This window comes from Triticum aestivum, chromosome 2B, assembly GCF_018294505.1.
Source record: "Triticum aestivum cultivar Chinese Spring chromosome 2B, IWGSC CS RefSeq v2.1, whole genome shotgun sequence".
Taxonomy (NCBI): domain Eukaryota; kingdom Viridiplantae; phylum Streptophyta; class Magnoliopsida; order Poales; family Poaceae; genus Triticum; species Triticum aestivum.
In genome coordinates, this window is record NC_057798.1 from 473,801,043 (window position 1) to 473,873,131 (window position 72,089).

The window sequence follows — 72,089 nt, forward strand, 5'->3', positions numbered from 1 at the left end:
CTCCTGAAGCTTCTGTTGTGCAGCCCGAAGCCACTGTTGCTGCCACTGCTCCTGTTCCGCCACCAAGGCCCTATACAATTGAGCAAGCATACAACCATGGTGAGCTAATCATAGTAAGATGGCCCGTTCTGGTCCCTCCGCTTAATGTCTCTGGTCCTCGGTTTGACTATCACATTGAGCATAGGCCTCAGGTCCAGAAGCCAAAGCCAAGACTGCCAAGGTTTCCAGGTACTGCCACATCTGTCGGGTCCCTCAATGCAAATGGCTTCAAAAGCCACAACACATTCTTTGACAGCTCAAAGAACCCCTACACAAGGCCAAGAATATCATCAGATCGTTTCTGGAGTCATCAGCAACGAAGCTATTACTCCTGTGTTCTGTATGATCAAGGGCGCATTTTCCCTCATATGCGCCTTGACACTGAAGCCATTGCTGGGCTGCCATGCTTAGAAGAAGCACTTGACTGCTTTCGTGATGCTGGTCTTGTCAGCTTTGTGACAAACAAAGAACATTGGAATGTAGAACTATTGCTTCAATTCTATGCTACCCTCCACATTTGCGGCTACAACAGAGATACAAAGACATGGGTTCTCGAGTGGATGACAGGAAATGTTCATCATGAAGCCAAAGCTCTTGACATCATTGAGCTTACAGGCCTATCCACTCCCGGAGAGCTATATGAACCTGGTTGTCAAAACCACCGCAATGCACTGGAGAGCATCTTCCACAAGCCAGAACCAAACATGAGCCAGATGTTGAGCATGATGAAGCCATTGCCACATGACGCTGAATACCCAAAGGAGTTCTTTGTTGATGACCTTGAATATCTGCCACACACTATATATCACATCATCAGGCAGACTCTATGGCCGATCAAAGGACATTCATCAGCTGCAAAACTTGAAGGAGCCATGAAGACATTGGTCTTTTACATCCTCAATGGCATCAGCTTCAATGCACAAGATTTCTTCCTCAGGCAACTGGCTGCATCTGGATCTGACCTTTTTGGACTGAAATTCTATGCTCCATGGGTCATGAGCCTCATCAAGCAACATTCTGCTGTCAACTATCAACCCTCTGCTCGCAATCATGTGATCTTTCTACCAAAGGTTGATATGTCAGTTGAAGCCATATACCCTGAACCTGCCAAGAAGCCTCTTAGTCTTCAAAATGCTAAACACCAAAGCTCCACTCAGCCTATTGAAGGAGTCCAAGCAGTAACTCGTGTCTATCCAATGGCTGGAAACACTCGTCTACCTCATCGTGCGCCAACTGAAGCTACTATGAGCACAATTGCTCAAAGGCCTCGGAAGCGCTCTCGGGTCCTAAATGACCGAGAACTTCTTGTGGCCCTGCATCAGAAACAAGATAAGCATCATTTTTGGCTCAAGCGTCAGATTCAAAGCCTCTTGGTGGATGTAAATCGCATTCGAAACCTTGCCACCAAGAATGCATTTGTCACTCACGAAACTTGTCGGCGATCATGGAAGAGTTTGACCCTACTCAGTGTTGAAGCAGATCTTCAAGACGATGGCTTCACTGAGAGATTCAAGTTTGACTCCACTCCTCCATGGAATGCTGTCCTACGTAGAACTCCATGTCTTGAAGACTCTGACTATTCTTCCTCCGCGGCAACTATAAATGCCAATGTGATCGATGATGAAGATGATGCAACTTCACCGCCCCCTACTTCTGCACGCATCAACACTGCACCAAGTTCGTCTGCACCGCCAAACAACAACGACAACCCTCTTGCTTCACCTACTCCTCATGAGGACGAGTAGATGCTCTATGTATTCAAACCTTTTTGGTCATTACTGACAAAAGGGGGAGAAGCATATGAGTTTATAGTCTTCAAGCGGGTTAATAAGGGCGGTTGCTTTATATTTTTGCCTAGTGCTTACAACTCTTGCTTTTGATACACTTCGTTCTTTGAGTTGTAACACTTAAACTTGATGGTCGTCTGCTACTTATTTGTGTTTCCATGTGCGATGATAACTTCCGCACTTAGATCATTCTGCAGACGTCCATTTTTCATTATGCATGTCATTCTCTTAGTTATATCATTTCATGCATGATGAATTATCTTCATAAGTTGAAGAGGATCTCCACAAGTACAACCTGCCATGTGCATTTGCATTCCAAAAGCAAATTATTTATATGCACATCTTCAGGGGGGGCCTTGCCACTTATGAAGACAATACCCTATCCTTTACAATTTCACATACTTCTTTCCCGTTGAAAACATCAACCAGTTTGTCAACAATCACCAAAAAGGGGGAGATTGTAAGTGCATCTAGTGCCACCCCTAGTTGGTTTTGGAGTATTGATGACAAAGTTGTTTGAGGGACTAATGTGTTTGTGATAATTGCAGGATAACACAGGAAGTGTCCCTCATTGATTCGGTTTACCTACCGGAGATGACCCCTAAAAATGTATGAAGACATTGAAGACAATGGTGGTGTGCGAAGATATTCACACTGAAGACTATGACATGAGAAGACATTCAGTGAAGACTATGGAGCGCGAAGACTGAGCTGTTTCGTTGTTTCCTTTTCTTCTTTGTTGAGTCATAGGAACCACCGTACTGTTAAGTGGGGTCCAAGTGAACAAAGTTAGAGTGACTGAAGTGATGCTCAACCCAAATCCTATGTCTTCGAGCGAAGACAATGAGAGAAAATCTTATCTAGAGCTGGATGAGTCAGCTTTGCTTGTAGCCCAAGTAAAGTTGCCGTGTGTGTTTGAAATCTGACCGTTGGAACACGTGTCAGTTCCTTAGTGACCCAGGGTCATTTCGGACATATCAGGTCAGGTTGCCTTGTGGCTATAAATAGCCCACCCCCTACACCATAAATTGGTGGCTGCTCAGAGTTAGTTTACGGCTTTTGTCGTTTTGAGAGCAACCCACCTCGAAGCCTTTGAGAGAGAAATCTTTGCGAGGACAAAGCCCAAACACCCAGAGCCAAAGAGTGTTAGGCATCACTGAAGTCTTTCTGTCTGTGTGGCTTGAAGACTTATTACACTTGAGGACTGTGTATCCTCCAGCTGGTTAGGCATCGCATTCTAAGCATCCAAGAGTCATTGTGGATTGCCGGTGAACAAAGTCTGTGAAGGTTCGGAAGTCTACCTTGAAGACTTACCAGAGTGATTGGGCGAGGACTGTGTGTCCTTAGCTCAAGGGGAATAAGGTGAAGACACGGTCTTCTGAGTTGAATCTCAGCCTCCCTAACCAGACGTACAGTTGTCACAGCAATTGGAACTGGTCCAACAAATCCTATGTCTTCAACAAGTGACTGGTTCTATCCCTTCCCTCCTTTACTTTGAGTTTGTCTTCGTGAAGTCGTTGCTTATTTGTCTTATTTGTTTGACTTCATTGCTTGACTACTATCGTTGATTGGCTTCATACTATCTTCCATGTTGATCCTTACTACCTAGCTTCTATTAGTCTTTGTATGTTCACATTATTGCATACTTGACTATGGCTTGCTTGTTGTAGTTTATCTTCCGCTGCATATCAATTAGGTCATTTCTATTGTTTGTCTTCGAAACTTCCACGTTTTGAAGACTTTGATAAAAATCGCCTATTCACCCCCCCCTCTAGTCGATAACTAGCACTTTCATCATCAAAAAGGGATATTTCAAAAAAATTCAAGGGATCATAGCAATCATCATAGAAATCATCCTTCGGTAAGCACGAAGGGGAATTAAATAATGTATGAGTTGGAGGGTTACTCTCATTAGAAGGTGGGCACGGGTAGCTAATCCCCTCTTCCTCCTTTTGTTCTTCGCTCTCCTCATCATCTTTTTCATCCAATGAGCTCACATTTTCATCAATTTCTTCTTCCATAGCTTCCTGCAAAATATTAGTCTCTTCTTGGACAGTGGAGACTTCCTTCATAAAAGCATTAATATAGTAATTGTATTCATAATTTTCATAGCAATATCTAAGTATAGCAAGATTTTTAGGCCTACAAACTGCATCATCAAAAAAAATCAAACGCTTTAAACATAGATTCAATCTCATAAGCACCCATAAAAGCAACAAATTCTTCTATTTGTTCCACATCATAGTAATCATATCTACCATTAGCATAAGAAGCCAAGGTTTCATTATCATTGAATTTGCATGAAAAGGGAAGATGTGGATCCTTCACCCTAGAGCAACAAGTATAATCATGCATCACACATAATTGACGAGCATACCAACGCAAAATAATAAATTGATCCCATAATAGTTTCCCTTTTTATGTCAAGCGATAATCCCTAAAGTATTCACATTGGTCCAACGTGTCTCCCATTATAAAGTTGAATGGGGTTTTCTCGGGATTATCAAAGTAGTACATAATATCTCTCACATAATGAGAATCGGGAGTTTTAGGAGTTACCCCATCTACATGAGTAGCAAGTAGCTCTAATTTTTTTGGTATTTTGTGTTCCATATCCATAACTAAAGATAGAGAACAACTAAGAACAGCAAATAAAAATTACTTAGTGATAAAGCAAACAAGCACACACGAGAATATTCACCCCATGCTATGACTCCCCGGCAACGGCGCCAGAAAAAGGTCTTGATAACTCACAAGTATAGGGGATCGCAACAGTTTTCGATAAGTAAGAGTGTCGAACCCAATGAGGATCTAAAGGTAGAATAAATATTCCCTCAAGTTCTATCGACCACCGATACAACTCTACGCACGCTTGACGTTTGCTTTACCTAGAACAAGTATGAAACTAGAAGTACTTTGTAGGTGTGATAGGATAGGTTTGCAAGATAATAAACAACATTTAAATAAAAAGTAGGGGCTATTTATATAAAGATGCAATAAAGTAAGTATGAGTAGAGAGCTTTTTGTCACGAGAAAGTTATTTGTCCAAGGCAATCGATAACTAGACCGGTAATCATTGTTGCAATTCTATTTGAGGGAGAGGCATAAGCTAACATACTTTCTCTACTTGGATCATATGCACTTATAATTGGAACTCTAGCAAGCGTCCGCAACTACTAAAGATTCATTATGGTAAAACCCAACTATAGCATTAAAGTATCAAGTCCCCTTTTATCCCATACACAAACAACCTACTTACTCGGGTTTGTGTTTCAGTCACTCACGCAACCCACCATAAGCAAATCATAAACATATTACAAACCCTACAGAGGGAACCCCTCACGCTTGCGCGACACGGAGGACACAATAGGACAGCACCAATAATAAAACATGCAACTCAAACCAATCACGATCATCAATTAACCCATAGGACAAAACGGATCTACTCAAACATCATAAGATAGCCATACATCATTGGGGAATAATATATAGCGTTGAGCGCCATGTTTAAGTAGAGATTACAGCGGGTAAGAGAGAGGTTACACCGCTGCATAGAGGGAGGAAGAGTTGGTGATGAAGGCAGTGAAGTTGTTGGTGAAGATCGCGGTGATGATGATGGCCCCCAGCAGCGCTCCGGCGCCACCGGAAGCAAGGGGGAGAGAGCCCCCCTTCTTCTTCTTCTTCCTTGACCTCCTCCCTAGATGGGAGAAGGGTTTCCCCTCTGGTCCTTGGCTCCCATGGCTTGGGAGGGGCGAGAGCCCCTCCGAGATAGGATCTATCTCTCTGTTTCTGCGTTCTCAGATTCTACCCCTTCACCGTTTCCTTTATATCTGGAGATCCGTAACTCCGATTGGGGTGAATATTTCGCCCAGATCTTTCTCATAAAATTAGCTTTCTTGCGCCAAAAGAAGAGCGTCAACCGCCTTACGGGTGGCCCACAAGAGCCGAGGCCGCACCCAGGGGGAGGGCGCGCCCCTTGTCTCGTGGCCACCCCGGACACCGTTTCGCGTTGATTTTACTTCCCAAAAATCATAAATATTCCAAAAAAAATCTTCGTCCGTTTTTACCCCGTTTGGACTCCGTTTGATATTGGGTTTCTGCGAAACAAAAAACATGCAACAGATAGGAACTGGCACTGGGCACTAGATCAATATGTTAGTCCCAAAAATAGTATAAAAAGTTGCCAAAAGTATATGAAAGTTGAAGTATATGGGCATGGAACAATCAAAAATTATAGATACGACGAAGATGTATCACGTAGCTTTTTCAGGTCCAGAATTCCAGCTGCCGGTATTCTCCCTCTTTCTGTGAACCTTGCATATTACGAGAGAAAAGGCATTAGAATTACTCCAAAAAGCATTACTATACATAAAAACATTATAAATAATAGTAGGAAAAGATGATGCAAAAGGGATGTATCAGTGTCATCACAAAAAACCACACAATGGAGACGTGGTCGACCAGAAGACCCCCTATACATTGCATGCAACCCAAAAATATGTATGGGTGGTGTGTGGCGTGTTCAAATCCCCAATGCATAACTTTGATGGGGCACCAACTAGATTACAAACCGAACACCGTACCCGGCCCAAAGCCAGGTCCAATATGTACGATGTCGGTTCCCCAACTTCGAGGTGGGGTGGGGGAGGGTGGTGTCGTCCAACGCGTGCTCAAACTTTATTTGGTCTAACATGGCACACATAGCAATAGGAATCCGTCATGGTCGAACCCTTCTCGTATGTTGGGTCAAAGGGATAGATTATGTGGGCCCCCTTGTTATCAGTCAAGGATGATATACATAGACCTCAGGAAGCCCACAAATATGTGTGGTGTCTATAAACCACACAAGGGAGACGTGCTCAATCAGAACGCCCCTATACCCTGCATGCGGCCCGAAAAAATGTATGGGCCTGGTGTGTGATTTGTTCAAATCCCGAATGCACAACTTTGAAGGGGCACCAGCTACATTAGTAACATTACAAACTGAGCATCGCACCCCCAGCCAGGTTAAAGACGTACGATGTCGGTTCCGCAACTTCGAGGCGGGTGGGGGTGGTAGGGGGTGTCGTCCAACGCATGTACTGAAACTTGATTTGCTCTAACATAGCACACAGAGCAAGAGGAAACTGTCATGGTCAAAACCCTTCTCGTACATTGGGTCAAAGGGATGGATTGTGTGGGCCTAAAGATGTCGACCATTCACTAGTATAGCAAGGTGCTATACAAACTGTTTTAAACCCCTTTACGCGACGGTGTTTTGAACCGTTGCCAAGTGAGTGACTACGATAGGGGGGTCCTTCCCACACGACCCAGAAACCGTCGGGGATAGGCCCTCTAGTCACACACGCTCAGCAAAGTGAGGTCGTGTGTGATGGGCGAGCAATCAAATACAATTATACATATAGTTGTCCTAAAAAATACAATTATACATGCAAAATCGTTTCCGGTAGTAAGTACATCCCACATAGTGAGTCCTGGCTAAGCGTTTCCATTCGTATGTACATTGCACACAGTCAATCCAAGGAGTACGTTTCTGTTAGTATGTACATCCCACACAGTTAATCCGAGAAGTACGTTCATATATACATCCCACATAGTCACTCCAAGGAAAATGTTTTCGTTAGCAGTTGCATCACACACAATTTTCCTCACTAAATCGTTCATGATAGCATTGCCATTGCACAAGATAATTAAGAATTTTATCGTTTGTGTTATTGAATGCATCACACACGGTGTGCAGAAGAAACTGTGTGGCAAAGTTTGTCCATCACACACACTTTTTATGTGGTAAATGTTTGTGCAAGGTGGCCTAACGCAAACAGTTTTCAAGAGGATGCCGTGTGTGATTGTTCATTGATCCAACACAGTTTATTCCTACAAACTATGTGTGTTGCCTGAGGTCATCGCCCACAGTGTTTTCTCAATTATAACTGTTTGCAATAGAAAAACTCAATTAGCAGGCTAATTGTCCTATTATCAATAGTCCATTTATTAATCTAATTGAAATTTCATATTAAGCACACAATATATTTCATTTTTGTATTAAGGAAGTAGGGTTTCATAATTGAAATATATCAGAGTACAACATCATATAGCTTTAGCACTCAGCTACCCCATTACACAACTGCACCAGCACCTAGTTTCACATGCAACATCTATAACCTTTCGAAATTCGCATCATAAAAGATACATAGACAGATGAATCTCATTTGGAAAACTGCTGAAGTGGAAGACGAATATTGAGCCTTCATTGATGTTGAAGGTCTTTGCAACTTTAGGCCAGTGCCTGTGGATGATTTACCTTCCATCCTTCGTCCTCTTCAGGAACACTTCAATATTGAATAGTGGGTGTTGTATGAATACCTTCCTCGCCTCCTGGCAACACAGGTGGTTTGAGAGGTAATCATCAGTGAACTGCTTTGGAAAGGCCTGAAAACAAGGATGTGCATAAATATCTTCTCTATATTGGAAATGGGGCAAAGGAATAAAAAAGGCAACGCATAATAGTTAGTGCCATCTTGTAGTGAACTGATGTCTTCTTCATTGTGCAGACAAAGAGCTTCTTGTTTTTTGTTGCTAATTTCTTTATCCTAACAATCTTTCTGAGTTTCTTGACTTGACTGGTATTCATGGACAACTCATTTCCCCATATGCAAAAAAGGTTGAATAGTGAGTCAGAATCTCTGATAGCAGGTCCTACATGTGCAAGACCAAATTGTTAAAAACCTAAATATTAGAATGGTTCCTGCAATTGCACAATAATGTGCTATTAGACAAAGGACCATGCATGTGCAAACCTCGATTGTAAACCTCAGTGCTTCCCATTGTTTCCCTGTGTCAGTGTACAAAAGTATGGGTCCTTTCTATACCCCTTACTTGTGCACGGGCAGTCGTAGCCACGCCTGTGGCCGGGCCCGGCAGGAAAGCAGAAGACAGAACAAAAGACTATGAGGGAAGATGCACGAGTCAAGGAACAAAGAGTAGAAGGCGAGCTGGACCTCCCCCGGCAACATCCTTGCCGGGGCAACCCGAGCAGCACCAGCAAGCTCATCACCCCTGAGGCTGAGAGTTCTGACACCATCGACAATGTTAAGACCAAGATTTGGGAACGCATGCATGGTAGCATGCAGATGTTCATGGAGATTGACAGCCTGCGGGTCCATGTGAGACTAGAAGACGAAGACCCCCGGCAAGACCCTTGCCAGGGATGATTGCGAAGCCCCTCGGCAAGCCTTGCCGGGGATGATCGCTAGGCCATGGCCAGACCCGCGCCCGGCAAGGATTTGCCACCTCACCACAACTCCAGTGTAACAAATAGTGTGCCAACTAAGCAGGCGCCTGCATGGCGGCATGCAGATCTTTGTGGAAGCTCTACCATCGCGCCAACACAGCAGCTAGCTAGCCGACATGGCACTGAATGCCTCATCAACCTAGACGCGTGTTGAAGCAAGGAGGAGCGGCGATGGACGGGCTGGCTTCCATTGTCGTCCCTGATAAAGTAAGAGGGCACGTAGGCAGCGCATTAAATGCGTTTGTCCTACGGTGCCGAGCGATAAGCCAATACACTGTAGCTTGCTTTCCTCCACCTGTGTGCCACTGTGGCAACCCCTTTACGTATAAAAGGAGGCCCAAGGCGTACAGAGAGAGGATTCAAACTTTTTGGACTGTGCACGCACCATAGCTAGTTCAAAATCTCAAGAACACATATATCCAGACAAGCAGGACTAGGGTATTATGCATCTTTGCGGCCCGAACCTGGGTAAAAATCCCCTTGTGCTGACTGCTAGACCTGCTCTTCGTGCAGCTACTCTCCCCGCCGAACATAGAAGGGATTATTGCGATCCCATAGGTGTTTGTTTCCCCGACATCTTTGGCGTGTCCATGGCATCGTTTGACCCACGGGAGCGTTGCGACCAATGCCAAGTCCTTCGAGAGCGGCTCAAGGAAGACGCGCGGACCACTATCGAGCGGCGACGGGAGGCATGTCACCAATCTGATAGGCGTGTTGGGCCTACTGCGTACAGACCTGCGCCGGGGGATGCTGGCGACTTGCCCTATGCAATAACTTGTCCAGCGTTCACCCATGAGTTGCGGAAGTTCTAGTGGCCCAACCCCCGCATGTTCAAACCGGAGGTCCCGGAGAAGTACGACGGCAAGACCCATCCGTCTGAGTTCCTGAGCGTCTACACCATCGCGATGCAAGCCGCCGGAGCAGAGACGACAAGGTACTCGCCAACTATTTCCCGTTGGTGCTCAAGCCCAACGTCAGGTCATGGTTGATGCATTTGCCGATAGACTCCATCTCCTCTTGGTCCGATCTGTACCACAAGTTTGTTGGTGCCTTCACGGGCGGCCACGTAACTCCTGGCCAGGCAATCGATTTGCATGTGATCCCTCAAAGGGACGACGAATGCTTGCGCAAGTACATACATAGATTCAACTATGTGTAGTACAACATCCCCGATGTTGATGCCGCCGCTGTCATCAGCGTGTTCCATAAGAACATGCGCAATTGTAAGATGCGTGAAGAGCTGGCAATGAACAAGGTTGTAGATGTTGCCGAATTGTATGTTCTGGTCGATAGGTGTGCTCGAGCTGAGGAGGGAAGAAAGTACCCCGGCGAAGATGCCGACGTGGGAAGTGACTCTGAAGATGAAGACATTGTCGCCCCGACAAAGAAGGGTCAGTGACGTAACAAGAAGCGCAAGGGCAAGACCGTGCTTGCCGTCGAGGAATCCGGCAACCCCGGCACCGCCAAGAAGGCCAAGGTTGACGACCCCGGCAAGGATATTGCCGGATCCAACACCTGCCGGGCCTTGGCAGCTGCCGGCAAGTAAGAGGGCTCCAACAAGCAATACTGCAAGATTCACCGTACCAAGGGCCACGACCTCCAAAATTGCTGCCAAGTTGAGCTGCTAATGGAGAATCAAAGGGCTGAGTATGAGAGACGAGACAAGGAGAAGGGCCAAGGTGGCACTGAAGGATCCAGCAAGAAGCACGGCGGCCGAGGAGGTCGCGGCGACAAGGAGAAGCAACAAGAGAGGCCTGCCCGAGGCCACGACAAGAAAGAAGAGGATGATGATCATGATGATGATGACGAGTCCACCAAGCATGAGTTTCAGAAGGCGGTAGAAGTCATGTGTGTTGATAGAGGTGCCTCATTGCATTCCTCCCACCGCCAACTAAAACAATAGGCGCATGAGATTAATGCAACGGAACCGATGGTTAACGCATAGAAGCCGCTAAGGTGGTCCCACACACCTATCATTTGCGACGCCGAGGATCACCCTGATCGTAGAACTGCGGTCGGGTGTTTGTCGTTGTTGGTATCACCAACAATACGCAACCTCAAGGTGACGAAGATGTTAGTTGACGGAGGGGCCGGTCTGAACTTGATCTCGCCCAACATGATGAAGAGGCTGCAGATCCCTGATGAAGATCTTAAGGAAATGGGTACGTTCCAAGGGATCAATCTGGGGAGGAGCCAGCCCAAGGGAAAGGTCAAGCTAACGGTCACGTTTGGTGGCGACCGAAACTACAGGACAGAGAGAATCGTTTTCGATGTTGCCGAGATCCTGTTGCCATATAATGGGATCCTTGGCCGCCCGGCGCTGGCCAAGTTCATGGCGGCGTCACACTATGCGTACAACAAGGATTGCGTCGACATTGAATCAGAAGATGATGACGAGACCACTAGCCAGAAGATGAAGAATAAGAAGCACAACAAGAAGCGCAAGGATAAGGCAGTGATGACTGGTGAGGGATTGGGCACGCCTAGTACCGGCAAGAAGGCAAAAGCCGAAGCCCCCGACAAGGAGGTTGTTGCGTGCGCTGGCTGCCGAGAAAGCTGGGAAGAGTGATGGGCCGTGCTGCAAGATCCATCGGACTAAGGGCCACAATCTCCAATAGTGTCATCAAGTTGAGCAGCTCATCAAGAAGCAGAGGGCTGAGTATGAGAAGCAAGATAAGGAAAGGGGTCAGAACGGTACTGGCGGTAAGGGTCGGGGCGGTGAACTAAATCGCCCCGGCAAAGCTCCTTGGAACCAAGGGAAACCCGCCACAGGCAGAGAGAAAGAGGATATTGCCATGCAACGGATGCACTAGAGCTATAATTATATGAAAGCTCAAACGAAACTAAGTGGGTGTGCATCCTACTTGCTTGCTCATGAACACCTCGGGCATTTGAGGAAGCCCATCATCGGAATATACAAGCCAAGTTCTATAATGAAAAATTCCCACTAGTATATGAGAGTGACACCTCAAGAGTCTATTTGTATGAAGAACATGGTGCTACTTGCTACTTGTGAGTTAAGTTGTGATTTTGCTTGAAGAGGGAGGGTGAAACAATATAGTAGCGGTCAATATTTCCCTCAGTGACAACCAAGGTTATCGAACCAATTGGAGAACCAAGCGTAACCTAGTAAGCAGCACCTACACACACAAGATCTTGCACCCAACGCGGGCAAGAGAGTTGTCAATCCCCTTGAACTCGTTACTTGCAAGGATCAAATCTGATAGTGATAGATATATAAAGCGAAAAGTAAAATAAAAAGAGTAAAATTGCAACAAGGTATTTTTGGTTTTAGCAATATGATTAAAGTAGATCCGAGGGCCCATAGTTTTCACTAGAGGCTTCTCTCTCAAAACAATAGCATACGATGGGTAAACACATTACAGTTGGGCAATTGATAGAAAAGCGCATAGTTACGAGGTTATTCATGGAAATGGTCACACATATAGCCATCATGTCTGTGACAAGTAGGCCGACTCCTGCATGCATCTACTATGACTTTTACTCTACCAATCGACCAACTCATGCCTACATCTATGGTTTTAAATTCATGACAAACATGGTAATGCTTTTAAGAAGAGACATGATGTAGATAGAAAAAAACCAAGCAATATGATTAAACCCCATTGTTTTACCCTTAATTGTAACAATACAAGCACGTGCCTCACTATCCCTTCTTTCACTAGGTGAGGAGAGCACAAGATTGAACCCACTACAAAGCACCTCTCCTGCTGAAGATAAGTCAATCTAGTTGTCGGTGCAACAAACCCTGGGTCCGTTGCCCAGACTGTGCACAGGCACGAGGACAAGTTCACAACACCATGATCAACTCAAGCAAGATGGATCGATTCCCTTGAAGGATCCAAGCACAGATCAGGATAGCCAAGACTAGACAGAGGGGCAAATTACTACTAAGGGAAACACCTCCCCTGCCGGGCAGGTGAGCCTAGCGGAGACAAGGTTATCCCCGGAAGCAAGCCTCCCTGGATCGTCCCGGCAGGCCTGCCGGGACTAGCGAAGGCAAGCCACTTCACTGCACCACCTCACCACGACGTACGTTGTCGATCAGTGTGGTGTCAAGCTCCAAGGTGACTAAGTGGCTGCTATATGCCACATGGCAGCCACCTCCTACAAAAAATGCCTACAAGCGACACCCGTCCTGCGACGTGTCGAGCGAGCAAGCGCCAAGCTAGAGAAACGGCCCGGAGAGCCTGCCGGGCAAGCTATGATGTGACATTGAGCGGCACATTTATGCGCTCTGTCAGCCTGCAGAGTTAGGTATGATAGCACTATTTGCTATCTAATCAGTGCGTAATGACTGATTTGCCACTGTGGTGACCCCTTAATCTATAAAAGGAGGCCCATGGCAACCATAGAAAGGATTCGGACCCTTGTGCACTCATACGCGCGTAGCCGTTCTTGTCCCAAGGCAACCCTGTCAGGCAAGAGTGCTACGCTTTCCACCATCAAGCCACCAAAGCAGGAGTAGGGTTTTACGCCTCGCGCCGGCCCGAACCTAGGTAAAAATTGCCCGTGTGATCTGTGCCATGTTGTTTCACGCTCCTCCTCTCTTTGTGCAACGTACCACCCCCCTGAACCAGAAAGGGGAGCCTAGCCCCATAGGTGGTCGTGGTTCCCCACAACACTAGTTGGCCAAACCAAGTGGATAGATCAGAGAGAAATACAAAGCTATAATAGTCATGCATCATAAAAGTTTATAAAAGACTCGATTACTTTCAATGGATATCTGATCATAAACCCACAATTCATTGGATCATAACAAACACACCGCAAAAGAAGATTACATCATATAGAACTCCAAGGATATCGAGGAGAGTATTGTATTGATGATCAAAGAGACAGAGAAGAAGCCATCTAGCTACTAGCTATGGACCCGCAGGTCTGCGGTGAACTGCTCACACATCATGGGAAGGGCAAGAAGGTTGATGTAGAAGCCCTCCATGATCGATTCCCCCTCCAACAGAGTATTAGAAAAAGCCTCTAGATAAGATTGCGGAAGAACAGAGGCTTGCAGCGAGGAAAAAATTGTTCCGAATGGCTCTCTGTTGGTTTTGGGATGTATGGGAATTTATAGAAGTCGAATTAGGTCAAACGGAGTTGCATGGGGCCCATAAGCTTAGGTGGTGCCCCCTGCGGGCGCGCCATGTGAGCTTGTGGCCCTCTCGTATCTCTTTGGCCTCCTCCCAAAGCTTCTAGGGTGCCTTCTGGTCCAGAAAAAATCACCTTCAAGTTTCTGGCACTGGGCACTGAGATAATAGGATAGTTTCCAAAAATGATGTAAAATTGTATATAAAGCATCGAAGATTGATAATATAATAAATGAAGCAATAAAAAATATAGATACGTTGGAGACGTATCATTAGTGTGGATACCCAAGGCGTCATCTAAGACGTGGAGATTCTCATGGATAGCAGCAAGGTCCTCATGATCGGGAGGGTAGAAGAGGAACACATCGCCTGGATACAAAGAATCATTGGACAATGCATGGCGCGAGGTCAGGGACTTGAGGATCGCAGAGCTGCCCACGTGGGAGATAAGTGAGTTCAGCATGTCCATGGCTAGCATGAAGAACATTAGCAACAAAGGGGTTCCATGTCGGAGCCCTCTAGCACAACCCACCGACAGCCTTGGCATGCCATTGACGAGAACGCAGGTGGAAGTAGTGGAGAGGAGTATGAAAATCCACTCTCTCTAATGATTTACAAAGCCGAGGTGAGAAAGAACGTCGAGGAGGAAAGGCCACATGATGGAATCGAACACCTGGGCAATGTCCAGTTTTAGCAACAAGCATGGCATCTTCAGACTATGGTGGACGCGAGTTGTTTGTACCAGAAAATTGTCGTGGATGCGATGCGAGTCCCGTGATGAACGCACTCTGGTTAGCCAAACCACCGCGCCAAGGCGCGGGGCATGACAAAGGGAGAGCACCTTCGCAAAGAGCTTGACGAAGAGGTGAATAAGGCTGATCGTCCTAAGCCAAAGAGCGATTCAACATCACGTTTCTTCGAAGTAAAGCGATGAACGCCTCGTTTGATGATCCTGCGGAGAGCGACACAAGCGTTTTTGGGATGATTAATACTAACTTCTGGATTGAACTTAACCAAAAATTGTCCACATATTCAACACATGATACATGTGGTGACTTCACCAATTCTTCAAGCTCCATGACTCTCGTCTTTATTGATCATTGTGTTAGCGAGTAGGTGTGTGGGGTTGTGTATATCTTACATTTTTATACGAAATTGTAACACATCTTCGTGCACATCAGTTAGCCTGTGGTTGGATGGTTAGAGGTACAGTGGTATCCCTAGCCCACTAGGGTTCAAGTTCTAGTGCTCACATTATTTCTGCATTTATTTCAGGATTTCCGGCGATGCGCTTTCAGTGAGAGGAGACGTTCTCATCGACGATCATTTGCCTACGGTGACTTCGTAAATCTCAAGATGATATGCCGGCTCAGTCTCTCAAAGGTGCTCATAGAGGTAGGACGCGCATGTGTGCATTCATACGGGTGAGTGTATGCGTGTATGTATAAGCGCTTGCATCTGTACTGTGGTAAAAAAATCTGGTTCTAAATAAATGGTTTGTTATTACTAACAATAATAGTATTATCTCTGTTCCAAATTATTTGTCTTAAATTTGTGTAGATATGGATGTATCTTTTTTTGCCTGGTAATACATGTCTCATTTATATCATAAGGATCATAGTACAAGCTACATACATACCGACCTGACAAAACTGAAAATATAGTAGAACGCTAGCTTTTGCACACAAGAACACCAGCCAAGAAGTAAAATTACAAACGAGACTAAAGAATCCTCTGAGCTTGACACCCATGCCCATCACCTGCCACTATTGTAGGAATGCCTACCAGTGGTGGGTGGGAAAAGCCCAGCAGTGATGGGCAAGGCTCTCAGGGCCGCCTGCCACTGACCTCCCACCACTGCTAGATGCCATCAGTGGCGGTCGCCCACCCGCCACTGTTAGGCCATGAGCAGTGGCGGGCGCTAGGTCCCGCCCTCCACAACGCTCCATGTTGCCCGCCACAGGATTTTCCCGCTGCTGTGGCGGTCCTTTTCTGCCGCTCGCCACTACTATTGGTGCATGCCAACATGATTGAATCACAACATATTGCACCTGGATCATATCATCAGATTGCATTTGATACATAAATTCTAGTTTGAACCTTGATCCACATACATGCACCGCATTACAATGATTTCAGATTAATGAAAAATAGTAGTTATAAAATATAACAAGTGCATCACAATAATTAATAAGCATATGTATGTCGCGCTCATCACATAACTAATGGTTTGACGAGTTCTGTTTAGTGAAATGAGTGTTGGGCGATGTTCAACACACAGTAGAACATCCCCTCATCCCTCACTACATGGTGATTGATGATATTTACTTTCTAAAGGCGCTCGTGCTCCTGTCCAAAAGTGAGCTAGCTTAACTTCCTTCTCATTTTCTTCGGACCATTTCTGCAACATTGAATCACTTATTAATAGTGGTCCTACGCGCACATAGTCATCCATCAAGACCATGGCAAAGTAGCCAGACATGTGTATTGTTTCGCCTTTCAGTTGTTGCCGGCAACAAAAGCTAGTGTTAAATTTGTACTGTGAATGCGGCATGTTCTTACGGTCGGACTTATGACACATAAGAAGAGCAGCAATGAGAACTTTCTTCAGATCTATCCACGGCTTCTTAGGGTCTCTCCTGGAACAAAGAAATAAGCTCGACCGTCCTGGGGCATCAGTGCAATGACGATCCAGTGTTCATTGCTACGCAAAAGAATTGAACAATGCAACATTAATGAGATTGATATCAAAGTACCCAGGTGTATATGTGCAAGCAAAAAGAAATGAACTTATGTTTCGAAGTAAGGCACGATAAAGTTGTGCTTGTGTCGAGGACTAAGAAGAATGGTCTTGTGGAGGTAATTCGTCATAAGACGTTGGCCTTTATCAGAATCCACATTGGCCCAATGCATGAGATACAGATCAAGGAAGCCAACTTCCTCATGTTGGAGTAATGGATTTGTAGCATGCCAGAGCGATCAAAGCCTCTTCAAAGACGACTTGATTACGTCCACATAGAAAATATTGTCGTTGACCACACTCTCAAATTCAAGATATATTGTATCAGCAGGGTAATTGTCAACAAATCCAAGGCCCTCTATAACATTGGTGGTGTAATACATCTCACCCTTTCCTGACCTAGCTACTACGTCTTTGTGTAGAAGCTAAATTTCAATGCTTAGTGCACTCAACTTGTGTGGTGGCAACATTGGTTCACCGGGCTTAAACATTTGCATGGAGCACCGACTAACAGAAACATTCACCACATCTTCTCCTGGTACCTTACTGGTGGTAGATTCATTGGTTGATTTCTTCTTTCACTTCCTGCCCTTTTTACGATGTTGAGCTGAGGGGTCCATAGAAGATGGTTCCCCGGAATGCATTTGTTGGGTTTGCTAAAATTTAGTGCACAATTATGAGTCATGATGCATAAAAAGTGAAAGAAAAATTTGATATGACCTTTGCTAAAAAAGATGACATTACAAGTGCAAGAAATTCGGCGAAACGTAAATGAATCAACGTTTCGCCAAAACATTGGCACTCATGTCGATACCTGCCAATATAAGCCAACGATACTACAATGGATCCTAGTTAAAATATGAAAGAGAAATTCGACATGACCTTTAACAAGAGGACATAATGAGTGCCAGAAATTCGGCGAAACGGAAATGAATCAACGTTTCGAGAATACATTGGCACTCATGTCGATACCTGCCAATATAAGTTGATCCTAGTTAAAAAAAGAAAAAACCGTCATGACCTTCGCTAACAAGAGGACATAACGAGTTCCAGAAATTCGGCGAAACGGAAATGAATTGACGTTTCGCCAAAACATTGGCACTTATGTTGATATATGGTTGCCCTAAACACAGATCCGACCATGATACAAAATAGCACTAAGAAACATTGGCATGTATTTACTCTAAAATACTACTCCCTCCTTTTCACAATGCAGTGCGCCCACATTTTCCGAGAGTTAAGTTTGACCATAAATTTAACCAACAAGACCGATTGGTGCGGGAGCAAAAATTATACCATTGAATTTGTATTTTCAATATAAATTAGGTGGTATAATTTTTTCCCCCTGCTGCAACCAGTCTCGTTGGTTAAATGTATGGTCAAACTTGGATCTTGGTTAAGTGGTATAATTTTTGCCCCCGCCGCAGCCAGTCTCGTTGGTTAAATGTATGGTCAAACTTGGATCTTGGAAAGTGCGGATGCACTACATTGTGGAATGGAGGGAGTAATATATATTTACCCTAAACACAGATCTGACCATCATACAAAATAACACTAAGAAACATTGGCATCTATTTCTACTAGTATTTACACTAGGCACAAATCTCACAATATTTACACTAGGCACAAATCTCAGAATGCATACCGGAGAGGTGGAACGCTTGGAGGGGAGGGAGACATGGCCGCACGACTAGCCATCAGGGTGGAGCTCGACGGTGGTGGTTGTCGGTGTCAAAACCGGCGGATCTCGGGTAGGGGGTCCCAATCTGTGCGTCTTAGGCTGATGGTAACAGGAAGCAAGGGACACAATGTTTACCCAGGTTCGGGCCTCTCGATGGAGGTAAAACCCTACTTCCTGCTTGATTAATATTGACGATATGAGTAGTACAAGAGTAGTCCACCACGAGATCGTAGAGGCTAAACCCTAGAAGCTAGCCTATGATGATTATGATTGTAATTGCGATCGGCCTTTTAAGGACCAACCTCTTCGGTTTATATAGACACTGGAGAGGGCTAGGGTTTACACGGAGTCAGTTACAAGGAAGGAAACACAATATCCGGATCGCCAAGCTTGTTTTCCACGCAAAGGAGAGTCCCATCCGGACACGGGACGGAGTCTTGAGTCTTGTATCTTCACCCTCCAATAGTCCGGACGACGTATATAGTTCGGCTGTGGGGACCCCGACTCATAAGTCGAGATCACCGAATGCACGTGTACAGTGATCCCAGAGATCAATGCTCACTGAACACACAGAAGCTGAATAACAAGAGTCTTACATCCATACATACCGATTTAAACAAGTAGGACCATTATGGTCAAGTCTTGAGTATAACATTGTAGCGGAAATCTTCGTCGATAACTTGGACCCATGCCATCTGCCTTAACCCTACAGGCATTCTGACTGGGAAGCGTCCTAGCTCGCATGCTCGTCACCAAGGTACTCTTCATTATATCCTGTTCTTTCATGCCTGGCCAATAAAATAACCAGTGACAAGCCAATGAGTACTTTGAATGTACTCGCAAGAAACCCAAGAGTGATAACAAAATAATTATGCAAGGCTCTGCTGCTGAATTGGCATTTTTGCAGAAAGCTAGTTTTTTTGCAAGTATGATCAACATTTATCAAGGACATGAATGTGTCTGCAACAAGTATCAGGAGGTTACAGACATCAACATCGATAAAGAGTTATAAACAACTCATGCTCAAGCTCATCGTGACTCCCTCACGAGTCGCATCATCAACATCACCAAATTGTGTTGTTTTTCAGAAACATATGGACGTAGCCCAAGAGCGGTTACCCAACTGTCCTTGACCGTGGACACGGCTATTCAAATAGTTTTACACTCTGCAGAGGTTGCACACTGTACCCACAAGATCCGAGGAACTTCCGTGTCATCCACGACCCGCGATACCTCAAGTACCCGGGGTAAGCACCCGATCACTATCTTTCCCTAGACGACACTAACATGGAGTCCACTCGATTGATAGTAATCCCGTGCCTAACATTTCACATCATAAGGTTGTGGAGCCTCGCTCCCATATTCATCACATACCACAAGCATGGGGTACCAACGGTGTGTCCGGTGCCCTGTGAAAACAGTCATGGTCCCCCTACCTGGCACGACCCCTTCCCGAGAGAGCGCACCAACAACTCTCCCGTCACTAGTAATGCGGGCTCCAAGCTAGTATCGGTCTAGGTAATCAATAATGCCCTTTTCCATATAAGGGTAGAGTGGTTGCGCATGTAAGGTTGGAATAACGGTCGCAACTTAAACCAATCCGTTTTGAAAATAACACACACTTGCCTCGGTACACCACTTCGTCATCAAGTGGCTACCCAACTCATCATCTCCTCCAGGCATAAGTGGCACCCGATGGGGTTTTCGAAAAAGTCTTTTGAAAATACTTTGTCTCCTTCACCATGCATATACCCGTCCCTTTTTGCGTAGCATCTACTTTGGCATCCTATCTACTCCCACCGGCATAACCCTCATAAGAAGGTAGGGTCATGCATAATGCAAGTATCAACGAGGAAGTACGGTGGCAAACCATCAAAGTGGTTACCACCTCATCATGATTCCGTTGCAACAACAATATGGTGCCATATGACATGCATAAAAAAGGGTTTCATAGACATGGTCAAAGGGCTGCTTGCCTGTTTTAACAAAGTCTTCGAGGTCTTCAAATATCTCTGGTCCAACTTCGAGCATTTCGTCTACTTCGTCAACTATCGTCGAAAGCAACCATAATAAGCAACACAACAAGGAAGGAAATAAAAGTGCTCTAAAAATATGAGTTGGACTTTTCTAGAATACCTCTGGTCATATGAGGGATGACCAAAGTGGTTTCATTAGGATTTGATCACTGGACATCTCTGAACATTTCAATATGATGGAATCAAGGGATTAATGGGTTTGCAAGAAGTGTACAGAAACATTATTTTCAAAAATGAGCAGAGGCACCCATTTAACAAATGATGATTTTAGAAGCATCTAGGAATTGGTTTCACTGGATTTGGATTTCAAATGATTTCTCTATGAATTTGCAAAGTTGACAAATATGAAGAAATGGCTCATTATTTTGTGGGGTACAGAAAGTATTAAGAAAAATGTTCATAAACTAAGTTATGACCTTAGAAGCATCTAGGAATTTGAATCATGGCATTTGGATCAAAAATGGGCTCTCTGTGATTTTCTAAAGTTCATGACAGAAATGGAAAAACAAGATTTGATAAATGTTTGTGAAGAAAAAGTCTCTGGAAAAATGTGCATGTTGCACCAACAGGTAGAAAATGATTTATAGAGTCACTAGAAATTTAAATCATCAAATTTGGATATCATTTGAATTATTTGTGGATTTTACAAGTTTACAGAATAAAGAAAACGAAAAGGGAAAGGGTTTTACCCTTATCCTGCGCACAGGGCGGGAGATAGGCATTGGGCCGGCCCAGCGGCTCAACTGCGCGGGTGGCAGGGCGACGTCGAAGGCGCCCTGAACGGAGTACGCCTTCACTGCGCGGGAAGCGGGTTTACTCCCGGTCCGTATCCACTTAAACGGGCCCGCCCATCGGGTCGCTGACGAGCAGGGCCCACTGCCCAGGCCGTCTCCTACCTCCCGCTCGAACAGAGCAGAGGCAGGGGAGGCGAGGCCGAGCAGGCACCGGCGTTCCCCCGGTGGTACCGGCCACCTCCGGCGACGCCCTAGCTATGGATGAGCTCGACGCCGAAGGCCGCATCCATTCATGTATGCCACGGCTGCCGGGGATGGTCGAGGCGACGACGTCTTGGACGCTGGCGGACGGTGGCATCGGGCGAGGTTGGAGACGACGCTACGGTGCGCCCTCGGACGAGGGAAAGAGCGTGGGAGCTCCGCCTTGCTCCGGGGGGCCTACTGGTGGAGAGAGGAGAGGGAGAAGAGCTCGGTCGGGAGCCTTGTTTATTCTTCCTGCAGCCACTAGACGCAAGTGGACACGCGAGTGCGCGTGGAAAACCGCGGATGCCGGCCATTTGCACGCTCTGGAGCACGTCAGCATGCTCCCGACCGTTGACGCCGCGTCCCCCGACCACCTCGAGCCTCCCTCTCGCGCCAGTCGATGTGCCTCAACGTCCGCAACATGCCACCATGCTGGCCCCCTCCTTTCCCCCTTTGTCTTGCCCATGCCGCGCGTGCCCAGAGCCGCCCGAGCCCGCCAATGCGTGTGCGAGCTCGTGGCTCCACCCGGAGCTTGCCCCGCTCCCTCTCTCCCTTCCTGGCGCCCTACTCAACTCCCATGAGCGCCGTAGATAGCCCCTCTCCCTCCCTCCTGGCCTCCCGAGCCGTTGCCGCGGCCACCCGTGCGCCGCGTCCACGGTAGGCCACGGGTCGGCTACTTAAGGCCACCCCCGAGCCCCCTCTCTACTCCTTTGGCTCTCTCTCCCTCCTGCGCGTCATCCCGACCGGCTCACTCCTCTCCCTGCTGGTGGCATGTTGCGGACGTCGAGGCACATCGACTGGCGCGAGAGGGAGGCTCGAGGTGGTCGGGGGACGCGGCGTCAACGGTCGGGAGCATGCTGACGTGCTCCAGAGCGTGCAAATGGCCGGCATCCGCGGTTTTCCATGCGCACTCGCGTGTCCACTTGCGTCTAGTGGCTGCAGGAAGAATAAACAAGGGGGGTGGAGGCTTTGGATGCTCTGGAACTTGCCAGGAGTGAGAGAGAGATGAGAAAGGGAGGAAAAAGTGGCTGTCCAGAGAAGAAAAATGGATCCCTGCCCCCCTTCATCATTGCCTCTCGGGCAGGGAAGCACACCAGAGGTAGAGGGGGACCAGGAGGGGCTGTGGTAAAAAGGATAACTCTTGGAGATTAGTGGAAGGGGTTAAAACATGAATTTTGAGATTCTGCCAGAAGGTGTTTGATGTTGGTTTGGGCAAGAAGATGACTTCCATTTGTCATGAGTCTCCACAGGGTGAAATGGCACATAGAATTAGGGCCTTCCACCCATTTTGAGCTCATTTGGGCAAAGTTGCCAATGCAACTTTTGTAAACCCTAGAAATTGGCAGAAATGAACTTGTGTAGATCTAGCTGATCAAATCACTTCTCCTTGATGCACCACTTGGTGTGGTGGCCTCATTTGGTCATGTGGTCATGCTCACAAAAGTTGGAATCAAGAAGAGAAAGTTGGTAATGTAGAGTTGTTCAAATTTGGTTCTGGACAGGAAGGGTTTTGGGGCACTTTGATCAAGTTAACTTGTTCTCCAACTTGTGCCACTTGGTCTAGATGTATAATTAGAACATTTGAGAATGTTCAGGAGGTTTGAGAACATTTGGGAATGTTTGGCAATGTAAAGTTGCTCAAACTTCAAAATGGTCAGAAATGGTTTTGAGGGGATTTGATGATGTTATCTTGTTCTCCAAGACATGATACTTGGCAAGACCACCAAATAGGGCATTTGTGACATGATGGAAGTTTCTTGGATTTTTATGAAAATATTTCTTGTAGAAATATTTCAAATCCTTGAAATTGGCAGAAATGGTTTTGGGAGGTTTTGTCCAATATTTTGAACATGACCATGTGTTGAAACTCTTATATATAGGAAATATATGTCCACTGAGTTTCCCTAAATTTTCACAAATATTTTTAAAGCAATAAAATAATTTTTCCCTATTAAAGACCATTTCTGGCCTTAAGAAAAGCTTTTAAATAAAATAGGAAAATAGCTTTTAAAATTATATTTTTGTGGTTTATGGGAGTCCTACATCTAATAGGATTCAAATATATTTTTGGAAAGATTTTTACTGCCCTTAATTAAGTACTTGCAGTGCAAATCTCAATTTAGGGGGTTTTTGGAAAACTTGTTTTTGAAAAAAAACTATTTGGCAAAATTATTTTTGTAAGAAATTACTTTTATGTCCTATACACATGGCATGTTCATTGGGAAAGGTTTTTGGATCAAGGAGAAGGAGTATAAGAGTTGGAGGATTTTATTTTATTTTTAGAGCACTTGCAAACAACAGACAAAATCCAATCAAGGCAAAGTCCAAAACACACAAAAGTTTTTGTCAAACCACACTTTATCATGATTTATCATATTAAGTGTTGTGCCATGAAAATCAGGGTGTGACAGACCTACCCCCCTTACAAGAATCTCGTCCCCGAGATTCCTAGACTAGGCGCGGAAAGGGATACAGAACTTAGATGCGGGGCAGTCTTCACGTCCTCATAATGCTTCTGCTTCTGTGTGGTGCTCCATTGAATCTTGAAGTACCTGGTGTTGTAGCTTCATGTATGACGCTCTCGGTTGATCCAGGTTGCTGAGGGGTCTCTCGCGTTAGGTCAGGTTGGATCGGGCTGGAGGTCGATGGCTCGGTGGTCAATGCCCTCGTAGAGATCGGGCAAGTTAGGAAGTTGGAAACACTTCCGGGGTTATGATGCATGGAAAGCATTGTGCACATCAGGTAGCTCAGGTGGCATCTCCAGTTGGTAACTGTCTTCTCTTCGTCTCGTAGTGATCTCAGAGGGGGTTGTTACATCTTGGAGTGATCTCGAAGGGGGCCGATGAATCTTGGTGTGGGTTCCCTTGTCATGGAAATGCTTGGTTCCTTAGAGAGGAGTGGCTTGCAGATACACATGGTCTTTGACGTGGAAGTATACTTCTTGAAGATGGTGGTTGGTGTAGTTCTTCCTCCTTGGCATGGCGGTCTTCAAATGTTCTTGGACTAGCTGAACGACTCTTCTTCCGTCTTCGGGTGGACAAGTAGGTCACCAATGATGATGCCAACTATCTTGTCTAAGCATTCCATGAAGACTTGGTTCACGGGGTACATAAAGTAGGCTGGGGAATTAGTAGTGGTCTTGTTGAGTGTGGGCCAAGGTGGTTCTAGATCTAGTGTCAAGGCCCTAAGGTCCTGATCCGACCATGTTGTAGCTTGGTAGGGCGTAAGGGTTTCAAGGATTCTAGTGTGCGAGTGAATGTTTATCATCCCATCCTTGAGCACAGTTTCTGAGATGACAGTTGTGCTATCTAGTCCTTTAAACAAATCACATCATATCACTGATGGTATCTTTTCGAATAGGTCAACTCCAATCATCACTCATGTGATTCATATCCTCATGACTCTGGAGAGGAGGTCTAACAACATCATATATGTCTACAATCCCCAAACCCATATGTATGTCTACCCCTAAAAATCCATGGGTAGAGCATACAAGCTTCGAAGATGGAATAAAACACGACAATCCAAGTGCTCATCCTATTCTTCCAAGGTCCATGCTAGTGCATCTCTATCCTAAGGAAACACGTCGTATGCCACTCCAAAATCTTGTTTCCTTTGAATCAACTCCAACAACCCGTTAACTTCCATTAATCACTACATAATCCAACGCCTATGTTGGTGTTCCACATGATCTCCTAATGTTCCTATAATCCCCAAACACTTGAAAGGGCTACCTTAGTATAGTCAGTCCACCAATTCTCGTTATTGTGATCTAGTAATACTCCAAGGTCAAGCTCACAAAAATGCCTAAATAAATTCTGACAATTAGTCCAATCTCCTAGTTTATCGTCCACCGAGAAACATGGTACCATGATCGAGATCATCAGTCTAAATCCAATTTACTCCGAACCACGTAGACATACTCAACATCTATATTCAACTAGAAACACCTACTTAAATCCAAATCTCTTGTCCAACGAGGATCCCTACATGTTCCCCAAGTCATTTACGTAGTATCAACTGTCTCCTAACAATATAACATGGCTAAGTTAAATCCAAATACTTCCAAGAATTCCAGCTTGCGAACACAATTATCCCACTAAATCCAATTTACTCAAGGGTAATGAAAGTTATGCTAATCTATACTCATGATCCCACCAAGTTCACCTACCAACATCAAAGCCTCATAATCCACCAAATAGTCTCGGACGATTCCTCAAAGTCATTGATATAAACTCACCAAGTCATTTGTCCACTGTTCCTATATCCTTAAATTGGTCTTCCCTATGGCATCGTCAGTTTTTGTGCTATCTTAGGATGATAATGTGCTCGTTCACTATGTCCACTAGTTCCCTAATGAACCCGGTGATAAGCAAGGTTACGGAGGCTTAACAGGTTCTCTTGCAATTCTGTGGGTTAAGCACATGGTTAAGGATTCGAGCTGGGGTATCTTATGAAGTCTCGAAGGGTCTAGGAATGGGTTTCTAATCTTGAGGGGCAACCATAGCTCTAAGGGGGTGCACTTGGTCGAGGAGCTTGTAGCAAAAGTCTTCAGTGCTGGTTGGTTGCCAAAGTAGAATCCTTGGTATATCTTGTCTTGCTAACCTTCATTTGAGGAGAGAGATGTGAGGGAGAGGTAGCAAAGAGGAGGGGAATGCCTAAATGGGGTTCTATAGTGCAAGTGCAAACAATCAGGTGCAAAAGGGGCCAAATACAAGCAATAAGATAAGGAAGGTGATATAGAAACGTACTTGCCGCCTAGGGCAAAAAGGGCGACTGGTATCAAAACACAAACAAATACAAATAAGCAACACACAATCGTGGTTCTACTCGAACGATCATACGGTCTTGACTGCGCATAGGGGGTACACGACTCATCCTACCCTAGGGGTTCTCGGATTCAGTAGTTGTGCCTTGTGCCTCGTGCAGTCTCCTGAGTCTCCCTCAGGTGTTGTTACGTCTCTTGTTCGATGAAACGATCTGGGTTGAGCCTGAAGAGTCTGCGACAACTTCTCGCCTGTTGGAGTGATGGGGTGAAGGTGGCTCCTCGTATCTGGTGTTGACTTGGTCTCCTCTTGTCTTCTTATTCATGACGATCCTTTTTGCATTCTAAGGCATCAGCGGTTCCAGGTGGCAATCCTTTATGCAATGACATTAACAATGCATAATAGAGGTCCAATCTGCCAGGCACATTGTTGACAATATCGTCACCGAGAGCGGGGGATGAAGAGAACCGTTTTCCTACTCACTATAGTGAGGCGGGCCAAATGGTGAGGTTCTCATCCACCGGTGGTTGCTGATACAACAACGGTAGTGACAGGGTTACTCTATTAGCGATGTATATCATGATCTTGCATATCCTATGCCCTGATCATCGTAGGCTAAGGTTGCATCATCTTGGGGCAGTGTCAAGGGTGTCACCATCTCCTGGGTCTTCAGGTCCTCATTCCTCGAGGGTGTATCTTCTGTTGGTATCGTCTTGTTGTGATGTCGCCAATCTTGTGTTCAGGAGATGTGGGTGAATGTCCGGCAAGGCATCTTCCTTCTAGATTATCCACGAGGATTACAAGGAATCCAGTGGTCAGGGGCATAAGGGTTCTAGCGACCAAAGGTTTTGAAGGGGAAGAGATTAATAAGGAAAGTATACCTTGGTTTTCGAAAAACTAAGAAGGGAAGAGAAGTATAGATAGTTTTGAAAACTAGTAGTAGTTTTGGAAATAGTTTTACCCTAACTAACGACCATGCTAACTAAGGCTTCCTACAGTCAGGATGGCTCTGATACCAGCTCTATGGGGACCCCGACTCATAAGTCGAGATCATCGAATGCACGTGTACAGTGATCCCAGAGATCAATGCTCACTGAACACACAGAACCTGAATAACAAGAGTCTTACATCCATACATACTGATTTACACAAGTAGGACCATTATGGTCAAGTCTTGAGTATAACATTACAGCGGAAATCTTCGTCGATAACTTGGACCCATGCCATCCGCCTTAACCCTACAGGCATTCTGACTGGGAAGCATCCTAGCTCGCATGCTCGTCACCAAGGTACTCTTCATTATATCTTGTTCTTTCATGCCTGGCCAATAAAATAACCAGTGGCAAGCCAATGAGTACTTTGAATGTACTCGCAAGAAACCCAAGAGTGATAACAAAATAATTATGCAAGGCTCTGCTGCTGAATTGGCATTTTTGCGGAAAGCTAGTTTTTTTTTGCAAGTATGATCAACATTTATCAAGGACATGAATGTGTCTGCAACAAGTATCAGGAGGTTACAGACATCAACATCAAGAAATAGTTATAAACAACTCATGCTCAAGCTCATCGTGACTTCCTCACGAGTCGCATCATCAACATCACCAAATTGTGTTGTTTTTCAGAAACATATGGACGTAGCCCAAGAGCGGTTACCCAACTGTCCTTGACCGTGGACACGGCTATTCGAATAGTTTTACACTCTACAGAGGTTGCACACTGTACCCACAAGATCCGGGGAACTTCCATGTCATCCACGACCCGCGATACCTCAAGTACCCGGGGTAAGCACCCGATCACTATCTTTCCCTAGACGACACTAACATGGAGTCCACTCGGTTGATAGTAACCCCCGTGCCTAACATTTCACATCATAAGGTTGTGGAGCCTCGCTCCCATATTCATCACATACCACAAGCACGGGGTACCAACGGTGTGTCCGGTGCCCTGTGAAAACAGTCATGGCCGCCCTACCTGGCACGACCCCATCCCGAGAGACCGCACCAACAACTCTCCCGTCACTAGTAATGCGGGCTCCAAGCTAGTATCGGTCTAGGTAATCAATAATGCCCTTTTCCATATAAGGGTAGAGTGGTTGCGCATGTAAGGTTGGAATAACGGTCGCAACTTAAACCAATCCGTTTTGAAAACAACACACACTTGCCTCGGTACACCACTTCGTCATCAAGTGGCTACCCAACTCATCATCTCCCCCAGGCATAAGTGGCACCCGATGGGGTTTTCGAAAAAGTCTTTTGAAAATACTTTGTCTCCTTCACCATGCATATACCCGTCCCTTTTTGCGTATCATCTACTTTGGCATCATATCTACTCCCACCGGCATAACCCTCATAAGAAGGTAGGGTCGTGCATAATGCAAGTATCAACGAGGAAGTACGGTGGAAAACCATCAAAATGGTTACCACCTCATCATGATTCCGTTGCAACAACAATATGGTGCCATATGACATGCATAAAAAAGGGTTTCATAGACATGGTCAAAGGGCTGCTTGCCTATTTTAACAAAGTCTTCGAGGTCTTCAAATATCTCTGGTCCAACTCCAAGCATTTCGTCTACTTCGTCAACTATCGTCGAAAGCAACCATAATAAGCAACACAACAAGGCAGGAAATAAAAGTGCTCTAAAAATATGAGTTGGAGTTTTCTAGGATACCTCTGGTCATATGAGGGATGACCAAAGTGGTTTCATTAGGATTTGATCACTGGACATCTCTGAACATTTCAATATGATGGAATCAAGGGATTAATGGGTTTGCAAGAAGTGTACAAAACATTATTTTCAAAAATGAGCAGAGGCACCCATTTAACAAATGATGATTTTAGAAGCATCTAGGAATTGGTTTCGCTGGATTTGGAGTTCAAATGATTTCTCTATGAATTTGCAAAGTTGACAAATATGAAGAAATGGCTCATTATTTTGTGGGGTACAGAAAGTATTAAGAAAAATGTTCATAAACTAAGTTATGACCTTAGAAGCATCTAGGAATTTGAATCATGGCATTTGGATCAAACATGGGCTCTCTGTGATTTTCTAAAGTTCATGACAGAAATGGAAAAACAAGATTTGATAAATGTTTGTGAAGAAAAAGTCTCTGGAAAAATGTGCATGTTGCACCAACAGGTAGAAAATGATTTATAGAGTCACTAGAAATTTAAATCATCAAATTTGGATATCATTTGAATTATTTGTGGATTTTACAAGTTTACAGAATAAAGAAAAAGAAAAGGGAAAGGGTTTTACCCTTATCCTGCGCACAGGGCGGGAGATAGGCATTGGGCCGGCCCAGCGGCTCAGCTGCGCGAGTGGCAGGGCGACGTCGAAGGCGCCCTGAACGGAGTACGCCTTCGCTGCGCGGGAAGCGGGTTTACTCCCGGTTCATCTCCATTTAAACGAGCGTGGCCCTCCCACCGGGTCGCTGACGAGCGGGGCCCACTGCCCAGGCCGTCTCCTACCTCCCGCTCGAACAGAGCAGAGGCAGGGGAGGTGACGCCGAGCGGGCGCCGGCATTCTCCCGGCGTTACCGGCCACCTCAGGCGACGCCCTGGCTATGGATAAGCTCGGCGCCGAATGCCGCATCCATTCATGTATGCCACGGCTGTCGGGGATGGTCGAGGCGACGACGGCTTGGACGCTGGCGGACGGTGGTGTCGGGCGAGGTTGGAGACGACGCTATGGTGCGCCCTCGGATGAGGGAAAGAGCGTGGGAGCTCCGCCTTGCTCCGGGGAGCCTGCTGGTGGAGAAAGGAGAGGGAGAAGAGCTCGGGCTCGGATGAATTTAGGTGGATGCCGGCGGCGGCTCTCCGGCCATGGAGGGCTATGGATGGCACGAGGAGAGGAGTGAGCCGGTCGGGATGACGCGCAGGAGGGAGAGAGAGCCAAAGGAGTAGAGAGGGGGCTCGGGGGTGGCCTTAAGTAGCCGACCCGTGGCCTACCGTGGACGCGGCGCACGGGTGGCCGCGGCAACGGCTCGGGAGGTCAGGAGGGAGGGAGAGGGGCTGTCTACGGCGCTCGTGGGAGTTGAGTAGGGCGCCAGGAAGGGAGAGAGGGAGCGGGGCGAGCTCCGGGTGGAGCCACGAGCTCGCACACGCATTGGCGGGCTCGGGTGGCTCTGGGCACGCGCGGCATGGGCAAGACAGAGGGGGAAAGGAGGGGGCCAGCGCGGTGGCATGTTGCGGACGTCGAGGCACATCGACTGGCGCGAGAGGGAGGCTCGAGGTGGTCGGGGGACGCGGCGTCAACGATCGGGAGCATGCTGACGTGCTCCAGAGCGCGCAAATGGCCGGCATCCGCGGTTTTCCGCGCGCACTCGCGTGTCCACTTGCGTCTAGTGGCTGCAGGAAGAATAAACAAGGGGGTGGAGGCTTTGGATGCTCTGGAACTTGCCAGGAGTGAGAGAGAGAGATGAGAAAGGGAGGAAAAAGTGGCTGTCCAGAGAAGAAAAATGGATCCCTGCCCCCCTTCATCATTACCTCTCGGGCAGGGAAGCACACCAGAGGTAGAGGGGGACTAGGAGGGGCTGTGGTAAAAAGGATAACTCTTGGAGATTAGTGGAAGGGGTTAAAACATGAATTTTGAGATTCTGCCAGAAGGTGTTTGATGTTGGTTTGGGCAAGAAGATGACTTCCATTTGTCATGAGGCTCCACAGGGTGAAATGGCACATAGAATTAGGGCCTTCACCCATTTTGAGCTCATTTGGGCAAAGTTGCCAATGCAACTTTTGTAAACCCTAGAAATTGGCAGAAATGAACTTGTAAAGATCTAGCTGATCAAATCACTTCTCCTTGATGCACCACTTGGTGTGGTGGCCTCATTTGGTCATGTGATCATGCTCACAAAAGTTGGAATCAAGAAGAGAAAGTTGGTAATGTAGAGTTGTTCAAATTTGGTTTTGGACAGGAAGGGTTTTGGGGCACTTTGATCAAGTTAACTTGTTCTCCAACTTGTGCCACTTGGTCTAGATGTATAATTAGAACATTTGAGAATGTTCAGGAGGTTTGAGAACATTTGGAAATGTTTGGCAATGTAAAGTTGCTCAAACTTCAAAATGGTCAGAAATGGTTTTGAGGGGATTTGATGATGTTATCTTGTTCTCCAAGACATGATACTTGGCAAGACCACCAAATAGGGCATTTGTGACATGATGTAAGTTTCTTGGATTTTTATGAAAATATTTCTTGTAGAAATATTTCAAATCCTTGAAATTGGCAGAAATGGTTTTGGGAGGTTTTGTCCAATATTTTGAACATGACCATGTGTTGAAACTCTTATATATAGGAAATATATGTCCACTGAGTTTCCCTAAATTTTCACAAATATTTTTAAAGCAATAAAATAATTTTTCCCTATTAAAGACCATTTCTGGCCTTAAGAAAAGCTTTTAAATAAAATAGGAAAATAGCTTTTAAAATTATATTTTTGTGGTTTATGGGAGTCCTACATCTAATAGGATTCAAATACATTTTTGGAAAGATTTTTACTGCCCTTAATTAAGTACTTGGAGTGCAAATCTCAATTTAGGGGTTTTTTGGAAAACTAGTTTTTGAAAAAAAAACTATTTGGCCAAATTATTTTTGTAAGAAATTACTTTTATGTCCTATACACATGGCATGTTCATTGGGAAAGGTTTTTGGATCAAGGAGAAGGAGTATAAGAGTTGGAGGATTTTATTTTATTTTTAGAGCACTTGCAAACAACAGACAAAATCCAATCAAGGCAAAGTCCAAAACACACAAAAGTTTTTGTCAAACCACACTTTATCATGATTTATCATATTAAGTGTTGTGCCATGAAAATCAGGGTGTGACACCGGCTGTCCGGATACCCCCTAATCCAGGACTCCCTCAGTAGCCCCTGAACCAGGCTTCAATGACGATGAGTCCGGCGCACAGTCTTGTCTTCGGCATTGCAAGGCGGGTTCCTTCTCCGAATATTCCAAAGTAATCATCGAACATGTAGACCGTGTCCGGATCTGCAAAATGATCTTCACATACCACCGTAGAGAGAACAATATTTCAGTTGACAACTTTTTAGATGATGTGATATGTCATTACGGTCGGGTCATTATTCGAACCGTTTTCCCTCAACCAGCCTCAGCGCATATTGCGAGGCGGTTCCCTTGACACGTCTTATCAAAGCAGAGATCGTGTCCCCTTATCACGGGATTCTCATCAATATGGGTATGGGTAATCCCACCGTGCCATGAGTCGTGCGGCTTGGGAAATAAGCGATTCTTAATGGGCAAGTGAGGAGGCGCACCGCTTTTGTCGCCTTTATAAAGGGATAAGGGCTCCCCATTTTCACCCAGGCCCTCCTCCTCCTTTGCTCATACTTGCCTCCTCGAGCTCCAGCGCCCTAGTCCAAGTCTCCTCCGCACAGCTAAATATGTCCGGAGCAAGAGGCAAGTGGATGGCTTCCACCGTGAAGGAGAAGGATATCGCGAATCTTCGGGTGGCTGGATACTTGGCGGCAGACATAGCACACCGGCTACCGGACAACGGGCAGGTCATTCCATCCCCAGGACCCTATGAGAGAGTCGTGTTTCTCGCCCATTTCGTCTGTGGACTAGGGTTTCCACTTCACCCCTTCGTCCGCGGGCTCATGTTCTACTACGGGCTAGATTTTCATGATCTAGCCCCAAACTTCGTCCTCAACATCTCAGCGTTTATCGTCGTATGCGAGGCCTTCCTCCGCATCAAGCCTCACTTCGGCCTGTGGCTGCAAATCTTCTGCGTGAAGCTGAAGATTGTGAGTGGCCAGCAAGCGGAGTGCGGAAGGACCATGGTGGGCAAGATGCCTAATGTCACCTGGCTTGACGGCTCCTTTGCGGAGACCGTGAAAGGGTGGCAGTCGGGGTGGTTCTACATCACCGGGCCGCGCGGTGCCAACTAGGCAGTGGCCCCCGAGTTCCGATCCGGAACCCCCATGCGGCTCACCTCCTGGGAAAAGAAGGGCCTGGCCTGGGGCGAACCTACAAAGCTGACCGGACTCCAAAACTGCATCAAGAGCATGAAGAACAAGAACATCAAGCTTGTCGACGTGATCCAGGTCATGCTCGTTTGTCGGATTCTTCCGTGCCAAAGGCGGGCATTTAATTTGTGGGAGTTTGTCCCAGCCGAACACCGGACGCATCGGAGGCACTACGGCATGACACATAAAGACGCGTGGAAGGCACTGTTCAAGGCCTCCGAAGTACCTCCTCCCACATCCGAGGACCGTGGACTTCATGTCGCGCGGCCTCCTAGTCCGGTGAGTTTTCTGACTATCATCGGATTCAACTCTTCCCAATATATTCGTGGGTGAATCTTAAGTAATTATGCATATTTGATCGGGATTATGTGGAGACGGCGGAGCGGATTGACTATCCGGCTCCGCTGCCAGAAGGCCCGGCTGATGCTCTCCTGACGGAGATGCTAGTCCTGGCGCCCTACAGGGCACCAGAGAAGAAGGCCGCAAAGAAGGCCTTGGGGACCAGGAAGGGTCTCCGGCGTAAGGTCTTACAGGAAGCCTCGTCCGAAGATGACGAGGCGCACTCCTCCCCCAAGGGGAGGAAGAAGAAGAAGAAGGGGCCGCCCCATCCGGAGAGGATGGGGGGCCTAAGAAAGCGGACCAGGGGGCCGGGAAAGGCCCCTGACGCAAGGCCGTCATACCCTCATCGTCCAATGACGACGAGACAGATTCCTCCCGCGGAGGTGGGGGGAAACAAGAGGAAACTCTGCCTCCCCGCACTGAGGGGGGGAAGAAGAGGAAAGCCGCCCCGGAGGGGGAGGCTGGGACGTCCAAGAAGGGAAAGTGTCCCTTCCGGACTACTCCGCCACGGCCGCCCACAGCAAGGAGGGGTGGCTGCCTAGGGGGAAGCCCCTAGCGCGATCGTAAGTATCCGCACTCTATCGTGACCTTACTTCATAGTCTTTTTATAATGCCGAACATATATGCAGTCCAGCCAGGGTTCATCCCGAGGTATCGTCTTCGGGTGGGTCCCTGAGCGATTCAGTGATGAACTCGCTCCCGACGGCCACTACTCCTCAACTCGCGGATGACACAGAGGTGTTGTCCCGAAGGCTCTCAGAGCGGGGGGAGGTGACTCTAGAGACGCCCCAAGGCGTAATTCCAGATGTCGGACATGCGGGGTTCAAGATCCCCGCGGATCGTGTCGATGAGAGCCGCAGTGGGCCGGGCTCTCAGCCAAACACTGTTCCGGAACCTGGAATGGTTCCGGACTCGGGCGGGCAGCCCCTCGTTAGGGAGGGCGAGGCGTCTGTGCCGAGGACTTCCGTTACGCCCGAGGCATCGGGTTATCTGCTGGAAGCACTTCACGATGCTTCCATGGATGAAGAGCATTGTACTCTTATGAGTGCGGTGATTCATAAGGTTTTGTCCACCAAGAGCGGACTAACCGAAGCTTGCACTAGCCTCCTGACAGGCTTTGAGGTAAGTAATAAAAATGTGTGCAATTACCACCCGATAGGTAGTAGCCCCTGATACTCTGTTCGGTTGTTCAAAAAAAACGGAGGGTCAATTATAATTCACAGGAGTCTAATAATAAGTGTGAATGTGAAAAAGCAGGCTGTGCTGCTTGCCGCTGTTGTCCGCACAGCCGAGATCGCCGGACTAAAACGGGGTCTGGAGCAGGCACAGGGAGAGCTCGACCTCACGAAGAGGCAGCTCGAAGAGAACAAGGGTGAGTGATTCCCCGTTCTCACATAATGAAGGATATATAAAATTGATTATTCTGATGACGAAGCATCGTGAGTTTGTAACAGGAGCCACCACCGAAGTGGCGTCTCTGAAGAATGCATTGTCCGAGGCCGAAGACAAGGCGGCCTTGGAACGCAAGGAGCGCGAAAAGCAAGATGCAAGAGTGGGAGAGGTACAACAAGAGCTCCAGGAGCTCGGCAAGAAGTTTGAGTCCGTGGAGCATGACCTTAAGGTGAAAGAGGCCGAGCTTGTGAAGGCCCTTGCTGGTATAAAAGACGCCAAGGCCGAAGCCGAGAAGGCACAGCAGGAAATCCAAGAGGCCAAAAAGATAGCGGCAGGTAAGAAATTCTTAATGCAAAGCAAGCATGTGTAGGAGGCGTTTCTTTTACTTACCCGAATTCGGAGCTCTCCAGGGGCATTCGCAGATCTGCCACGCAGCGTATCAGATGCCGCGGAGTTCTACCATGCCGAGGAGGGTAATGCGACGGAGAAGCTGTTCTAGTCCCAGTATGCTGGGGCCGAACATCCAACGCCTCTTAGTGACCAACTGAAGCAGTTGGTCGAATTCCACAGGGCGGCCGAATTGGCTATGAAAGATTTCATAGTCCGAATGTGGCCTAGTGAGCCCCTGCCCACTAGCTACTTCGGCCTGATCAAGCGGATGGTGAATGCCTGTTCGCGGCTTGAAGTTATCAAGCGATCCGTTTGCATTAAGGGTGCCCGTCGGGCCTTTGCCCGCGCGAAGGTGCATTGGGGCAAGCTGGATACGGAGAAGCTGGTGAAGGACGGGCCGCTGGAGGGCAAGGCGCATCGCTATCTCGAGAAGTATTATGATGGCGTTATGAAGGGCGCTCGTCTCGTGGCCGATGAATGTACCAAGGACACAATTTTAGAGTGAATTCACTTCTGTCATGTTTGTAATTTAAGGACGAAGTTACTTGCACTATGTAGCGCTTTTTTATTTAAAATATTACCTTCTGTGCGGCCGTTTATAAAATTCTGAAAGTAGGCCAGTCGTCGGCTTCCGCCCCCACGTAACTAGTATTGGGGTGTTCGTGGAAAACCCGGACACTCTTTATCCAAATGTTTGGTCCCTAAAGGAGGTGTCTAGCGCATCGAACAAGGAAATCGGACTATGCGGCTTTATAACCTTCACTTAGCCATAGAAGTCTACAATTTTAAATTTCGGCGAAGCCCCTAGAATTCGGAAGGACGAACTGGGGCGCTATATACGCCTAAATCGTATGAAGCCGATTCCTCGCCTAAAGAAGAAAAATCTTTAAGGATTTTAAGACCTCTCGAACAGCGACCAGCTCTCGCCGCATCATGCCGGTCAGTTTTCGGCTTTCTATACTGAGGTGCTCGTCCGGAAGAACCGGGACACAATCGCAGTAGTTCTCCCTGCGCTACCTTAGCCGATATAACGGAACGTAAGGTACCAAAACAAGGGAGCCGGGCTAACCCAACTATGGACCCAAGACATGATTCGGAGCTAATGCATATAGTGCTATAAGTTTGGGGTGCCGCACTGTTGAAAGTGTTCGGACTTTACTTGCCGTATTACGGAGCGCCATAAGAAGCTCGTGGCAAAATAAACATACCAAAGTGTACGGATGCAATATCAAATAAACATTTGTAAGAAAAAATGCTCAAATAAGAATAATAAGCTGACACTATATATGATCTCCCATTGATGAATAATACGTTTAAGCGTATGTTTACAATGGGTGCGTTTAAGCAGAAGTAAATAGGACTATTTAACATGTCCTATCCAAGGGCAGGCTGCATGTAGGTATATAAAACAGGTATAACGATCATGAACAGATTCCACCTGGGTATTTTCCTTTGTGCGCAAAGCCTGTTACCTCCTTGGTTTTCTCTCCTATGTAAGTCCGACAATCCGGCTCTTCTGAAGAGGCTGCCCTAAAGCAGTGTCCTGAAAGATAAAAAGGAAAGGTTATGAAGGTATGTTGCGGTGATACCGCACTGTTGACTGAGTCACTGCTGCGCCACCGTCTGTGCCCATGGTATTTTGAGTGCGTAATTGTGTATGCATGGCACAAATGCTGCTTTGATGGGGCTTGAGCGGAGGCCGGACTACTAGTCACGCTCTTGGCGTGCCTGGTGGTCCTGTTGCGGGGTGCTCCGGACTCGCTTGACGGTGCTCGAGGTTGTCACTGCCGGATTGGTGGTTTGTCGGAGGAGGCCACATTGTACTTCCGCCGCGATGGCTGCAGTATGCTCTTCTATACGAAGAGAGCGGTCCATATTTCCATTGACTGTTATGACCCCGCGCGGGCCTGGCATCTTGAGCTTGATGTATGCATAGTGTGGTACCGCATTGAATCTAGCGAATGCGGTTCGTCCGAGCAGTGCATGGTAACCACTACGGAAAGGGACGATATCGAAGTTTAACTCTTCGCTTCGGAAGTTATCCGAAGATCCGAAGACCACTTCCAATGTTATAGAGCCGTACAACGGGCCTCTACTCCAGGAATTTCACCTTTAAAGGTGGTTTTGGTGGGCTTGATCCTTGAAGGGTCGATGCCCATTTTGCGCACTGTGTCCTAATAAAGCAGGTTCAAGCTGCTGCCGCCGTCCATAAGGACTCGCGTGAGGTGGAATCCGCCGATAATTGGGTCTAGGACCAATGCGGCTAAGCCGCCGTGACGGATGCTTCCCACTCAAGCCGGACATAGTTTGGCCAAGAGCCTCCTGACAAAGAGAGAGACTTTAATGAGTTCAGCATGTCGCCAAAGGGCGAGTGCTGGAAGATATCCGCAGCGGTAAACTCCATTACCAGAGCCCAGCCAGGCTCGGCGGGAACGGGAGCACGCGGACTGGAACCTACAACCGGATACGAGTCCCAGGGTCCGGAGTCATAGGCTTCCTTAGAAGTGAGGCATGTGCTCGGCTCTACCGCCGATGAGTGTGCAGCCTACGGGGCAGGGTCCATCCACCCGTCTGTGGGCCATGCAGTCTGCTCTGGATTTAGGTCCGGGGCTACTGCAGGGGTGATATCCCAAGCATTATCCGACAGCAGGTCTAAGCCGTGCTCATCGTGACTGTCCGGTGTTCCTGGCACAGGCCCGATTCCATCGAAGATCAAGTCTTCGTGGATATCGGCCGTGTAGTTCAGGTTTCCGAACCTGACCTGGTGGCCAGGGGCGTAGCTGTCGATCTGCTCCAGATGGCCAAGTGAATTGGCCCGCAGTGCGAAGCCGCCGAACACGAAGATCTGTCCGGGGAGAAAAGTCTCGCCCTAGACCGTGTTGTTGACGATTGAAGGCGCCATCAAGCCTTGCAGCGACGACACAAAGGAACTCTCAATGAAAGCACCAATGTCGGTGTCAAAACCGGCGGATCTCGAGTAGGGGTCCCGATCTATGCGTCTTAGGCTGATGGTAACAGGAAGCAAGGGACACAATATTTACCCAGGTTCGGGCCCTCTCGATGGAGGTAAAACCCTACTTCCTACTTGATTAATATTGACGATATGAGTAGTACAAGAGTAGATCTACCACGAGATCGTAGAGGCTAAACCCTAGAAGCTAGCCTATGATGATTATGATTGTAATTGTGATCGGCCTTCTAAGGACCAACCTCTCGGGTTTATATAGACACTCGAGAGGGCTAGGGTTTACACGGAGTCGGTTACAAGGAAGGAAACACAATATCCGGATCGCCAAGCTTGTCTTCCACGCAAAGAAGAGTCCCATCCGGACACGGGACGGAGTCTTGAGTCTTGTATCTTCACGCTCCAATAGTCGAGACGACGTATATAGTCCGGCTGTCCGGATACCCCCTAATCCAGGACTTCCTCAGCGGTGGCGACGACGATGAAATTCCTCCTTCGGTGTTGGAGGAGGAGGTCATGCGATGGCGACGAGGAACGCGGGGCCAAGTGGCGACGACGGGCGACACGGTGACTAGGGGTGCGCGGCGGCGAGGAGCGATGGCACCGAGGGGCGCGGCGGTGATTCAGGCGAGATTTAAGGGGGGAAGAGATGGCGCGGGGAGAAATGACACGTTTTGGGGGAGTGGTGGGAATGGTTTTTGTGAAAATTGAACCGCCAACATAGTGAGTTACAAGTGGAGGGCGGGGCATAAAGCCTGCCACACCTATGGCAACAAGTAGTGGCGGTCACTACCAGGAGGTCGCTGCTGCTAAAATGACCTCATGGGACCCCCTCCCCCACGCCCCCCAACAAAAGTTACGGCGATTTTAGCTGTGGCGGGGCGAGAGATTTTCCCGCCACGACTAGTAGAAGGATCAGTGGTGGGCGCCATACGTCGCACGCCGCTACCGTGTTTCATCACGGGATAAGATTTGGAATGGTTCACCTGTGGCGGGCGACAATGCGTGCTCGCCACTCCTACTCATGTAGTTGTGGCGGGCTGATTTTGCTACCCGCCACGGCTTTCTTCCAAAAATAGTTGTGGTTGGTTCCCCGCCGTGCCCGCCACTTATTGGGTTCACCTATAAGCTTTTTTCCAGTAGTGTACCTCTGGCACCACCATAGCAGCCACCAAAGGAGAAAATGACGGATCACCTTCATACCCGAGCACGGCGCGACTCCATCGCTGATATGCAACTTTGCGGACCTTCAAGGTGGCTCACCAATAAAAGCGAAACCATTATCGTTGAACGAATCAGACCAGGGCAGCACCCCGGACACGCCATCGAATTCCAAATCTGGCACCACCGCCCAACTAAGACGTTGGAGGAGGAAACCATACTTGCCTGCCGCGAACCAGAAACCGAGCGCACGATCACCATGTTCCAGTTGTCGCCGATGCAGACCACAATCTGCATCAGCTCCTGGACTACTTCCCAAGCTCCACCCCAGGCTGGAGCAAACATCGTCGCAACGTCGGAACCCGAGGACACAGGTCCACCACGAGGATGCCGCCGCCGCTGCACCATCCTTACTTGAACATGCTGCTTTCCAAATCCACCCCAAAAGTGGATCGCCTCGTTGGGGAAGGATCTGAAGATTTATTAGTCGGCGCCGCCTTCGCCATCACCGAAGCCAAGACAATGAACAACCCAAAACCCTATGAAACTAATGCCTAAAATAATCCACACGTGTGGAGCCTGCGACCCCCCTCACCACCGACGACCGAGGACGTCAGCGGGGAGCCGCCAGAGAACAGCGACGAAGGAAGGCGCCCAGACGGCTGGAGGTGAGATCACCTTTCTTTCTTCTCCTGCAAGAAAGCGATCAATATGGATGTACCCCCTCCGTTCGGAATTACTTGTCACAAAAATGGATAAAAATGAATGTATCTACAACTAAAATACATATTCCTTTTTTTCATGGTAATACGTGTCTCATTCATATCATAAAGAACAAAGTACAAGTCACGTAAAGACCGAAATGACAAAACTGAAAAGACAACAGAACATCTCTGAGCTTGACACCAACGCCCGTCACCTGCCTCCGGCACCACCACAGCAGCCACCGAAGAAAAGAATGACGAATCACCTCCTCACCCGAGCTCGACGCGGCTCCATTCGGAATTACTCGTCCAAAAAATGAATATATCTAGATATATTTTAGTTGTAGATACATTCATTTTTGTGACAAGTAATTCCAAACTGAGGGAGTACTAAACATGTCAACATTAAACGTGTCTAGATTCATCGTTTTTTAGACAAATGTAACACAATTAATTCGGGACGCGGAGAATATTTTTTAATGGCATCCCCGTGTCTCGTGTATTAAAGGCTATGCTCGTCCCATGTACTACGGCTGTACCCACCCACACCTCCAATCCAACCACCGGCCAGCAGGAGCAAGCCATGGCGGAGCAGCAGGTCGTGGACGCCATGAAGGACCAGGCCGCCCTCTCGATGCGTCTCCTCCGTGGCCTCGGCCTCCGCGGCGAGCAAAACCTCGCCTTCTCGCCCGCGTCTTTCCACGCCACCCTCTCCCTCCTCGCGGCTGGTACCGCCGGTGCCATTCGGGACCAGATCGTCTCCTTCCTGGGCCCCGCCGGCGCTGAAGCGCATGCTGCCCTCGTGTCCCACTTTGGCCAAACACCGAGCCACCAGGAAGAGGACGAGGAAGGATATCCCATGGTCCGGTGCGCCACGGGGGTGTGGGTCGACTCCTCACTCCGCCTCAAGCCCACCTTCGCGACCATGGCGGCATCCAGGTTCAACGCGGAGGCGCGAGCCGTCTGCTTTGGGTCAAGCCCCGAGCAGGCCAGGTCCGAGATCAACGAGTGGTTCGAGGGCGAGACAGGCGGCCGGTGGAAGGAGCTTGTACCTGAGGGTTCCATCAACGCCGCCACGGTCATCGTCCTCGCCAACGCGCTCTATTTCAAAGGCTGGTACGACCCCTTCGACCCTGAGCTCACACAAGATGGCGACTTCTACGTCTCGCCCGGGCACGCCGTTCGCACGCCCTTCATGGTGGGGGGCTACCTGCACGAGAACATGTGCATCGCCTGCCACCCCGGCTTCAAAGTCCTGCGGATGCCCTACTGCGGCCACTACCAGGACTGTCGCTCCTCCATGTGCATCTACCTTCCGGACGATCGCGGCGGCCTGCCGGAGTTGGTGCGCGCGCTCAGCTCTGACCCGTCCGTGCTATTCGCCGTACCGGAGAAACTGGTGTCCACGGGCGAGCTGAGGATCCCCAAGTTCGACGTGTCGGTACGTCTCGAGGCCACGCAGATCCTCCGTGATCTCGGGCTGGACCTGCCGTTCCGTCTCACTCCGGCCGGTGAATCCTTCTCGGAGATGCTGGCCTTGGACGAGCACGATTCCAAGATGCCGATGGCGGTGTCGTCCGTCGTCCACCAGTGCTCTGTCAACATCAACGAGCACGGTACCGTGGCCGCCGCAGCCACCGAGATGGAGATTCTGGGGTTTTGCCTGCCGGAGGAGAAGGTCGTAGACTTCGTGGCCGATCACCCGTTCCTTTTTTTCATCATCAAAGAGGAGGACAACAATGGCGTGATTCTTTTCGCCGGCCAAGTAGTCAATCCTCTCTCTTAGAGCAATTAATATGATGAATTTGTTGCAATAAGTATTGTGAGGCGTTACTCGTTATGAATCTTTGTACTAGTACTTCAATCCAAAATCGACTGTTTAGTGTCACTGTCAGCCCATGCACGGGCTTGTGATATTTTCCTTCATTTTCTTGTTTACCTTATAGTACATCATTCTTCATTTCAATCCCGACTATGAAAAACATAAGTACGATCATTTTGATCTAGCCAGCTAATACTCCTAGTTTAAAGCTGCGACACTTATTATAAATCGGAGGAAGTATTTTTTTTTTAATCTAATTTGACAACAGTCTAGATTGCGGACAAATGTTACTGGATCTCCTAATCGTAGTTATTCTCTCTTAAGTACTTACTATTTTTATTTTGTAATATGCGACATATACAGGTCTATGGTCTTAATTTTGTTTAGTTTTATTTTTTATGAAATTTGTGTTCTTGGTGATGTGCATTCAACCACAAATTTTAGGAGAGTAACCAAAAGTTGAGTAGTGCAAAAATCTACAAATTGACGATCAACATTCGAGAGCTTGTAAAGGAAGTGTCCCAATTTAATAGGCGAGCAATAGAGTTGCACATATGCACTCCATAAATTGATGATCAACATTGGAGAGCTTGTGAAAGAGTGGGCTTTGGCGCTGGTCTCAGCCGTTCTCCCAGTCCAGATTCAATTGAGTCCAGGAGTTTGTCTCACTCGCCAGCTCAGAGCAAGGGCAAGGCTGTGGTGGTTGAAGAGGGAGAGGGCTCCAGCAGGCCTAGCTCTTCCCCGCACGGCTGGCGCTTGCTTCTATCGCGGTTGCTCCTAGTTTGGTGTCCAGTGGCACAGCTCTTGATGCTGATAGTGACTTAGTGAGGGCCCGGAGTGGCAGATGGTGAGGAATCATCGTCGTCGTAGATCAGCTAGTCTTGCCTTGAAGAAACGGGGCTCGGAAGGTGCACGGCGGCCTGTTACAGCAAACCTTCATGGATTGTGCTTCAATTTCTTGAACCCTGTCTGACACATGGCTGCTACTCGCACACGACGATAGGTTTGCCTTAAGTGTCATCACGAGGGCCACCACGCGGTGGAATGCACTAGTCCTAGGGGTCGTGACGCCATGGATGGGGCATCCTCATCATCATGTGCGCTTTCACGAGCACCTGGAGGACGCTTGTCGCTTGACTCTACGTCCTGCACCTAGTTCCCTACGTCAGCTGGATCATGTTTGAATCACGGCGCCCCGTGCTCCCACTAACTTACTACACTCTGAAGACCATGTCAATCATCCTTATCTGGCACTGGGTTGCGTATGGAGCGATCCTCAGAACCCAATGCGCTTCAGGTAGTTCATAATCAGGAGTCTTGGTCACTGTCTGCTGGAGATATGGTATCAAGGTCGTACAGAGATGTAGTTGCCCGGCCATTGCTTTCCTCTTCATAGGCATGCTTGAGAGGGCAGTGAGAGTCATGCTCGTCCTAGGACTACATGCCCCCTCCCCTGTCGCGCGCCCCTAGTGTCAAAAATTCCCAGTCATAATAGTCTACATTTATAACTTATTGGTCACACGTCCTACGACAGAAAAATAGAAAAGTCCATATTTCAATCCCAAACTAGCCACACGATTTAAAACTCAACACTGAGCTTGAAATCGGTCGACTTACACTCCGAGCTAATCATGAAGTACGAAAATCAACCATGATCTCGGTTTTGAACCACCCAAGTGGTTTTGACTGTTGACTAGGCAGCGTCATATCACTTTATGACACATGTGGGTCTCTCTTTCTCTCCCTGTCACTGTATGCTACTAGTGTGTTCTTCCCAGAGGTTGAGAACGTCATGCCAGGGGTGAGAGAGGTCATGGTTACAACTTTTTTTTTTTGAGGACGTGGGCATAGCCCAGTGGTTGGGGGCGCATGATTGTAAACCCAACGACCAGAGTTCGATCCACGTCGGGGACGAATTTCTGGAATTCTCATAAGGGATGCTTCTTCTATATCAATAAACCGTGGGTGCTAGTGCCCATGGAGTTTCATTTTTTTTTTTTTTTCAAAAAGTGGAGGTTTCCATCTAACCGTGGGAGAGGCCTCCCAACAAGCTTTCAGTAATAGCAGTTTCCATAATGGAGTAAAACAGTAAACGAAAATAGAAAACAAGAAGCACAGTAAATATTTCACTTACCCTTTTTTTTACTTACCAAGGGTACTACACTCACCAGCAACGACGCCAGAAAATAGTCTTGATAGCCCTTGTAGATCTTTTTGATAAATAAGAGTGTCGAACTCAACAAGAGTAGAAGGAATTGACTAATGGAAATTGGTAAGATTTCATTGTAAAAGCTACAAAGATTGCTTTGTTGTTTGTTTGAGCAAGAGAACAAGTGCAAGAATGTAAATTGTAATACAAGTAAACGAGTGAAGCAAGTGTCTCAATCTTTAATTGTGCCAAGGACAAGCCGGTTTACTTCTTATATGGATAAAATCGTTCTGGAGGACAGCGGAGATTTCATCATGTTGTTTTCACCGACTTCAATTCACTATAACTTTCTGTTTTTGTAAGTTTTGTGTGATGCTATGTTTACGTAATACCCTTGGTTGGACTCATACATACTTATGATTATACCATCTTAGCAAGCATTCACAAATGTGTGCCGATGGTGTGGCGGCAGAGCCATGGCAGCAAATGTGGCTTGTCTTTGGACGACAATGTTAGTGGTGGGCGCTACTTCTACCCTCCATTATGTGGTTTATTCCTAGTGGCGGGTGAGAACAGGTACCTCTGGTGGGTAGTAAAGAAGGCCCGCCACTGTAATTGATCTACCAGTGGTGGGCGAGCGCCGGCCATTGATGCCATGTTACCAGTGGCGGGAGAGCTTGAGAGCCTCGCCCGCCACTAGTAGGCATTCTTGCAGTAGTGCTTGTATCGAATCAGCAGATTTGGTTTTTGTTACTTTCCATCGAAGATGATTGTGGTCCTCTAGGCTTGTGGGTTATCACCCTATAAGACTTCAACCAGATGCCTAAATGGGAAGACTATGGTCGAGACTTTGGAATCCCATTTCCCTTTCTCTTGCAGGAATTCAACAAGCCCCACATGAACTCGTGACTGGCAGGTCGCATGGCACTCGGGAAACTACTAATGAGGTTATGAGACGTCGTTTACTAAGGTGTCGAGTCAGGAGCTCGGTGCCCCTCCAGCAGTGAAGCACTTCGCTTGGCGGATGGCTACAGATGCACTTCCTACCTGGAAGAAGAAACATTGGATTGGGTTGGAGACTACGAGTGTATGCCCGGTGTGTGGAATAGAAGAGGAGGATAATTTTCATCCGTTCGTTCGGTGTCAGTTCGGGCGGGATTTGTTTATGGCTATGGCTAAGGTATGGAGGCTGCCTAACATAACTTCTATACTGAATAACGGAAAGGAATGGCTGCTACATGTGTTGAGTCCTCTTACTGAGCTTGGGCGCACAATGGTACTAATGATCTTTTGGAGAAGTTGGTTTGTTCGTAATGAGCTTACTCATGCGAAGCCTGCACCGCCAATGGAAGTGTCAATACGTTTTTTGCAAAGCTACTTGGAATCTTTGCTGGGCATAAAGCAAAACCCACAAGCCGATCCGGTCAAGGGAAAAGCTTATGTGGAGTGGAAAAGCTTGAGGAAGAGGGGGAGCGATGCTGCAGCACAGGAAGAAAGTAGATGGACGAAACCGGATGAGGGCTAGTGCAAAGTAAACACAGATGGCTCTCTTGCTGTGTCTGGCGAAGCTGGGGCGGGGATGATCCTGCGTGATCACCTGGGTGTCATCAACTACTCGGCTTGCAGGGCCTTGTACTCGTGAAGGGATCCCCTCGAGGCGGAGCTTTGCGCGTGTATGGAGGGCTTGTCATTGGCAATTCAACGGTGTGACATGCCGCTAGTGTTGGAGTTGGATTCTTCGGAAGCAATCACACTCATATCAAGTTCTGATGTCGACCGGTCAGTTTATTCCTCGATTGTCAGAGAGATCAAGCATCTGTTGGTCTTAGGAATACTTGTATTTCCCTTATATCTAGATCTTAAAATAAAGCTAGTGATAGGTTAGCAAATTTCGCTAGAACCCAAGGTAGGACCATGACTTGGTTAGGTGCTGGTCCAGTTGAAGTTATGGAAATAGCATCCGATGATTGTAAGGACCTTGTGATTGATTAATACATTGCTATTTCACCCGTAAAAAAAAAGAGTCAGGAGCTCGGGCACATGCACCAAGCCAACTTGGCAGACAAAGGAGCAGTCCGATGCGACCAAGGGACGCGAGCCCACTAATAGTCCGACTTGAGCCTGTAAGGGATGCGAGCCCACTAATAGTCCGACTCGAGCCTATAACCCAAACTGGACCAAGTATATTAGCTGAGCTAGGGACCCTCTGGGGCCAAGACACGACATCCTAGAGCCATCTAGCTAGTGTTTCCACCTACCCCTCATCTTCCTCCCAGCTGACGCCATGGGCCAAAAGCTTGTAATACAAGAAGCACCTCTCTTCGGAGATCTTCCCGATCGCTGGTCAACACTCAAGCAATACAACCACCAAAGGCGTGATTAGGGTATACCTCCTCCTAGAGGACCCGAACCTGGGTAGATCATGCACGTGCGCTACCACCTTGAACAAACCTGCTACCACTCACAGCACTGTCAGTCTCAAAACACTGACAACACACTTTCCTACAACAAATTTCATTTGCAAGTAGATCAACCCTTTGTACGTGGATTGTTTTATACACGAAAGAAAGTTAGGATCACCAGAATAGATTGTTTGCAGATTAGACAGTTAATATGCCGCGACATGGTAAGCTGGTTGATGTAGTTAACTGGTAAGTTGTTTGTGAATGATATAACAACAGGCAGAACCGAAGTATATGTCGCTATCATCCAGCCGCACAATTATACTCCCTCTGTCCCATAATATAAAAACGTTTTTGACACTACAAAAACGTTCTTATATTATGGGACGGAGGGAGTATATGATAATAACCTTAATTTCGTTTGCTGATACAAAACATAACCTAGTTACATCATTCCACAGTTTTGTTTGATAGTCACTAGCTCACGCCACTCAAAACTCGCCATCACATTCTAACTAGAGTGCAAATTACATTCTTGTGTATATCAGCATATTCTGTTTGGAAATTATGCATCTGTGATATGCATACACATTTCGTTTCAAGAAACAAAAAACCACAAAACTAAGACTTGTTCTACACAAATTGTGCCGGACATCGTTCGGCTTTAGTTGAGTACTATAGTTTCCATAGGGACACTTTGCGCCAACTTTTGGTTAGCTTTATCCACCACCGCATCTTCCATTGAAAAGCATCAACATTATAACAGAGCATCAGATTATGCATAAACATACTACATATTTGGTAGTACATAAGCGGGTAGCAAAGTGAATACATAATTCACCTTCTGCGCCCCATTTGATGTGCTGTAGCGAGAATATTATACAGAAGTTTACCATGTCAACAACTTTTCTTTCGCCTGTTGAAGTACCAGTACTAGCAAATTAAGTACCAATAAACAAAGAATAACCCTGGACGCAACGAGGATCATGACGGAGTTACCATACCCATGATGAAAGTTTTAATCCACAAAATAATTGTTGAGTACGATATTGGCATTTGGTAGCCTCCTCCCAATTCCCCACGAAAGTTCGACCAGTTGGTGATCATGGTCCTCCTCGTACACAACTTCTATGACCTTCAACTTCGGGCACAGGAAAGTATTTTGGTCATGTCGCTGAAGAATTATGTTTTTCCTCACGAGCTGCCCCTCTTTCTCCGATTCTACTGGAAACTTTTGACAGGACCACAAGATTCATGTTAGAAGCTAAACAAAACATGAGATAGACCAGGAAACACAAAAAGGTTAATTACCATGCAGCACTGCAAGGTAAGCTTCTCCAAACAAGGAGCATTCTGAACAAAGCTCCCTAAAGCGTCCAGCTTGGTATCGAGTTCACATTTATCAAGCAAACATTGTTCAAGTGACAAGGTTTGCAGGTTAGCAAAGATTGGGAATTTAATCGATTCCTCAACGAGCATCGCCTGGAATATATACAAAACAAAACTGAATTTAAGCATCACTCAATTCTCAAAATATTCCTCAAAGATCCATCCTTTTACTGATGCATAGTATTGTATGCCATAATTGTCAAAACATTCCTCACATGAAACAAATCTATATGGATATCAAAAGTAAATAATGAACCTTATTTAACGGTCAATTCAATTGGTCACTCGTGTGCAAGATGAACAGATAATCTGTTAGGAACACATGGGAATTTTTACTTGCAACATAAATGAGTAAACACAAGAAACATGTCTAGCAAGGCATACCATTGCGTGGAAACCCGATAGCTGCAGATTTGGCACATTGCACAGGTTACCGAGAAGCCGTTGTTGATGTTTCAAATTGAATGCTTCACCAAGACAAAGCAAATGAATCGATGCTTTGACAAGAGAAGCCGTCTCATATATTGAAACACCGTTGGAATAGCATCCATATGAAATACCCAGTTGGAGATATGCAACATGGGGTGCCACGATAACCACCGGATCACCAGAGAGATTGCCACAGGAGTCGACGACTAGCTTCTTCAATGTGCTTGACTTAATTTCTTGAAAACCATTGTCGCAGCTCCTGAGCACCAAATCTTCCAGGACAGGGCACCCGAAACAGAGTAGCTCTGCGAATTGGTTGTCCAGATAGAAACCATTAAGATGCAACCTTTTAAGGCGGCAAGAACTTGCTCCCATATGAGGAAACTGAATGCGAGGACGCAAAGAGATAATAATCTCGATCACTTGGGGGCGGTATTTGATACCACGTCGCACCCATCTATCCAAGTCCCGAAGGCGAAGTGCACAGGCACGACCAGTACCAGCATATAGCCGGAACTTATCCAAGGACGCGACATTGTTGTGGAACAAGAGCAGGTTGGTGGTGAAGTCCTCGAACTTGCGCCATCTCTCCTGCCGCTCGTCGAGGTCACCCCCTGCCCCGCTCCCAGTGGTAATCTCGAAGTCGCGCTCTTCGATGCTTATGCAGGGGGTAGAGCGCCAGAGGTCCCTCCACCGCCGCGACAGCACGCTCGTCCGCACGACCTGCGGGGCCGGGAGAAAGGACATGACGGCGTGGAGGAGGCCGTCCGGCAGGTCGCTTAGACGGTCGCCCGCGAAGGCGACGGCGTGGCCGCCGCCTGAGCTCGCACGCTTCGCCGCTGGCTCTGGCGACATCTCCTCTTCCTGTGCAGCACCTACCCAATCAGATCTGCTCTTGATTATTCTTACGCTCTGGAACCCCCATAGCCACGCGAGTCAGCTGCCCCGGGATCACTAAGCCGAGAAATCTCCGAGGAGGCCCGTAGGAGGGCACGTACAATAGTGGCATATGGATACATATGCCCTATGACAAAAAGTAATTTGAGACACTTACATTTATTTTTTCTTTCCAATGCAAGCTATCATTAGTGGGCCTCATTAAAAAATAGAAAATAAAGACTTTAGTACACATGCATCTCTATTTTTCACTTCAACCTTTTCAGTTTTTGTCTTCGGACCACACTTTTTCTGTTCAAGCACCTGCCTCCTGGAGAGGATCCCGTTTCCCTATCCGAACCTACTTTACGTCATATCCGAACCTACGTGGCATGCGAGGCATCACCTTAAGGCTATGCATTGTACATGCCCTGAGGAGTAGCTCGCCACCACATCCGTCCAAGCGTGGACGGCGATCGGGTTGGCGGCGGCCGGTGGCGCTTGAGGGGATGGTGGGGGAGGGTTTGGGGAATGGCCCCTAGCGGGTAATACGAGAGTGACGCCTAGAGACCAACTACCTGGGCCGGCCCATGTGAGTTCTCTTTTTGTTTTTCTTTTCTTATTTTTTTTCTTTTCAATTATTTTAATTTATTTTTCCCTAAAAAGCATTTTAATTTATTTGGTTCTTATTGTTTAAATAAATCTTTTTGGCGGACCAACCTATGATTAGATGATTAGGAGGAGAGTGGTATCCCAGCCCACCAGGGTTCAAGTTATAGATTGGTGCTCACATTATTCCTGAATTTATTTCGGCCTTCCTGTGATGTTCGTTCAGTGGGAGGAGACATTCCCGTCGACTGCGAGACGCCTATGGTAACTTCGTAGATTTTCAAGATATTATATCAGCTCAGTCTCTTAAAGGTGCTCATAGCGATAGGATGTGTGTGCATGCGTTTATATGGGTGAGTGTATGTGAGCGACTTTGATTGTACTATGTTTAAAAACATTTCTTTTGTATTTAATTTCATATAATTTACTAAATTTTCTATTATTACTATTATTATTATTGTTGTTGTTGTTGCTATTATTTATGTTTTACAATACTCACTACATGTGTTTCCGCAGAATCACAAAAATGGTATCAACTAGCTTCCTCGTCTCCACATTTCAATCCACATATGACTTGTACACTAACAGCCTCTTTTTACCAACACTATCCGCCACCAAATGCCTGCTTTACACCACCGCCATCTCGGCCCCCTCCTCTCTTCCATCCTACGGCTTCATTGGTAGTAAGAGGAGTCGAGCCTCGTACCTTTTGTTCTCTTACTTCTAGTAGGTCCTTGTGTTTCCTTGTGCTTTTGTTCCCTAGTAGCCTAGTAGGATTGATGAATAGCATTGGTGAGTTGGTGGTGGCAATGTCGCGTTGGAGTTAGGTCTTTTTGGCCTCACCCTATCTCGACGACCTCCAATTTGACGTCAGTGAAGGGTATGTGACAGTAGGTGTTGTCAAATTTGTTGCTACGTCGGGTAATGCCCTAAAAGATATTCCTTCTGAAGTTACTAGATGTAATTTAGATCATTGAGTTCCTATTGCATTCTTCAAAGCTTGGTATGACAACGGTGTTTAGATGTGTCTCTTTCTCTTTCTGTCGCTTCAGTGCAATTTTCAAGCTCTGGCAAGCAGCTTACAATCAATGAAGGAGACGAACAAATGGATTTTGATATTATTTTACTTATTGTTCGCTTATTTTGTGCCTTATTGTCTCTTTGTTTTAGTGGTTACTATTTCCCTTGATATTTACATATGTCATGCGTATCTTTTCTAAAATATCACATGATGTTAATTTTTCACACGTAAAACTAGATAGTTTTATCAAAAACTTCAACCATTGAAATATTGTTGGTTAAAATTTCATTGACAATTTGAGAGTCAGAAATTCATGGAAGGTGGTTGGAGTCAACCGAAACTGGTAAAGGAGATGTGGCCAACTCATGATAATAGTAGAAGTTTCATTTTGTTGTGAGAACATTCCATTTTTGTTGTAGTAATGGCTCTAATCCTACTTAAGGTCCCACCCCCTATACAAGTACACTACGAGTCATTGCCACAGGGACAATCAACACAACTCAAAGCAGTCAACAAAAGTTCAAGCCAACCCTCATGGGTTCAAGCAAGCCACCATGTTCAACAAAAGTCCAAATAAGATTTCATGGTCAACAAGTCAAAGGAAGAAGACCATGTAAAATAACAAGTTAAAGAGGAATGCCACAGAGAAAAAAGGCAAAAGCAAAAAAAACAGCCAATTGGTGTAGGGATTCAACCTTAATGGGCCATAACCCACCTCCTAGCGCAACTAGAGGCACATGGGCAAGGACAAAAAGTTACCTAGTTCTACCCTCCCACCTCCTTACTTTAAGGGTAGCCTTGGTAATTTTTCAAGGACCCCAAGGCTATACAAGGCTCCCATGGCATGTAAGTCACTAACTCCCACTTGAATAAATTTAGAGGAGGGTCACTCTCCCTTTCTAGCTATCTCGGGAGAGTTAGGAAGTCAGAGATTCGGAGTCTGAGGGATCTTGAAAGGCCCGGACTAGTTGGGAGTCGTGGAACTCCAGAAGTGCAACACTCTGAGTGTTTCGTGCGCCGAGCACCACTCTCGAAGTCCCTTCCGTAGGATGTAGGTTGTGCTCCCATGAGGCGACTGAAGCTATTTAAAAAAATCACTATGTCACTTTGTTGTACGGTGACCTTTGCTATAAGGTTGTCATACACCCCCCCACCTACTAATCTTTAACCAAGTGCTAAGGATACCCCCGATTGAAAGTTGATTCTTGAATGTCTACATTGGCGCCAACCGTGGCGAATGCTCGTCATGTGAAAAGTCACCCAATGATCTCAACTAGATGGCCCGACCAAATGACCTAAAAAAAGATTGAAGCATCAAAAGAGAAGGCCTTGACCACAAGGTCGAAGAAGAAAGATGCGCCTCGGAGGCAAAACTCGAAGATCCTGCCCCCGCCAAGATCCGATCTGACATCGATAAAGGGTATGTGAGAGTATGTGTTTCCAAATTTGTCGCTATGTAGGGTAATGCTTCAACCGATGTCGTTCCTTCAGAAGTTACTAGATGTAGTTTATAGCGACAAGTGCCTATTACGGTCTTCAAAGTCTGGTATGACACAAGGTTTGCATGTCTCTTTCTCTTTCTACCGCTTCAGTGCAATTTTCAAACTCCGACAAGCAACATATAATTGAAGAAAAAACATGCAACATGGTTTTTGATGTTTTTTTGCTGCTTCTTTATGTCTTGTTGTCTATTTGTTCTAAAGACGGACAACATGGTTACTGCATTCCTTGATATATGTATCTTTTCTAAAGTATCAAAAAAAATGCTATTTTATCACACCTAAAACTAGAGATAGTTTTATTCAATGATTGCACTTGAAATATTGACGGTTAAAAGTTAAGAGAAATTCATGAAAGTTGGTGGAAGTCAATCCAAACTGGTGAGGTGAACTCATGATAATAGTGTAAGTTTCATTTCTGTTGGGAGACCATTCCATATTATAATGGTTGGATGGTTGGTACTTTGTACTACATTCATCCTGGTTTAGTAGAACTCATTGTATTTTGGGTTCTGAATGCATGTCATAAAAAATTATATCGTTGGATTCGTATCTGAATGTAATTTTTAGTGATATAATTTTTTGCTACGTATAATATATATTTTATTAGTTAAAATTGTGGTCAAAATATGTGCCAGAATATGAAAGGGACTAGTAAACCAGGACAGAGGTAGTGTGATCGTATATCATATACCTAGCGAGCAACCCGAGGTATGACATCACGTGTGTCTCACCAAAAGAGATTATTCTTTTGGTGGTATATTATTCTTTTGGTGATAGGCAATATACTACTCACTCTAAAATTGAACATAAGACATTTTTTTTGACATTGTCATAGTGTCAAAAAAATGTTTTATATTATAAGTTACCGAGGGAATGGTTGATAGTTAAACTATTGACTCTGTTAATGAGTTTCTTCTATTTATGTGTGGCACCTAGGGCTACAATGGGAGGTTGTTTGTTTTTCTTTCATGTTGGGTTTGGTGGCCAGCACCGGCTAATATGGAGGCTCCAGTTCCGGCCAAGCTATTGCACGGTCAGGTCCGACAAGCGCACGTCGGCAGCGGCCAGTCGAGCCAGGGCGGGATGAGATGTGGTTGGTTGGAACCTTGGTGAGAACAGATGACGGGCGGAGATCCGGGCCACGACTGCGCTCGCTCGTCTAGGTGGAGGCCAGACAGATGTGCGACGAGATCCGGGCGGCTGGAGGAGTAGGAGCATTGGACATGGGAAAGCTTCAACTCAAGCTTGAGTTCGGACAGAAGAAGGGGAAAGATGTGGATTGGAGCGTATCGATGCAACACATCAATATTATGATTTGCATTTGTGTTTTCTTTCACACGAAGTCTGGAGAGGGAGTGCGTGGGCTGGCGTGGACACACATCCGTGCGATGGAAGGGTCGCACGGATGGTCGCATGCAGCGGCCGCAGGCAAGCCACGTTCGGAGGAATAGTTACATGCATTGGCATGTTTCCATTCGATCCTTGCTTACGTTGGTTTTCTTTTTGCGGGAAAAACTTCCAATCTATTTATCTTCAATCATGGTAGTACAACGAACACTAGAAATAATGAAAAATACATCTAGATCCGTAGACCGCCTAGCGACGACTACAAGCACTGAAGTGAGCCGAAGGCGTCGCTGTCATCGCCCCTCCGTTGCCGGAGCCGGGAAAACCTTATTGTATTAGACAGTCGGGAAGTCGTTGTACTAAGGCCTCATAGAACCAACACGCCAGAACAACAACCGCCGCCGAAGAGTGTAGATCGGAAGGATCCAACTTGATGACACACAAACGAAGACGAACGACGAACAGATCCGAGCAAATCCACGAAAGACAGATCTGCCAAAGACACACCTCCACAAGCCCACCGATGATGCTAGACGCATCACTGGAACAGGGGCTAGGTGGGGAGACTTTTATTCCATCTTCAGGGAGCCGCCACCGTCTCGCCTCCCTAAGTAGGACAGAAACCCTAACAAAGCTCGAAAAAAGATCTAAAAACATAGTCCTCTCACCGGCAAGGGCCGAGATCCACTCCGCCTACATGACCCTAAGGCCACTAGATACAGGGCGAACCGGCGACAGCGCCGGTGGGAGGCAGAGAACCCTAACTTTTTGGGAGGCAACGGCTCCCGTGTCTCCCCTTTTGATCAATTGAGTTTGGTGACACATACATTGGTTTTTATGTGTCTTGAAATCTTAACAAATGATGTAGGGAAGTCAAAAAGGGACTAATTTTTTTAAAAAAAATAAAAGATTTGAGATATACCTTTCAAATCAGAGGAAAAGGAGTACTAAATAAACCAAATAAAATCCTTTTTTACACCATAATATAAATATGGACGGGTAAGAATTTTTATGTTTGTTTTGCGGACGACTAAAATATTTAGTGTGATTCTAAAGAGTCTCTTATTTTGTGGAGGCTGTGGGTGTGGCTGGACCCTCAAAATTAAATTTTACCCTCCAAATGCGCAAAATAAAATAAAATAAAATAAAATTTCTACCCCCCCTGCCCCCCCAATAGGAAAAGAATCTAGTACTAGTGGAAGATGAAGCGCAAGTGACATACCAAAGGGAAAAAGTTGCATACAGGGGCGGCTAAAATTCGTGTTTTGACCCTTTTTGGATATTATTTCAGGAAAATCGGGATTTGACCCTTTCGCCTACCGCCAGGAGCCATGGCGGTAGGATTGTACAACCTACCGCCAAGGGCCCTGGCGGTAGGTGCCTTGACAGTGGCTGACGGTCGTTTTCCAGGGCTGGCGTGGAAAAGGGCCTACCGCAAGGGCCCATGGCGGTAGGGTACTGAAGCCTACCGCCGGAGCCTCTGGCGGTAGGGTCCTGTGTGGTGGATAAGGTGGGGAGGGGCTGGATATCTCCTCCCCCTCCTCAACCACTCATTCAGGCCACACACTACTCACCTCTCCATCGAGCTCAGGTCTCCCCCCTCTCTCTTTGAAGCACTAGAGCCTCTCAAATCTCTCTCATTTGTTTGAGATTTCTCCGGTGGATTCTTACCATTTTCATCACCCAAGGTAGCTCTCTCATTTCCCCTCATTTTGATTGGTTGATATCTTTGTTTAGCTTGCATTTTCTCATTTGGTTGCAAACCCTAGCTCACGTGGTCAAATCAATTCATATGATCCATTTAGGGTTATGTTTGTGATTTCCTTATGTATGATGTGCTTCATTGCTTGTCGAATAGTTTGTGTGCCTAGATCTAGTGCTCGTATTAGTGTACATAATTAGACCTAAGTTTACTTTAATAGCAACTTTTCAAAATGTAGGATGGCACCGTTCTTTTTTCTGAAGCTTCTGCTGAGGCGGCTGCGAACCATGAACGCGAAATGATTGAGGAAAAGATGAACTTGTGGGTGAAAGCCATTGATGCGTTCAATGCGGAGTGTAGGGCCTTTTCACATTATTATTTCAATAATGACCATTCAGAAAATTTTATCAAAAAAGGAGAGGCAGATGGAGAAGCTCAAGACGGCGGAAAAAAAATTGTAGGCATGATCTTGCAATGCGAATTGCATTGTGTGTGACAAGGGGAGAATATGTTGAGATAGACATGGGAAATCATGGTCAGGTCATTGATTGATTAGTTCGCCAACCATTCTCGTCGGACGAGAACCGGGCTTCTCGTTGGGCGTGGGTCAAAGAAATAAATGATGTTATTTGTTGCAACCCGGGACCGTACGCCACATAGAATTGCATGAGGCTATGTAATCTTTGTCATTTGGACTGTAATGACATGTACCCTTTGCTTGGTCGTCATTTGAACTACTATGACTTGTACCCTTAACATTTGAACTCATTAAGAACTTGGTGTTGTATGTCATATCAAGTAACTAAGTGTTATACTCTACTCAATTTATTTTCTGTTTTGTTCTATGTCATCTTAAACCCGTTTATTCATGTAGGATGGACATTCGATCCATGACTATGAACATAGCGTGTGAGAAGCTCATGTCGGAGCGACACCGTTGCTTGAAGAGGGAATGTGAAGCATGGTTGAAGAGTTGTGATGAGGTAAATGCGGCCATGAAGGATTTGAACAAGTATGACTTTATCGAGGAACCTTCTGATGCTAAGGAGAAAAAAAGCTTTTCGAAAGCTTGTAAAGGAAAAAAAGGAAGATGCTTGATGAGCTGCAAGAGCAGGAATATGCTTGCCGACACACTTTGGCAATTGAGATTGCGTTCACTGCTAGCAAAGAAGAACTCTGTGAGATGGACTTGAGGAAACCCGGCCAGGTCATAGGATGGGCAATCAAACAAGGCGTGTCAGAGAATCCCGCCCACCGTGATGCATGGGCCTGGTTCCGTGAAGCGAATGGTGTGTTGGTTCATTGGGCAGGATCCACCGACTTTCAACTGAAGTGTAATCAAGCGCATGACGAATAAATTGAACGTCTGATAAGTATGAGAAATATGTTACATGTTTAGAAAATGTGTCGTTGAGCTTGAGCTTCTAGTTTGAACCGATGCCATTTGAACATGGCCATGTTTTAGTTGGTTTCAACATGTGTTATTCGTGGATGTAATGAACTATGTTGAGTTGAGTTATGTATGTGTTTGCGAGATGATCATTCTAATATTTGATACAAGTGGGTTATTGTTCTAACATTCGACAGAAGGGGGTAGGAAAGGGGGGAGGAGAGGATTCAATCCCTACCGCCAGAGGCTGTGGCGGTAGGGTGCACGAACCTACCGCCAGTGCCTGTGGCGGTAGGGGGGTGTAAACTTGCTGTGACGGTAAAACCGGAGGCCTTGGCGGTAGGGGGACCCTACCGCCAGAGGCTGTGGCGGTAGGATCCCCCTTACCGCCAAGGCTTCCGGTTTCACCATCACAGTAGGTTTGCCCCCCCCCTACCGCCACAGGCACTGGCGGTAGGGGTCATGACCTACCGCCAGAAGCTGTGGTGGTAGGGTCCCTTACCGCCAAGGGCTCCGGTTTTACCGTCATAGTAGGTTTGGCCACACCCTACCACCACAGGCCCTAGCGGTAGGGTCAAATAACCTACCGCCATCGCCTGTGGCGGTAGGGGGTGCCCATACTGAAACAGAGCAAAACAGAGTTGTCCTCTGTTTTGCCCCTCTTCTCAGCACAACAATTCATAGATATTGCAGACAAATCACAGAAATTGTTGACAAACTAAAGTTCATTCATGACACCTTGCAAACATCTCGACACCAAATTCAATACAAATGGCAAATTCATTCACGACAAGTTCGCGACATATGCATTCTTGCATTAGTACTACATACTTCATGATAAATTTGGCATGGCTTCATCCGGTTACATGATGAGTCCACCGGAGTGAAGGCTTTACTGAGTCATACGGGGCCATTTCCCCTTCTTGTCACGTGCCTCATCCTCCTCTTGTGCCTTGCGAGCCTTTGCAAGCCTTCTTGCCCTCTCCTCCTCACGAGCAAGCTTCACTTGGCGTGCCCTCTCCTCCTCGCGTTGATCGCGCTCCATCCTCTCCTTCTGACGACGCTCTTCCTCCAAGCCTCTTTGAAACCTTTCTTCGAACAGGCGCTGGCGCCTAAGACAATCTTGATATTGGTCCTTTCTGGACATCTTCTGGCACTTCATGATCTATCCATGTGAACACATTGACATGTAAAGAGGCAAATATATTAAAAGTGAACACATGACACATGGACATATTAAAAGTAGTACCATTCGCATTATTTCAACCATCCGGATTGAGCAACACGTCGATAGGCCTTCCCCTATCAACCCGACGTGTCCTAGAACCACCGGATCCACGGCCACGGCCCACTCCAAGGCTAGTCCTTCCTCCACGGCCACGGCCCACTCCAAGGCTAGTCCTTCCTCCACGGCCACGGCCACCTCCAAGGCTAGCCCTTCCTCCACGGCCACGGCCACCTCCAAGGCTAGTCCTCCGTCCACGTGTTTGACTAGTGCCCGTGTTGGTTCTAGGTTTCTTGCATGTCCTAACGTTGTGTCCTGTGTCGTTGCATTCTCCACAATTATTGTTCTCCGGTGGCTCCATGAAATGACCACTACCAAATTGCTTCATTCCGGTGTATCCAGCTAGATCATCTATATCACTCGGAATCTCTTCTTTCTTCTTCTTCCCCTCATAGGCACCATGAGTGCGGGATCTGGCACAATGTCTGGCCCAACATACTCAGGCCACTGTGAGGCATCAAGGAAAGGATTGAACCGAGGCACCCATGTCAACCTTGTTCGTTCCAATGTGAACTCATGCAACCGCACTGTTGTGCCATCGGATACGGGCAAGTTTCTCGCCCGTGTTGCGGTCATCAAATGCGAGCAAGGCCAATGATACTTGTGTGGCCTCTCACACTGGCACCAACGGTTTTTGATGTGCACCTCGTAAGCAACTCCACCAAAAGACCTACCGTCCCTTGTTGTCCCACCCGGCTCATTGATTTGATAAATCATTTCTCTTTCATTATATTTGATCACTTGTTGTTTGGGAGACTTGCGCGCTTGATGCAACAACCAATCATGAACCTTGAATGGATAGTCCATCTTTTCACCAATCCACTTGGCCGTGCTTTCAGAATGCTTTAGGAAGTACTCTTTGAGCTTGATGAAAGTGTACTTGAGTATTGCGGTCACCGGCAAGGAACGGACACCCTTCAACACATTGTTGAAGCATTCCACCATGTTGCTTGTCATGTCCCCATATCGCATGCCTCCTTCATCGTAAGCGCGTCACCACTTTTCTTTATCCGGCTCGTGCCTAAGCAAGAATTCTTTCCCCCCTTTGTTCTTCTCCAAAGCCTTGAGGAGTTTATCATATCGGCTTTTGAATGTGTCGGTGTTGAATGCAACGCAAACAAGGGTAAGGTCTTTGCAAAACTCCTTGCTCTTGCATGCCCGGTAAAAGTTTGCAACAAAGTGTCTCATGCACTGTCGGTGTCAAAACCGGCGGATCTCGGGTAGGGGGTCCCGAACTGTGCGTCTAGGCGGATGGTAAGAGGAGACAAGGGACACGATGTTTTACCCAGGTTCGGGCCCTCTTGATGGAGGTAAAACCCTACGTCCTGCTTGATTAATATTGATGATGTGTGTTACAAGAGTAGATCTACCACGAGATCAAGGAGGTTAAACCCTAGAAGCTAGCCTATGGTATGATTGTTGTTCGTCCTACGGACTAAAGCCATCCGGTTTATATAGACACCGGAGAGGGCTAGGGTTACACAGAGTCGGTTACAATGGTAGGAGATCTACATATCCGTATCGCCAAGCTTGCCTTCCACGCCAAGGAAAGTCCCATCCGGACACGGGACGAAGTCTTCAATTTTGTATCTTCATAGTCTTGGAGTCCGGCCGATGATGATAGTTCGGCTATCCGGACACCCCCTAGTCCAGGACTCCCTCATGCACCAACGGTGTTGAAGCTTTGGAAGACCGGGAATGTCAACGTCTATTGCTTTGAGAATCCCATGACGGCGATCCGATATAATGCATACCTCTCGCTTGCCTATCACCTTGGTTCTCACATTCCCCATGAACCACTCCGAATTATCATCGTGCTCCGAAGGCACCAAGGCAAATGCCACCGGCAACACGTTATCATTTGAAGAGTGGGCCATCGCCACCATCAATGTGCCCTTGTATTTGCCGGTCAAGAATGTACCATCTATAGACAAGACAGGTCGACAATACGTGAATGCCTCAATGCATTGTCCAAAACTCCAGAAGGCACGATGAAACACTCCGTCAATTGACTCCACCCGATGGCGCATTCCCGGGTTTCGATGAGCAATGGCTGCCAACATCTTGGGAAGAATGTTATATGCGGCCTCATAATCACCATGCAACATCCTAATAGCGTTTGCCTTCACCATCCATGCATTCCCATACTTGACCGGGTACCCGAAAAGTTCCTCAATCAAAGACATGAGAAACTTGACCTTCACGGTTGGATCATGTGCTATTTGATGCAACAATTTGTATCCCAGATACTCAGACGTGAGTTGACGATGTCCTTCGCTTCGGTCGGCCTTGTCCGGGGGCACGCACGTGTGAGTGCCAACATGGCTCTTCAACACCCATTGCCCGGTTTCTTTGATTTTTCTACCGCGGACCTTCCATTTGCAACCTTCTTGGTCACATTTGACTATGTACCGAAGTTTTTGATTTGAATGACCAACAAGAAATGGGCTATGGTTCCTAATGGAATTGTCACACAACCATATCTTGAACTCTACCAAAGAACCAAACTTGATGCCTTTCTTCAAATGAGCATTCTCGTCCTCATTTTCTGGTCGAGGATCACTAAATTTGGGGCATGGCATTGGCTCAGACAACCAGAATCTCAGCCCACCATCAATAACGGCATTGTCCGCAAGACTCACATCCCTAAACAATGGCGGCCCTCTCTCCTTGTTGGTCACCTTCTTGTAGATTTCATTTTCTTGTGCAGTCAACCCATCCTCATCCAATTCTTCCTCCGGACCCTCGTCATCCGAGTTATACCACACATACGGTTATAAGGGAGGGTACGGTCCATGTATTGTTGCCGCACAATGACATCCAAGTTACCAATTGGATTGTAATGGATCTCTTCATTCTCCGAGTAAGCATCCTCTTGAGCAACAATAGCATCATCATCAACATGACCACTAGCATCTTCTTCAACATGAGGAATAGGATCTTCTTCAACATGAGGAATAGCATCATGACGGAGTACTATGGCGCTAGCATTCATATGATCTTCATTGGGTTGGACACTTGGTGGTTGGCTAGAACAATTGGGGATATACACCTTGGCACTATCATCATGTATTGGGGAGGATGCATTGCGGTTGAGATCAATTTGCAAGGGGGGAGGAGGATCAACCTTTGTGGCAAAGATCTCAAGAGACTTGTCTTGTGATGCGACTTTTTCCTTGTAGACATTCCAATGCAATTGGGAGGTGATGGGCATACTCTTTAATTGGGACTTTACTCCCAATCCAACGTCATACCTCCCAATAAGCTTAACCTCAGCATTTGGGTCATTCCAATGTAACACGCTCTCACTTTAACTACAAGATCATCAAAGCTTGGACTTGTGTCAAAAACCATAGCCCCTTCCCCTTCATCGTCATTTCCAAGCATAAATGTCGTCTTGTCCAAATAATGAACATTTACGAGCTTATGCATCTAAGAAATTGGAAACAATATAACCAATCCATATATGTCATCCAACCAACTCAAATGGACAAGTAACTAAATTTTGCACAAATTGAACAAGTAACTACTATTCATACTCGAGTTAACCTAACCATTAACCCTAACCCTAACCATAACCCCAACATACCAACTATAACCCTAACCCCCAACATAACCCAAACCCTAACCCTAACACTAACACCAACTCTAGCCATAAATGCATCATAAATGCACACAACAAGATCAACACCTAGGGTTTGCAAGGAGGTGACCAAATCCACACAAAACAAAGATCTCAACCAATCAAAAGGAGGGGAAATGGGGGAGGTACCTTGGGTGATGAAAATGATCCGGATCCACCGGTGAAATCTCAAGCAAATGGAGGGGATCTAGTGGGGGTTTGTGAGGGGGAGAGAGGGGGGAGAGGAGCTGAGCACGGGGAAGAACATGAGTGGAGAAGAAGAGTGGTGGTGGGGCCCACAAACCAGCCCCTCCCCACCTTATCCACCACACAGGACCCTACCACCAGAGGCTCCGGCGGTAGGTTTCAGTACCCTACTGCCATGGGCCCTGGCGGTAGGCCCTTTTCCACGTCAGCCCCGACAAACGGCCGTCAGCCGCTGTCAAGGCACCTACCGCCAGGGCCCTTGGCGGTAGGTTGTACAATCCTACCGCCACGTCTCCTGGCGGTAGGCGAAAGGGTCAAATCCTGAGTTTTTTTGAAGGGGGGTCAGATCCTGAAATAGTACCCAAAAAGGGTCAAAACACAAAATTTTGCCTACAGGGGCGACCTGGTTCCTCCTGACCTTCGTTTCGTTCCCCCGGTGCCGCTTGGGATTCTTCTCGTGTTTATCCACCTTCCGAGGCACTACACCTTCCCGCCCCCTCCTATTTATGTGCTCCACTCCGTCCACTCTTCCACTACTTGGACCGTCTCAAGAGTAAGGGCTCAACTCCTCTCTCTGTTCCGGTGGAGGTAAATGTTTCCGCAGAGCGATTCTCTTACAGAAACACTAACGCCCACACGTGTGGGCATTTGCATTTCGCCCACACGCGTGGATCTGCGTCCGTTTGTGGGTGCACGAATCTTGGCATGTTTGTGGTGCCACATAGGACTAGGTTGGTGCGTGGGCATTCATCCGGTCACCCACACGTTCGTTTCACCACATGGAGGGGTCGGTGTGTGGGCGTTTAGCAGTTTGCCCACACGCCAGTTTTCACTCATGCACAAGGGCTGGTGTGTGGGCATTTGCCATCTCGCCCACACGCCCGTCTCGTCTCCCACACCTAAGTTGCCAGTTGCCATGTGTTTTGCAGTGTACATGGCAACTGCCCTAGTGTGCTTGTAAGCAAATGGCAACTCTCTCTCTTTTTTACCCGAACATGTCAGTTGACATGTGTTTTGTAGGGTACATGACAACTGCCCTAGTGTGCTTGTAAGCAGATGGCAACTCTCTCTTTACCCGAACATATTGTTTTGTCATGTCTTTTTGTAGCACTACACGACAACTGCCTAGTGCTAGTAGGTGACAACTCCTAAGGTTTTCGAAATCATGGCAATTGTTGTAAACTAGACCATACATGGCAACTGCTTAGTGTTAGTAGATGGCAACCTCTAAAGTTTTCAAATCATGGCAGCTATAGTAAACCAGACCATACATGGCAACAGCTGCAGTTGTCCAAAATGGCATCTCGCACTTGACCTGATGGCAACTGCAGTTGAGCAACCATGGCAACTGTAGTTAAACGGACATTGAAGAGGGTCTGGACCATGGAGACTGTGGGGACACGTGCTGACTGTCACGCGGGGCATGCGGGACCATGAGGTAGGTGGCTGAGAGAGGTCGTGTCGCAGTTATCCATTTTGCCCACACGTAGGCGTGTGAGAGGGGCCGCAAGGAAAAAAAGATGTGTGGGCATTAATTGTTTTGCCCACACGTAGGCGTGTGGGCTGGTCGTCTTAGACACCACACAAAATGTGTGGCCAGACCCCTTAACGCCCGCACGTGTGGCAGTTATCGTCGTCCTTCTCTTATTTCCGTTGGTCCTTGGATAGATATTCCTTTTCTAGTTACCAATGTTAATGCCTACAGGTGACATATAAGTTTTGGTCCGTCCCGTAGGGTGACGGTTGGCTCTCGTCCAGGATTTCCGGAGGCGATCGGGGAGGCGATCACGTCCGTGTCTTGCCGGTCTAGGGTTCTTCGAGATCCACCGCGCCAGATCTCCCTGACGTTCTCTGCGCCGGTATGAGCCCATCCAAATCCGAGTCCTGTCCACCATATTCCTTCTCCGCGCGGCCCTAGGGCGTGGGGTGATACGTCTCCAACGTATCTATAATTTTTGATTGCTCCATGCTACTTTATCTACTCTTTTGGACTATATTGGGCTTTATTATACACTTTTATATTACTTTTGGTACTAACCTATTAACCGGAGGCCCGGCCCAGAATTGCTATATTTTGCCTTTCGAAGAAACAGAATATCAAACGGAGTCCAAACAGAATGAAACCTTCGGGATCATGATTTTCCAACCGAACATGACCCAGGAGATTTGGACCCTACTCCAAGAAGCGCCAGAGGCGGTCACGAGGGTGGAGGGCGCCCCCCTGGGTGCGCTCCCTACCTCGTGGGCCCCTCGGAGCTCCACCGACGTACTCCTTCCTCCTATATATACCTACGTATCCCCGATCGATCAGAACAGGAGCCAAAAACCTAATTCCACTGCCGCAACTTTCTGTATCCACGAGATCCCATCTTGGGGCCTGTTCCGAAGCTCCGCCGGAGGGGGCATCCACCATGGAGGGCTTCTACATCATCACCATAGCCCCTCCGATGAAGTGTGAGTAGTTTACTTCAGACCTTCGGGTCCATAGCTAGTAGCTAGATGGCTTCTTCTCTCTTTTTGGATCTCAATACAATGTTCTCCCCCTCTCTCGCGGAGATCTATTCGATGTAATCTTCTTTTGCAGTGTGTTTGTTGAGACCGATGAATTGTGGGTTTATGATCCAGTATTATCTATGGAAAATATTTGATTCTTCTCTGAATTCTTATATGTATGATTGAGTTATCTTTGCAAGTCTCTTCGAATTATCTTTTTGGTTTGGCCAACTAGATTGGTAGTTCTTGCAATGGGAGAAGTGCTTAGCTTTGGGTTCAATCTTGCGGTGTCCTTACTCAGTGACAGAAAGAGTTGCAAGGCACGTATTGTATTGTTGTCATCGAGGATAACAAGATGGGGTTTTTATCATATTGTATGAATTTATCCCTCTACATCGTGTCATCTTGCTTACAGCGTTACTCTGTTTTTACTTAATACTCTAGATGCTTGCTGGATAGCGGTCGATGAGTGGAGTAATAGTAGTAGATGCAGAATCATTTCGATCTACTTGTTTTGGACGTGATGCCTATATACATGATCATCGCCTAGATATACTCATAACTATGCTCAATTTTGTCAATTGCTCAACAGTAATTTGTTCACCCGCCCTAGAATATTTATGCTCTCGAGAGAAGCCACTAGTGAAACCTATGGCCCCCGGGTTTATTCTCATCATATCAATCTATATCACTTTATTTACTTGCTTTGTTTTTACTTTGCATATATCTATCAAAAATACCAAAAATATTATCTCTATCAGATCTCACTCTCGTAAGTGACCGTGAAGGGATTGACAACCCCTAAGCGTTGGTTGTGAGTTGCTATCGTTTTGTGTAGGTACGAGGGACGTGGTCTCCTACTGGATTGATACCTTGGTTCTCAAAAACTGAGGGAAGTACTTACGCTACTTTACTGCATCATCCTCTCCTCTTTGGGGAAATCCAACGCAGTGCTCAAGAGGTATCAAGAAGAATTTCTGGCGCCATTGCCGGGGAGGCTCACGCAAGCAAGTCAACCATACCAAGTACCCATCGCAATCCCTATCTCTCGCATTACATTATTTGCCATTTGCCTCTCGTTTTCTCTCCCCCACTTCACCCTTGCCGTTTTATTCGCCCTCTCTTTCCCAATCTCCTCCTCTCTTTCCATTTGCCTTTTTCCCTTTTGCCTTTTTGTTTGCTTGTGTGTTGGATTACTTGTTGCCATGGCACAAGATAATACCAAATTGTGTGATTTCTTGAATACCAATAATAATGATTTCCTTAGTACTCCGATTGATCCTCTTAATAATGATGAGTCTTGTGAAATCAATATAGCTTTGTTGAATCTTGTTATGAAAGATCAATTTGCCGGCCTTCCTAGTGAAGATGCCGCTACTCATCTAAACAATTTTGTTGATTTGTGTGATATGCAAAAGAAGAAAGATACGGATAACAATATTGTCAAATTTAAGTTATTTCCGTTTTCACTTAGAGATCGTGCTAAAGTTTGGTTTTCATCTTTGCCTAAAAATAGTATTGATTCTTGGAACAAGTGCAAAGATGCTTTTATCTCTAAATATTTTCCTCCCGCTAAAATTATCACTCTTAGGAACGATATCATGAATTTTAAACAACTTGATCATGAGCATGTTGCCCAATCTTGGGAAATAATGAAATTAATGCTTTGCAATTGCCCTACTCATGGTTTGAATTTATGGATGATCATACAAAAAATTTATGCCGGATTGAATTTTGCTTCTAGAAATCTTTTAGATTCGGCCGCGGGAGGCACTTTTATGGAAATCACGTTAGGAGATGCTACCAAATTGCTTGATAATATTATGGCTAATTATTCTCAATGGCACACCGAAAGATCTTCTAGTAAGAAAGTGCATGATATAGAAGAAATCAATGTTTTGAGTGAAAAGATGGATGAACTTATGAAGATGTTTGCTCCTAAAAATACTCCTCTTGATCCCAATGATATGCCTTTGTCTACCTTGCTTGATAATAATAATGAATCTATGGATGTGAATTTTGTTGGTAGGAATAGTTTTGGAAACAACGCTTATAGAGGGAATTTTAATCCTAGGCCTTATCCTAGTAATCCTTCTAATAATTATGGAAATTCCTACAATAACTCTTATGGAAATTTTCATAAGATGCCCTCTGAATTTGAGAGTAGTGTTAAAGAGTTTATGAATTCACAAAAGAATTTTAATGCTTTGCTTGAAGAGAAAATGCTTAAAGTTGATGATTTGGCTAGAAACATTGATAGAATTTCTCTTGAAATTGATTCTTTAAAGCTTAGATCTATTCCTCCTAAACATGATATCAATGAGTCTCTCAAAGCCATGAGAATTTCCATTGATGAGTGCAAAGAAAGAACCGCTAGGATGCGTGCTTCCAAAGATGCCTTTATTAAAGCGTGTTCTTCCAATCCCTATGAAAATCAAGATGAAGATCTAAAAGTTATTGATGTGTCCCCTATTAAATATTTGTTTTGCAATATGAATCTTGATGAATCTGAAGATTATCTTCCTTTACCTAGAAGGCGTTCTAAGAATTCGGAGTTTTTAGATCTTGATGATGAAATTGATGAAAGTGGGATTGAAATAAATAAAAACCATGATGTTGCTAAACCCACTATTTTGGATCTCAAGGAATTTAATTATGAAAATTGCTCTTTGATTGGTTGTATTTCCTTGTTGCAATCCGTGCTAGAATCTCCTCATGCTTATAGTCAAAATAAAGCCTTTACCGAACACATTGTTGATGCCTTGATGCAATCTTATGAAGAAAAACTTGAGTTGAAAGTTTCTATCCGTAGAAAACTCTATGATGAGTGAGAACCTACTATTAAAATTAAAATTAAAGATTATGAGTTTCATGCTTTATGTAATTTGGGTGCTAGTGTCTCTACTATTCCCAAAACTTTATGTGATTTGCTAGATTTCCGTGATTTTGACGATTGCTCTCTAAACTTGCATCTTGCGGATTCCACTATTAAAAAACCTATGGGAAGAATTAATGATGTTCTTATTGTTGCAAATAGGAACTATGTGCCCGTAGATTTTATCGTTCTTGATATAGATTGCAATCATTCGTGTCCTATTATTCTTGGTAGACCTTTCCTTAGAACGATTGGTGCAATTATTGATATGAAGGAAGGGAATATTAGATTCCAATTTCCCTTAAAGAAGGGTATAGAACACTTCCCTAGAAAGAAAATAAAATTACCTTATGAATCCATCATGAGAGCCACTTATGGATTGCCTACCAAAGATGGCAATACCTAGATCTATCCTCGCTTTTATGCCTAGCTAGGGGCATTAAACGATAGCGCTTGTTGGGAGGCAACCCAATTTTTTTTGTGTTTTTTGTTTTTGCTTCTGTTTAGGAATAAATAATCCATCTACCTTCTGTTTGGATGTGTTTTTATGTTTTAATTAGTGTTTGTGCCAAGTAGGACCTATAGGATAACCTACGATGATAGTTGATTTGATTCTGCTGAAAAACAGAAACTTTGTGCGCACAAATATAATTATGGTAAATTACAGGAACATGATTTTGCGTTGATTCTTTTTGAGGATGATCAATAAACGAATTGTCCAGAACTTCCTATTTTGGTCGAAGTTTTAGAGTTCCAGAAGTTTGCGTTAGTTACAGATTGCTACAGGCTGTTCTGTTTTTGACAGATTCTGTTTTTCGTGTGTTGTTTGCTTATTTTGATGAATCTATGGCTAGTAAATTAGTTTATAAACCATAGAGAAGTTGGAATACAGTAGGTTTAACACCAATTTAAATAAAGAATGAGTTCATTACAGTACCTTGAAGTAGTCTTTTGTTTTCTTTCTCTAACGGAGCTCACGAGATTTCTGTTGAGTTTTGTGTTGTGAAGTTTTCAAGTTTTGGGTGAATTCTTTTGATGGATTATGGAACAAGGAGTGGCAAGAGCCTAAGCTTGTGTATGCCCATGGCACCCCCAAGATAATCCAAGGACACCAAAAAGTCAAAGCTTGGGGATGCCCCGGAAGGCATCCCCTCTTTCGTCCACTTCCATCGGTAATTTACTTGGAGCTATATTTTTATTCACTAACATGATATGTATTTTGCTTGGAGCGTCCTGTATTATTTGTGTTTTTTCTTGTTAGTTTACCACAATCATCCTTACTGTACACATCTTTTGAGAGAGCCATACATGATTTGGAATTTGTTAGAATACTCTATGTGCTTCGCTTATATCTTTTGAGCTTGCTAGTTTTGCTCATAGTGCTTCACTTATATCTTTTGAGCGTGATAATTTTTGCTCTAGTACTTCACTTAGATCTTTTAGAGCACGGCGGTGATTTGTTTTAAAGAAACTATTTGATCTCTCATGCTTCACTTAGATTATTTTGAGAGTCTTTAATAGCATGGTAATTTGCTTAATGTTAATATACTTGGTGTTCAAGATATGTGAAACTTTCTTTTGAGTGAATTGAATACTAAGGTAAGTTTGATGCTTGATAATTGTTTTGAGATATGGAGGTGATAATATCATAGTCGTGCTAGTTGGGTGATTATGAATTTGAGAAATACTTGTGTTGAAGTTTGCAAATCCCGTAGCATGCACGTATGGTTAAAGTTATGTAACAAATTTGAAACATGAAGTGTACCTGGCTTGTGCATCCTTATGAGTGGCGGTCGGGGACGAGCGATGGTATTTTCCTACCAATCTATCCCCCTAGGAGCATGCGCATAGTACTTGAATTTTTAATGACTTCTACATTTTTGCAATAAGTATATGAGTTCTTTTGACTAATGTTGAGTCCATGGATTATACGCACTCTCACCTTTCCGCCATTGCTAGCCTCTTCGGTACTGTGCATTGCCCTTTCTCACCTTAAGAGTTGGTGCAAACTTCGCCGGTGCATCCAAACCCTGTGATACGATACACTCTATCACACATAAACCTCTTTATATATTCCTCAAAACAGCCACCATACCTACCTATTATGGCATTTCCATAGCCATTCCGAGATATATTGCCATGCAACTTCCACCATCATCATCATGACATGCATTACTTTTGTCATATTGCCATTGCATGATCTTGTAGTTGACATCGTATTTGTGGCAAAGCCACCATGCATTATTTTTATACATGTCACTCTTGATTCATTGCACCATCCTGGTACACCGCCGGAGGCATTCATATAGAGTCATATCTTGTTCTAAGTTTCGAGTTGTAATCCTTGTGTTGTAATTTATAGAAGTGTGATGATCATCATTATTAGAGCATTGCCCAAATAAAAAAAAGAGAAAGGCCAAAAAGAAAAAAAGAAAGGCCCAAAAAATATATAAAAAGGGCAATGCTACTATCTCTTTTTCCACACTTGTGCTTCAAAGTATCACCTTGTTCTTCATGTAGAGAGTCTCATATATTGTGCTTCAAAGTAGCACCTCGTTCTTCATGTAGAGAGTCTCATATATTGTGCTTCAAAGTAGCACCTTGTTTTTCATGTAGTGAGTCTCATGTGTTATCACTTTCATATAATAGTGGGAATTTTTCATTATAGAACTTGGCTTGTATATTCCTACGATGGGCTTCCTCAAAATGCCCTAGGTCTTCGCGAGCAAGCAAGTTGGATGCACACCCACTAGTTTTCTTTTGTTGAGCATTCATAGCTCTAGTGCATCTGTTGCATGGCAATCCCTACTCCTCATGTTGACATCAATTGATGGGCATCTCCATAGCTCGTTGATTAGCCTCGTCAACGTGAGACTTTCTCCTTTTTTGTCTTCTCCACACAATCCCCATCATCATATTCTATTCCACCCATAGTGCTATATCCATGGCTCACGCTCATGTATTGCGTGAAGGTTGAATTTTTTTAAAGATTATTTAAGTATGAAACAATTGCTTGGCTTGTCATTGGGGGTATAGAAGTTGGGAACATGTTTGTGTGATGAAAATGAAGCATAGCCTAACTATATGATTTTGTAGGGATGAACTTTCTTTTGCCATGTTATTTTGAGAAGACATGATTGCTTTGATTAGTATGCTTGAAGTATTATTATTTTTGTGTCAATATGAACTTTTGTCTTGAATCTTTCAGATCTGAATATTCATATCACAATTAAAAAGATTTACATTGAAATTATGCCAAAGTATCACTCCGCATCAAAAATTCTTTTTTATCATTTACCTACTCGAGGACGAGCAGGAATTAAGCATGGGGATGCTTGATACGTCTCCAACGTATCTATAATTTTTGATAGCTCCATGCTACTTTATCTACTGTTTTGGACTATATTGGGCTTTATTATACACTTTTATATTACTTTTGGGACTAACCTATTAACCGGAGGCCCAGCCCAGAATTGCTGTTTTTTGCCTTTCGAAGAAACAGAATATCAAACGGAGTCCAAACGGAATGAAACCTTCGGGATCGTGATTTTCCAACCGAACGTGACCCAGGAGACTTGGACCCTACTCCAAGAAGCGCCAGAGGCGGTCACGAGGGTGGAGGGCGCCCCCCTGGGAACGCCCCCCTACCTCATGGGCCCCTCGGAGCTCCACCGACGTACTCATTCCTCCTATATATACCTACGTATCCCCGATCGATCAAAACAGGAGCCAAAAACCTAATTCCACCGCCGCAACTTTCTCTATCCACGAGATCCCATCTTGGGGCCTGTTCTGGAGCTCCACCGGAGGGGGCATCCACCACGGAGGGCTTCTACATCATCACCATAGCCCCTCCGATGAAGTGTGAGTAGTTTACTTCAGACCTTCGGGTCCATAGCTAGTAGCTAGATGGCTTCTTCTCTCTTTTTGGATCTCAATACAATGTTCTCCCCCTCTCTCGTGGAGATCTATTCGATGTAATCTTCTTTTGTGGTGTGTTTGTTGAGACCGATGAATTGTAGGTTCATGATCCAGCATTATCTATGGAAAATATTTGATTCTTCTCTGAATTCTTATATGTATGATTGAGTTATCTTTGCAAGTCTCTTCGAATTATCTTTTTGGTTTGGCCAACTAGATTGGTAGTTCTTGCAATGGGAGAAGTGCTTAGCTTTGGGTTCAATCTTGCGGTGTCCTTACTCAGTGACAGAAAGAGTTGCAAGGCACGTATTGTATTGTTGCCATCGAGGATAACAAGATGGGTTTTTTATCATATTGCATGAATTTATCCCTCTACATCATGTCATCTTGCTTACGGTGTTACTCTGTTTTTACTTAATACTCTAGATGCATGCTGGATAGCGGTCGATGAGTGGAGTAATAGTAGTAGATGCAGAATTGTTTCGATCTACTTGTTTTGGACGTGATGCCTATATACATGATCATCGCCTAGATATACTCATAACTATGCTCAATTTTGTCAATTGCTCAACAGTAATTTGTTCACCCACCGTAGAATATGTATGCTCTCGAGAGAAGCCACTAGTGAAACCTATGGCCCCCGGGTCTATTCTCATCATATCAATCTATATCACTTTATTTACTTG

The 72,089-nt window shown here is 46.0% G+C and overlaps 2 protein-coding genes across 4 annotated transcripts; one reads left to right on the forward strand and one right to left on the reverse strand.

Moving 5' to 3' along the window:
* Window positions 1-40,910: 40,910 nt before the first annotated feature.
* LOC123041422 (serpin-Z1-like) lies at window positions 40,911-42,288 on the forward strand. The gene has a single exon (XM_044464037.1). The coding sequence runs from the start codon at window positions 40,946-40,948 to the stop codon at window positions 42,146-42,148; it is 1,203 nt and encodes a 400-aa protein (XP_044319972.1). The 5' UTR covers window positions 40,911-40,945; the 3' UTR covers window positions 42,149-42,288.
* A 4,872-nt stretch (window positions 42,289-47,160) lies between these two features.
* LOC123045535 (MEIOTIC F-BOX protein MOF) lies at window positions 47,161-49,540 on the reverse strand. Of its 3 annotated transcripts, XR_006421466.1 has the most exons (5): window positions 48,509-49,540; window positions 48,047-48,217; window positions 47,740-47,966; window positions 47,577-47,651; window positions 47,161-47,470 (listed from the first exon to the last, which is right to left on the reverse strand). XR_006421466.1 is itself a non-coding variant. In XM_044468620.1 (4 exons), exons 1-3 carry the CDS (start codon window positions 49,406-49,408, stop codon window positions 47,754-47,756), a joined length of 1,284 nt encoding a protein of 427 aa, XP_044324555.1. In that variant the 5' UTR covers window positions 49,409-49,540; the 3' UTR covers window positions 47,161-47,651; window positions 47,740-47,753. The 3 variants fall into 3 exon arrangements, 2 of the variants coding, with proteins under 2 accessions (XP_044324555.1, XP_044324554.1); XM_044468620.1 differs by having other exon boundaries at window positions 47,161-47,651; XM_044468619.1 differs by having other exon boundaries at window positions 47,161-47,966.
* Between the last annotated feature and the right edge of the window lie 22,549 nt (window positions 49,541-72,089).

What these genes read in the sequence shown, in the direction of transcription:
- LOC123041422 (XM_044464037.1), top strand. Translation starts at nt 40,946, where the DNA reads ATGGCGGAGCAGCAGGTCGTGGACGCCATGAAGGACCAGGCCGCCCTC.
- LOC123045535 (XM_044468620.1), bottom strand. Translation starts at nt 49,408, where the DNA reads ATGTCGCCAGAGCCAGCGGCGAAGCGTGCGAGCTCAGGCGGCGGCCAC. An exon ending in TATCGGGTTTCCACGCAATG is followed by an intron (nt 48,218 to 48,508) that starts GTATGCCTTGCT and finishes TATATATTCCAG; the next exon opens with GCGATGCTCGTTGAGGAATC. An exon ending in TTACCTTGCAGTGCTGCATG is followed by an intron (nt 47,967 to 48,046) that starts GTAATTAACCTT and finishes TCCTGTCAAAAG; the next exon opens with TTTCCAGTAGAATCGGAGAA.